At 32.1% G+C, this 61,763-nt stretch overlaps 5 protein-coding genes across 5 annotated transcripts; 2 read left to right on the top strand and 3 right to left on the bottom strand.

The window, feature by feature from the left end:
- Nucleotides 1-9,756: 9,756 nt before the first annotated feature.
- LOC114749465 (amino-acid permease BAT1 homolog) lies at nucleotides 9,757-10,353 on the bottom strand (the record flags this gene model as incomplete). The annotated part of the gene is given in 2 exon segments (XM_028937960.1): nucleotides 9,757-10,017; nucleotides 10,120-10,353. Coding segments are annotated over 2 exon segments (413 nt in total), but the record flags the coding sequence as incomplete, so codon positions are not given.
- A 1,678-nt stretch (nucleotides 10,354-12,031) lies between these two features.
- Nucleotides 12,032-16,846, top strand: LOC114749472 (uncharacterized). The gene is made up of 3 exons (XM_028937966.1): nucleotides 12,032-12,175; nucleotides 15,199-15,569; nucleotides 15,658-16,846. Exons 1-3 carry the CDS (start codon nucleotides 12,032-12,034, stop codon nucleotides 16,844-16,846), a joined length of 1,704 nt encoding a protein of 567 aa, XP_028793799.1.
- Nucleotides 16,847-20,762: 3,916 nt separating this feature from the next.
- On the top strand, nucleotides 20,763-22,435 carry LOC114749470 (uncharacterized). The gene is made up of 2 exons (XM_028937965.1): nucleotides 20,763-20,962; nucleotides 21,652-22,435. Exons 1-2 carry the CDS (start codon nucleotides 20,763-20,765, stop codon nucleotides 22,433-22,435), a joined length of 984 nt encoding a protein of 327 aa, XP_028793798.1.
- Nucleotides 22,436-25,401: 2,966 nt separating this feature from the next.
- Nucleotides 25,402-29,778, bottom strand: LOC114749469 (uncharacterized). The gene is made up of 10 exons (XM_028937964.1): nucleotides 29,594-29,778; nucleotides 28,665-28,786; nucleotides 27,486-28,336; nucleotides 27,199-27,405; nucleotides 26,573-27,111; nucleotides 26,399-26,480; nucleotides 26,223-26,309; nucleotides 25,887-26,153; nucleotides 25,704-25,807; nucleotides 25,402-25,609 (listed from the first exon to the last, which is right to left on the bottom strand). Exons 2-10 carry the CDS (start codon nucleotides 28,702-28,704, stop codon nucleotides 25,402-25,404), a joined length of 2,385 nt encoding a protein of 794 aa, XP_028793797.1. The 5' UTR covers nucleotides 28,705-28,786; nucleotides 29,594-29,778.
- A 3,590-nt stretch (nucleotides 29,779-33,368) lies between these two features.
- On the bottom strand, nucleotides 33,369-37,155 carry LOC114749473 (lipid phosphate phosphatase 2-like). Its single transcript, XM_028937967.1, has 8 exons — nucleotides 37,061-37,155; nucleotides 35,583-35,800; nucleotides 35,364-35,451; nucleotides 35,170-35,279; nucleotides 34,939-35,032; nucleotides 34,365-34,553; nucleotides 34,186-34,245; nucleotides 33,369-33,963 (listed from the first exon to the last, which is right to left on the bottom strand). Exons 2-8 carry the CDS (start codon nucleotides 35,796-35,798, stop codon nucleotides 33,878-33,880), a joined length of 843 nt encoding a protein of 280 aa, XP_028793800.1. The 5' UTR covers nucleotides 35,799-35,800; nucleotides 37,061-37,155; the 3' UTR covers nucleotides 33,369-33,877.
- Between the last annotated feature and the right edge of the window lie 24,608 nt (nucleotides 37,156-61,763).

Below are 61,763 nucleotides of genomic sequence, written 5' to 3'. Positions count from 1 at the left end.
AACCAAACCATGGTTTCAAAAGTGCTTTTAAACGGATTACGAAGTAAATGTGAAGGAGATTATCTCGTTTTGCGGAAAATGCTTCTGAAACCAAGTTTTTGAGACACCCAAATAGGCCCATGGTCGAATTCACAACCCGCTCATTTGAAGGTTCCATGCTGTGTCATTAAACTAGTAGGCTTTGGCAATACTATGAAAAGTGACAAGCATATATTCTAAGTCATTCTTTATCACGATTGCATCTTCTTTTTAATTTGATTAGGTGGAGGTAGCAATTGCAATTCTGCATGTGAACGTGTCTGTCTTACAACCGAAGTAACCAGTCAATTTGAAATTTGTCTTTTTAAAAGAAAATACCAGTCACAGTTTAAAATACAGACTTTACATTAGGATTATGGTGCAACCAGCATCAATTATTTTCTGCGTGCATACAATGGTATATTTAGCGGACTGAAATATTTTTTTGTTTTTACCTTAGTGTTAAATGCACCAAAAAATATTTTAGAATATTGAATGCACCTAAAAAAATATTTTAAGACGCTGGAAGCGCCAAACAATAATTCACAGTACTAGATGCACTTGAAAAAATAAAGTGTGTAATACATCACAAAATACTTTAAAGTGTTGGATACATCTTGAAAAAAAAATAGTTTCAGGTGCACCTTAGTCCTATTAAAAACTTCAAAATTATTTTGGAATCCTCTAAAACTATACATTTAAGATGTTGTAAAAAGATGTTAATTCATAAATCATAGTTGTAAGTTATTTTTCTAAATTTAGATATTTTAAATGTTTTCAAAGAAACAATAAAAGCATAGAGATTGATGAGCAATCAACCACTACGATATTGTAGTGTTGTGATTGTTTCTATGTAGCTAGCTGGCTTTCTTGAGCAAAGAACCTCTCTGTGCCTCTTAATTAAATGTGAAACGGACGGCGTGGATCTTCACTGAATAAGATTTTTTTTAATCGAGCATGCGTTGACGATGACAATTAAAAATTCTAAAACAACATATTTGGAAATCTTTTCCTTCAAACCATGATGTGAACCAATATAATTTTTTAAGTGCGCATCAGTGAACATATAATGATTAATTCTCTATTCGTGGGCGCAAAAATGACTATTCTCTATTCTTTTACTGAAAATATCTTATGACTTAAACCCAGAAATATTATGCTAATATACATACCCGACTCATAATAGAATATTTTAAAAAAAGTGACGCAACAATAATTAAAACAAACAATGCAAAATCTTCCATGATAAATTGGATTTTTTTTGGGGCCAAAATATGATAAATTGGATTAAGAACTTACAAACTATGCTAAATCTGTTTGTCATCGTTAGTAGTGAAGGGAGGGGATTACTGGGGCCTGTATCCCCAAGGTTAATTTTGTATAAATAATGTATCCATTGTTATAGTCCCTAAAATTTAAATTAATTATAAGAATAATATCATTATCAGTCCCTATTTAATCGAATTTTGATTCTAATCTTTATAATTTTAAATTGTTGGGTTTGGTGACTATAGTTGTATAATTTTTTAATTTGAGTTTAATGAGTGGTTTCTTTGTTTTTAATAAGTTTTGGTTTTGATTACTAGATTTAAATTAATATTAAACCCTTATGAAACAATAAAATCAAAACTAAAAATGAATTAAAGAGGTTCCTTCCCCTTCTTCAAACTCCTATTCATATTTTTCTCTAGAACAAGATTCATTTTAAATCATATTTAAGGGATTTCTTGATTCTGGCCCAAAAAGCAATGTCACTTGATCATTACCAAATTGATTACAATGTCTTTCTATCTGTGAGATCCCACCAAAGCGCTTTTTACTTCTAATAAGCTATAAACTAGATCAATGATATTAATCCCTCATTCTGTGTATATACAAAAATTATGAGTGGGTCGGCCCCTTTATGGAATCGTTGGGGGGATTAGAAATATTCAAAAATACTTTTAAAAAGTATTTTCTCAAATCAAGGAAAACTCTTCTATATTTTTACTTCATATACTATAAAATCATTTTTAAAATCATAATTTGGTTTCTACCCAAACACCTCCTTAGTGCAAGACTCCAAAGGGAAAAGACAGAAGTGCCCCTATCGTAATAAGCAAAAATTTACTCCTCTGGTCCTATTTATAACTAAGAAAAACCTCAAATTTTATTAACTTTTATTTAAAATTCAATAACTTTCTAATTTATCCTTATTTAATATATTACACTTCTCATATAAATAAGATCAACACAATAATAAATGAAGTGTAAATTTATATACTTATACAAAAAATTTCTCTCTCTAGCCTATAAATAGAACTAAAAAATGTCTTTTTTCTCTATTCTATAAATAAGACCAAAAGACTATAAGCTTTGGTGCAATCCTACAACTTTAAATGGCCCACACCTAGTGTTTTTTTTGGAGAATTACAATGAGATTTTTTAAAAAAATTATCACTAAGTTTTAATGATAAGTAAATAATTGTTATCTGTTACTTCAAAATCTGGCATTGCAAACTATTCTATTGTTATTGAAACTTTTTAGTAATTTTTTTTATTTCATAGCAATTCTCTCTATTTTCTTATGAGACTTATGCTTTTCTTTTTTCTCATATATTTCCTTCTAATTATCATGTTATAATAAAACTCTTCTTATATACTTATCTCATATTTATAAATTATAATTGAAAAACTATTTTGGAAGCTCCTCCTGGGATTCCAAACAAACCCTTACTTGACACTCCTCCTCATAAGAGAGGTTGAGGCCTTATAAATCTAATAATACTAAATATTATACTTGGTTATTAATATAAGAGCTAGTTGACTAATTTAAATAAATTATTAAAATAATTAGGTTAGTTACTTGTAATAAATATGTATTGTTTTTTCATAAAATATTCTTACGAATCAAATATATTGATTATAGTTATTATTTGATGAAATATTTAACATTTGCAACTACTTCAAGAATTATTTTAAAAAAATGAATAATTACAAGAGACAAAATATATTAAAATCTTATATTTAGAATCAAAATAAAAGTCAAACTAACTCTTAAGAATATTTAAAAAAAAGTGACGCAACAGTAATTAAAGCAAACAATGCAAAATCTTCTATGATAAATTGGATTTTTTTTTGGGGCCAAAATATGATAAATTGAATTAAGAACTTACAAACTATGCTAAATTTGTTTGTTACCGTTAGTAGGGAAGGGAGCGGATTACTGGGGCCTATATCCCCAAGATTAATTTTGTATAAATAATGTATCCATTGTTATAGTTCCTAAAATTTAAATTAATTATAAGAATAATATCATTATCAGTCCCTATTTAATCGAATTTTGACTCTAATCTTTATAATTTTAAATTGTTGGGTTTGGTGACTATAGTTTTATAATTTTATAATTTGAGTTTAATGAGTGGTTTCTTTATTTTTAATAAGTTTTGGTTTTGATTACTAGATTTAAATTAATACTAAACCCTTATGAAACAATAAAATCAAAACTAAAAATGAATTAAAGAGGTTCCTTCCCCTTCTTCAAACTCCTATTCATATTTTTCTCCAGAACAATATTCATTTTAGGAAAAAAAAAACAGAAAAATGCTACTTGAACTTCATAATCCCAAAATGGTCTGCTGAAGTTGAGAAATCTCAATTTGGTCTCAAAAGACCAAATTGGGATTATCATGTTAAAAGAAAAGACTAAATTGCTCTTCATTTTAAATATTGTTTTTAAAATATCACAGTCCCTACTGGCTGGCCGGTCGCCAAAGCTCCAGCGGCGGTAGTCACCGAAGCTTCGTCAATAAAAAAAAAATTTGAAAATTTTTACAACTTTAGTATAACAGTTAACAACTTTTGTAATGTTATTAACAATTTCAGTATAGTAATTAACAACAAGTTTTTTGGAAAATTCAACAAGCTCCGGTGACTGGAAACAATTTTTTAAAAAATTTTTACAACTTCAATATAATCGTTAATAACTCTTGTAACGCTATTAACAACTTCAGTATATCAGTTAACAATAGATTTTTCGAAAAATTTAACAATTAGTCGCCGAAGCTCTGATGGAGGAAAACAATTTTTTTGAAAATTTTTACAACTTTAATATAACGGTTAACAACTTTTGTAACCCTATTAACAACTTCAATATAGCGGTTAACAACAGGGTTTTGAGTTTGTTAACAGTATTACTGAAATTATAAAAATGCCACTTTTTGAATTTTTCAAAAAACCTGTTGTTAACTACTATATCTAAGTTGTTAATAGAGTTATAAAAGTTGTTAGCTGTTATATTGAAGTTGTAAAAATTGTATAAAAAAAACATAATTGTTAAAGTTATAAAAATACCATTTTTTGAATTTTTAAAAAAACTTGTTGTTAAATGCTATACCGAAATTGTTAATAGAGTTATGAAACTTATTAACGACATTACTGAAGTTGTAAAAATGGTACTTTTTGAATTTTTTAAAAAACTTGTTGTTAACTGCTATGCTAAAGTTGTTAATAATATTACAAAAGTTATTAACGATTATACTGAAGTTGTAAAAATTTTTTAAAAAAAAAGTAGTTGCTAAAGTGGTAAAAATGCCTTTTTTTTTTAATTTTTAAGAAAACGTGTTGTGAAATACTATACCGAAGTTGTTAATAGAGTTATAGAACTTGTTAACAACAATATTGAAGTTGTAAAATTACTACTTTTTGAATTTCTCGAAAAACCTGTTGTTAATAACATTACAAAAGTTGTTAACCGTTATATTAATATTGTAAAAATTTTCAAAAAAAATTGTTTCCAGCCATTGGAGCTCCAGCGATCAATTGTTGAATTTCTCAAAAAACCTATAGTTAACTGCTATATTGAAGTTGTTAATAACATCACAAAAGTTGTTAACTGGTATACTGAAGTTGTAAAAATTTTCAATTTCAGTATAACGTTAATAATTACATTTTTCTTAAAAATTTTACAATTTCAATATAACAATTAACAACTTCGATATAGCACTTAACAATAGGTTTTTTAGAAAATTCAAAAAGTGACATTTTTATAATTTTAGTAATGTCATTAACAAACTCAAAAACCTAGTGTTAACCGTTATATTGAAGTTGTTAATATGGTTATAAAAGTTGTTAACCGTTATACTAAAGTTGTAAAAATTTTCAAAAAAAATTGTTTTCCTCCGCTGGAGCTCCAACAACCAATTGTTGAATTTTTCAAAAAATCTATTGTTAACTGATATATTAAAGTTGTTAATAGTATTACAAAAGTTGTTAACGGTTATATTGAAGTTGTAAAAATTTTCAAAAAAATTGTTTCCAATTGCTAGAGCTTGTTGAATTTCTCAAAAAATTTGTTGTTAACTGCTATACTAAAATTGTTAATAGTATTACAAAAATTGTTAACCATTATACTAAAATTGTAAAAATTTTCAAAAAAAAAAACTTCCAACCGACAAAGTTCCGGTGACCAATTGTCGACCGATCGTCAGAGCTCCGGCGACTTCCGCCGCCAGAGCTTCGATGACCGGCTGGCCAGTGGAGCTGTGATATTTTAAAAATAATATTTAAAATGAAGGACAATTTGGTCTTTTCTTTTAACATGATAATTCCAATTTGGTCTCTTGAGACCAAATTGGGATTTTTCAAATTTAACAGACCATTTAGGGATTATGAAGTTCAAGTAGTATTTTATTGTCTTTTTCTCTTCATTTTAAATCATATTTAAGGGATTTCTTGATTCTGGCCAAAAAACCGGTGTCACTTGATGATTACCAAATTGACTACAATCTCTTTCTGCCTGTGAGATCCCACCAAAGCGATTTTTACTTCTAATAGGCTATAAACTAGATCAATGATATTAATCCTTCATTCTGTGCATATATAAAAATTATGAGGGGGTCAGCCCCTTTATGGAATCGTTGAGGGGATTGGAAATATTCAAAAATAATTTTCAAAAGTATTTTTCTCAAATCAAGACAAACTCTTTCATATATTTACTTTATATACTATACAATCACTTTTAAAACAATAATTTGGTTTCTACCCAAACACCTTCTTAGTTCAAGACTCCAAGGGGAAAAGACAGAAGTGTCCCTACCGTAATCAGCAAAAATTTACTCCTCTGGTCCTATTTATAACTAAGAAAAACCTCAAATTTTATTAACTTTTATTTAAAATTCAACAACTTTCTAATTTTATTCTTATTTAATATATTACACTTCTCATATAAATAAGATCAACACAATAATAAATGAAGCGTAAAATTATATACCTATACAAAAAATTTCTCTCACTAGCCTATAAATAGAACTAAAAAAAGTCTCCTTTTTCTGTTCTATAAATAGGACCAAAAGACTATAAGCTTTGGTGCAATCCTACAACTTTAAATAGCCCACACACAGTGTATTTTTTTGGAGAATTACAATGAGATTTAAAAAAAATTATCACTAAGTTTTAATGATAAGTAAATAATTGTTATCTATTACTTCAAAATCTGGCATTGCAAACTATTATATTGTTATTGAAACTTTTTAGTAATTTTTTTTTTAATTTCATAGCAATTCCCTATTTTCTTATGAGGCTTATGCTTTGCTTTTTTCTCATATTTACTTCTAATTATCGTGTTATAATAAAATCGCTCTCATATACTTATCTCATATTTATAAATTATGATTGAAAACTATTTTGGAAGTTCCTCCTAGGATTCCAAACAAACCCTTACTTAACACTCCTCCTCATACGAGAGGTTGAGGCCTTATAAATCTAATAATACTAAATACTATAATTGGTTATTAATATAAGAACTAGTTAACTAATTTAAGTAAATTAATAAAATTAATTAGGTTAGTTACTTGTAATAAATATGTATTATTTTTTATAAAATACTCTTACTAATCAAGTATATTGATTATAGTTATTTTTTGATGAAACATTTAACATCTGCAATTACTCCAAGAATTATTTTAAAAATTAAATAAATATGAGAGACAAAATAGATTAAAATATTATATTTAGAATTAAAATTAAAATCAAACTAATTCTTATATTAAAGAAGCTAGTGTCACCTTTAAGCTTTTTTAAGTATAAAATTGTTAGTTGAAATTTTTATTAAAAAACTATAAGTACGTAAATCATTTTTTGGGGGGGGGGGGAGAAGAAAAGAAAGGATTATAAGAGGTTTAATTTAGAAAGACCCAGGGATCATGCAGTGGTAATGTCGGATGTAAAGATCATTTCATCTACAAGTTGAAATTATTATAAAACTTGTCTGGAAATTAATAGTATTTATCATGCAAAAAGCTAGAGATGCCAAAATAATGCTTAAAAAATAATATTATTAATATCTCTACTGCATGTGATGTAGGAATATTTAAAAAAAAAAATTGCAGAGACATTTATGAATCTTGAAGAAAGGACCACAAGTTGACCAAGAGGCACTCGTCTTTATTTCATCCATATGCGCTCAAACAATTATTACATCAATCATAATTTCATAATAACGTTGTACTGGAAGTTGGGGGGAGGGATCGAAGAAAAGTGGACCTAGTGGTTTTTTTTTTTTTTTTTTACTTTTTCCATTTACCAGCTCCAGCTTTGGTGAAAATAATTTTTCTATTCACCGTGTGTCAGATGAGATATCAAACATATGGACTTTACTATATTTTTATTACTTAAATATTATTTCACGAAAAGTTATTGTTTATTTCTACAATATATCACTTCACGAACCAGCCCACTAGCTAGTTTTTGGGTCAATAAAGCCCCACTAACCACAAGCAAGTCCAAACTAGGCCTCAAAATATTAAATTAGGCCCAATAAAATTTCTGGCAATCAATTTAGTTCAATTATCTCAAGAATTAATTAAATTTAGTACAATTATAATTTTAAAAACAAATTCAGTAAATTTGTATATAATTTATAATTATGTACAGTTATTTTAAAAATGTTGTTTGAGTACATATGTGAATTATGAAGCTCATGTGAATCTGCGCATGAAAATTTGCTTTAAGTTAATTATTATTTAAACTAATTGAAGCTTTAGGAAAAGAAATAGATAAACCCAACCAAGCCAAACCGCTCACATGATGCGCTTGAACAAATTTTTTTTGGGGGGGGGGGGACAGATCCAATTTTGCTTCTATAAATCAATTGGTTAAGTTTGTAACGTTGGACGATGAGGTTTGAGATTTAACCAAGCTAATTCATTAATATCCCTAACTGCATGAGGCATTTCTTTTCATTCCTTTTATTTCGTTCAAGCCTGGGGCTCATCTTTGGGCATTACATTGAAGTCTAGGTATATATTACCTCTGGTAATAAATATAAATACTAATTAGATATTTAATTTAATTCTAAATATAAAATCTTAATTTATTTTATCTTTTCTATTTATTTTTTTCTCTTAAAATAATTCTTATGATAACTACACATGCTAAAAGATTTTAATTCTAAGACACATAATTAATAAGTATATTTTAAGAAAAATAATATTCACTTATTACAAATATATAATTTTAGTAATTTTCTTAATATTCATAAATTAATTATCTATCTCTTATATTAAGTACAGAAAGTAGTGTAACATTCAAACACATTGCCATGGTTTGCGATTTTTTGGTGAAAGTTATCATCATGAATGCTAATTAATTAAGACTTAGTCTTGATTAGTAGGTCTCATATGGCCGATGATATCTACCCCATCCAATCTTTGTTATAAGGATTTCTTACATGTTAACATATTTGTTTAAAGAGTTAATTTTTTTTATTTGATATCCCTCACTAACTGCATCATTTTGTTAATTAATCAATCAAACTTCTTTAGCTAAAACTTGTTTTATTGAAGGTAATTTTGAGATTTTACAAAAATAATTAATATCAATGAACTTTCTTAACTTACATGAAATTGTTAATTGGAGCTTATAAAAAGGATTCGAGGGGATCTATTCTACATTTCATAGAGATCTTATATAAAAATTATGAATTTTTTAGTCCTCAAATTTGTTTCAATTATCAATTTGATCCTAAAATTAAATATTTATCATTCAAATTTTTAGAGTTTCAAAATCACACGCAAATCTACTAATATATGTATCTTCAGCCTAAATTAAAAACTCAATTATCTTACTTATGAGTATTTTTCATTCACATCATTTCTTATAATCACCATGCATCCCCTCCATCTCAAAACAGATAGCTACCATTAAATAGCTAAGGTGGTAATGGAACGTGAGTAATTACCTATAATTAAACTCACACAAATTTCACCAAAACAACAAAGAAAAAGAACAAGCCAACTTACTGAACAAATTTCATCTAAGAGAAGAGAGATATGAGAGAGATTTTCATGAGAACAGAAAATCAAAATAAATTTACAATTTAAAAATTGAGATTTTCTTTTTGGCCAACTAAAAATTGAGATTTAATATAGTTTACGTATGTGATAAGATAAAAAAAAAAACGATATATGAAGGTCATAATACTTACAGATTAGAAGTAATAAAATAAATTTGGGTGATGAAATTATTAATCTGGATCTCCCTCTCAAGAATCACAAGTGAAGTAATAACTTATCAAGAAAATTCGCAAGAATGTAGTATTAATTCATGATGCATTCTTAAGCAGCAATTTTAAGTTCGCCCATGTTTTGCCTATGTTAAACTTGTAAAATCCGTCAATTTAAATTCATTTTTTTTAAATTTTTTTGGCATTTAAAATATTAAAAAATTAGTATAAATTTATGAATGTGGAAGAGAACTAACCAGCCGGTGAGCCAACAAGCGAAAGGGCCCCAATGGCGACCACACAGCCTCGCGCTCCAGAAGTAGAGGCCACCGGCAGTCGGAAACGCAGAACAAATCTCAGCCATCGATACGCCCACCGTCATCGTCATGGCTCCCACGATCAACCACCCATACACCATCGTCACCGGACCACCGAACCTCAGTCCCGTTCCGTACAACGTCGTCAGCCCTGTAACTACCGAAATGATCGAAAACACCATCGAGAAGTTCGCCACCGCCCTGCATTGATTGCGCAATCCATCAGAATGGCGTTTTCTCCGGAAACAAATGGATGTTGAATCAAATAGAAATGAGAGAGAGAGAATCGCGATTTTGACGTACGACAGGCTGCGGCTAAGCTCTTGCTTGTAACCGAGCTGCTTGAGTCGTTGGTTGTCGGCATTGTTCACCTCGGCGCAGCCGCTTCCACTAGCGGCAGCGAGAGGGAAGTACGAACCTCCTTCGTCGTTCGAAACTTGATCTCCAATCCCCATTTGGTCACAGTTAGCGGTTCCCTTTTGGTTGGATTATGAAGATTTCGTATGAGAAAGAAATGGAAGGAATGGGTTTAACTAAGGCTTTGTTTGGTTCGACAACGGTGAGGGGTGGAGAGGTTAATTAGAAAAAAAAAAGAAGGAAGGAAGGAAGGAGAGGTCATGGTTTTGGTTTGGTTAGAGAAGAGGTGAAGAAAAAAGGGATTTCTTATTTAGTTTATAAAAAGAAAGGGAAGAAGGTAATTATAAATTAACAAATATGTTTTTATCTCTCTATTTAGATTACTTTATTTTTTTATTATAATATTTATATCAAAATTATTATTTCTTAATTTATTAATAGTGGTAGAGAAATATCATTAAAAAATACTTATTTAAAAAAATATTACTGTTTGTTCTTGTTAAATATGAGAGCCCAAATTAAAACACAAGAAAAACCCTCATTATTATATCATCTTCCATACCTAACCGCATATTTGGACAACCCCTTATCTTCTTAGTATTATTATCTTCTTCGCACATCCCACCACCGCCAGCTCCTCTTTTCAAAATCACATGTCCTTTTTCATCACCAGTCTTTTTTCTACCAGGAAAATTTTGAGAGACTGTTCACTACTCGTTACAGTTGAAGGGAAGGAAGAAGATTACAAACATACAAGAAAATATTGACCTTCACGACATAATCTAAAAGAAAACAAAATAAGAATGAAAAACATTAGAGAAACTGATAAATCAGAAACAACAACACGTGAATAGGAAGGAACTGCCAAAGGGGAAGTGCCAGATAAAATTAGGATATTGAAAAAACAAAAAGACTATTTTAATCAAGAAATGGTAAATTAATTATCTCCCTTCCAAAACCTCCCGATTTGGGAGGAGAGGGGAAGAAGGGAAAGGGATAGGAAAAAGACAAAAAATTTTAACTCACCTCTCCTCTCCTTCCCTCTTCCCAACCAAACACATTCATCTCTCCTTCCTTCTCCTCCTCTCGAAAAAACCTCAACCAAACACTACCTAACAGTCAATAGCTATGGGGTGAAGCGAGATGATAGTTTGCACAGAAATGGGATGTTCAATGTTGGGATCACTAGGCCATATGACTACTCCTTCCCTATCTAATTATAAGATCTTTTTTTAATAAATTTATCCTTTTTTATAAGATCCCTTTTAAATTTATCTGAACATTTAGGAGCCGTTTGGTTCAATTCTTATATGCCTAGAGATGGTAATGCAATGTAATGCAATGGAATATAATGCAAAGTTTATTACCATCCATATGTTTGGTATGTCATTAAGAAGACTGAGCAAAAAAATTACCTTTTATATTTAATCAAATAAAGTTAATACTAAAATGTCTATAATGCCTCTCAACCGGGGAAAAAAGAACTCCTTTCCCGATCCTTCCTTTCTAGATTCATTATCTTCTTTCCCAACAAAAATCTGAAGCCCGAGTATAGATTCACAGTCTTCTTCCTCGAGCAAACCCAAAAAAAAATAAAAAAATATTGTTGGAGGCAGTTCATAGTGGTCACCATCATTTCTATGGCTATCTCCAATTAGAGGCAATTCATGATCATCAAACTTCTTCAGCTTTATGACAACAAACACTCCAATCAGTGTTATTTGGCGCTCCATATTGGGACATCATCCCTTTCCCTTTATGCTGGAAAAAACAGTATCACAGAGCTATTCTTTTTCAGATCTGAACAATACAATCGGAATATTACAATATTTTGGGTGGTGAACGTGGGACTGGAACGATGGTTATTGTGGGTGTTGGGTGTGGCGGTGCTCACGGTGGTAAGTTCATCAACGGTGCGAAGGGGTGGATGATAAAGAAAAGGTCGAAGAAGGTAATAAAGATTGGAGGGCACAAGAGACTTTTTGAAGTATGCAATGAGATGGTAATAATGATTCATAAGGGGGGAGGGATGAATGAAGATTACCAAATTTTTGGTAATCATTATTACCATGGTAAAGATTATTACCATAGTAAAGAGTAACCAAACATTCATATCTTGGTAATGTAATTACAATTACCATTGCAGGTCTACATTGAACCAAATGGGCTCTTAATGTATTATTACCTATTTTACCCTAATAAATTTCATATATTCTCTCTCCATACATTCTTTCTCTATTTATCTCATTATTACTCGCTTACATTTATTAGGAATATATTTGAAAAAAAATTATATTTGTTACATATTAATTGTTTTTAACTAATTTTAACTGTTTTTTTAAAAAGCGTAATTTGGCCAAAAAATTCTTATAATTAGGGACGGAGTAGTATTAGGCAAAATGACTCTAATTTATTAGTTGTTACTTAGGAGGTGTTTGGATGAAAACCAAATCATAATTTTAAAAGTACTTTTACAGTTTACATGAATATATAGAAAATTTTATTTTGTTTTACGAAAAAATATTTTTTAAAAGTGTTTTTGAGAGTTGTCAAATACTACCTCCAGTCCTAATTATAAGACCCAGTTGACTAATTTGAGGAGATTAAGGAAATAAGTTAAGTTAGTTATTTGTAATAAATAAGTGTTGTCATTCCTAAAATATCCTTGCTAATTAAGTGTATTGGCTAGAATTATCATTATTAGAAGGACTACCTTGTAAAAAATACATAAATATGAGAGATAAAATAGATCAAGATCTTATAATTAAGATCAAACTAAAAGTTAAATAAAATCTTATATTAAGGACTGAATGTAGTATTTTTTTAGAAAATGTAAATCCAATATGAATTGAAAGCTTAGGCCCTATTTGTATGCTAGCAGTCAATGCCGGGCTGCTCACGGACCTGTCCCAGCGACTAAGGACAAGACGGAATTTACTTCTTGTGTCCGGTCAAGTTCCCCTCTCGTTCCCCCCCTCCCCAATCAATGCAATTTTAAGTTAGAATTATAAGTTAAAAAAAATCATGCCCTTGACAGAAAAAAAAAAATAATTGAAAAAAAACAAACAGTAATATTAATTTAATAAATAATTTTTAAAAAAAATAACTAAATAAATATCCTGAAACAAGATGAGATGGTACAACCCTGTCTCATTCTGATTATTGTTTTGTCCTATTCAAAAAAAAATTTTCTCGTTCAATCTCATCCTGAATTGACCAGGACGGGACAAGCTAACAACACGTGAATAGGAAGGAACTGCCGAAAAGGAAGTGCCAGATAAAATTAGGATATTGAAAAAACAAAAAGACTATTTTAGTCAAGAAATGGCAAATTAATTCTCTCCCTTCCAAAACCTCCCGGTTTGGGAGGAGAAGGGGAGAAGGGCAAGGGATAGGACAAAGACAAAAAATTTTAATTCCCCTCTCCTCCCCTTCTCTCTTCCCAACCAAACACACTCATCTCTCCATTTCCCCTTTCCTTCCTTTTCCTCCCCTCGAAAAAACCCCAACCAAACACTACCTAACAGTCAATAGTTATGGCGTGAAGTGAGATGATAGTTTGCACAAAAATGGGATGTTCAGTGTTGGGATCACTCGGCCATATGATTACTCCTTCTGTCTCTAATTATAAGATCTTTTTTTAATAGATTTGTCCTTTTTTTAAAAGTCCTTTTTAAGTTTATCTGAGCATTTAATGTATTGTTACCTATTTTATTCCTAATAAATTTCATATATTCTCTCTCCATATATTCTCTCTTTCTATTTCATTATTACTCTCTTACATTTATTAGGGGTATATTTGAAAAAAAAATTATATTGTTACATATTAATTGCTTTTAACTAATTTTAATTGTTTTTTTAAAAAGTGTAATTTGGCCAAAAAGTTCTTATAATTAGGGACGGAGTAGTATTAGCCACAATGACTCTAATTTATTAGTTGTTACTTAGGATGTGTTTGGATGAAAACCAAATCATAGTTTTAAAAGTACTTTTACAGTTTACGAAGTAAATATACAGAGGAATTTGTTTCATTCTACGAAAATATAGTTTTTTAAATGTGTTTTTGAAAGTTGCCGAACATTTTTTTAGAAAATGTAAATCCAATATGAATTGAAAGCTTAGGGCCCTATTTGTATGCTAGCATTCAATGCCGGGCTGCTCCCGGACCTGTCCCAGCGACTAAGGACAAGACGGAATTTACTTCTTGTGCCCGGTCAAGTTCCCCTCTCGTCCCCCCCCCCAAAAAAAAAAAAAGGGAAAATGACAAGAAAATGACTGTTGAATTCTAAAATGACAAAATGGGCATGTAAATTACTGAAATGACAAAATGGGTATGGGGTATCAATCTGGAATTTGAGTAATTCGCCAAAAAGACTGAAATGCCCCTGAATCAGTCTGAACTCATGAAGACAAAGGCATGACACGTAACATGAGCGAGAGATGAGAAGCTGAAAACGGAGGCGGAGCAGAGTCGAACGCTGAGAAGACGGAAAAGGTAAGGAAAATTTCTCCTAAAATGCTGTTATCTACTCCTCCAACTCTCACCATTGTACAAATCTGATTCATTACGGTGGAATTGCTGTGTGGGCAACCTGGTTTGTAGTGAGAGAGGGGTTGAACGTGGGTATTACGTAAGAAAGTGGAGCTTAATGATGGGTTTGGGTTTTCAAGTCGGTTTACTGGTACATGGTCTAATGGGGATGGGTTTATGAGTGTAGATGGTTTAAATGAAGAATCTGACCAGGATGAGAGAGCGATACATCGGAAATGAAAAAATGGTGGGAACTGATAACGTGGGCATGAAGATTGAGGGCTAACAGTAAGCATGAGGTGGTCAGTGTTGTCAAATTCATTATTGGAGTTGTGAAATCCCATATTTAAGTTGTCAATGTAGCAAGTGTGCGCGGACGTATTTTGGGTGTTGCATTTTTTGTGAAATCGCAAGAAAAGTTTAGAAATCCTGATAAATGAAATTGATTATTGGGGAACTAAAATATTGATTTATGCTTCTGTGGTGCAGGTTAGGTAGCTTTGATGACATCTAACATTGGGTCAACATCTTCAAAGCGTCTTGCTTGTTACTTTCATGTGGGTGGGAAGTTTGCAGAAAATGGTGATGGTGAAGTTAAGTACTATGGTGGAACTGTCAGGGTAAGAGTGATCAAGGAGGGTATAAGGCTTGAAGATTTGAGGGTTATGATAGGAGAATGGTTTGGTGTAGATAGTAATGGTTGCGACATTAAATACACATTGGGCTTGAATGATAGGATATTAATAGATCTTATTGATGATGATGAAGTTGACAACCTATTTGAGTATAATGATAGTAATGCACATGTATACGTAGCAGCTAAAGGTAATGAGAATACGGAGGAAGAAGTGGCTGATCGAAACAGGTAAGTCACAAGTTTCGGATTATGGAAGTTGTTACTTTCGATAATGTTGTTGTTAATATCATAACAAATGTTGTAATTATACATGCAGCATGTCAAAATTGTCAGGACTGTCACAGCAAAATGATGAGCCAATGATTGAGGATGCTGTCGAATGTGTGAATTACATAGCAGCTGAAAATGTTCTTAGCCTGCCATATGCAGTAGAGAGTGCACCAACTCCTTTGCCAGGAATGAATTCCCTGAAATGGAAAACAGTATTGTTAGGATTGAGGCAGACTTTTCCAGATGCGGATGATTTCAAGAAGAAACTACACAAATTCAGCATTGCAAACAAATTTGAGTATAAATATGTGAAGAATTCTAATGCCCATATGTATGTCAAATGCAATGTTGAAGGTTGTCCATGGAGGATCAGTGCAAGAGCAGCTGTAAAGAGTACTCCAGCATTTTTACGTGTAACGACATTCAAAAATGAGCATGTTCATAATGCCCAAGACAATCTTCATGTGACACATGGTAGATCAACTAGCTTGACATCATCAATTATAATTGAAGAGGTTAGGGATCATATAGACATGCGTCCAAATGATATAAAAAAGAGGTTGGAAAGAGATTATGGTGTGAAGTTGACATATAAGCAAGCATACAGGGCCAAGGAAAAAGCGTTGGAGGACATACATGGCAGACCTGATCATTCTTACATGCTTATTCCATGGATATGTGACCGGTTGAAGGAAACCGATGACAAAACAGTGGCAAAATGGGTGGCTGCAAGGAACAACAGATTTGAGCGTGTATTCATAGCCTATGGGTGTTGTATAGAGGGTTTTATTGCTGGTGCTAGACATGTACTGTATATTGATGGAAGTCATTTAAGTGGACCGTATAAGGGGACACTACTTTCAGCGTCGGCTTATGATGCGGACAACGAATTATTACCTTTTGCCATTGCGATTGTGAAGGGAGAGACGCTTGAGGATTGGACATGGTTCTTACATATGATCAAGGAGATAATTGGGTCAATGCAATTAACAATCATTTCAGACCGACACAATGCAATTATAGGTGCTGTGCAAGCAATATTCGGAGGTGAGCGACATGCGTACTGTTACAGACATGTTAAGGAGAATTTCAGTACACAAATGATCAAGTTAAATAGAGGAAGAAGGAAGACAAGTGGCAACACAAGGGAGGATGGACTAGGGGTGAGCATTCGGTTATTCGGTTCGGTTAATGCAAATAACCGAAATAACCGAATAACCGAATATTACATATAAACAACACCGAACCGAAACCGAATGCAATAAGATAACCGAACCGAAATAACCGAAAATATTTCGGTTCGGTTAATGGTATAATTCGGTTATTGGGCCCTTGTAACACTGTTATGGCCCAAAGACATTGGACCCTTTTTTTTTTTGTTTTTTGGGGTAGATCCCATTAACTTAAATTCTTTCTTGATTCAGTTTTTGCCTCCATGACACCACACAGCTTTTGCTCGCCTATAACCCCGAATGGCCATTAAAATATGTTTTTATTTTGAATTGCCACTTGCATCTCACAAATTTTACAAGTCCTCCATTTCTGGTTTTTTGTCCGCTAGTTACACATTAAATTTAAAAGATAAATACATAATAGTAGGATAAATAATAATCAACCTCTTTCAAGTGTCAATCTTTAAGAACATACAAACCAATAACAAAAAAAATCCAAATATAATTAAAATCCAAACAAAACAACCAAGTACCAACAACATAACATGTAAAATTTAAAATCACAACAAATTCCAGCCAATCCTTATGCCCAAATTCCTTGCATGTAACTTGCCACCAACGCCAAATCATCAACAACTACAATTAAACAAGAAAATAAGAAAATTAGAGAGTGCAAAACTTTAGAACTAAAAAAAAAAAAACAGCTGAATTACCATGATTCTGTATTTCTGTTATGCATCAGGGATCATGTCAAGACCAGCGACCATACTCAAAATAAGGAGGAAAAAAAATCATTTCAAGACATTGCATACATGATATATTCGTTGAAATGTGGGGTTGAAATGCATAAAACAGAAGTGCGAATCATTTCAAAATAAGGAGGAAAAAAAATCATTTCAGGACCGTGAAGTGCGAATAATGAAATGTGGGGTTGAAATGCATAAAACAGAAGTAAACCCATTGACTCCCTCGTCCCTATCCTCTTCTCTCTTGCTATTATTATTCTCATATATTCGTTCACAGCTAGCCTCTTTATCCTTATTAATTTTGTTGCTACTTGTTTTTTATTTACTTACTTACTTATCCGATCCAAATCATTTGACATCTTCAGCACAAAATTTGCTTACTCAAGTATTTTACCTTGGCAGCTACAATATATCAACAGTTGCCTCCAATGCAATTTTTTGCAAATCTACACACAAAAACAAAGAAACAAAATAAGACTTCATATATTACAATAAATCAAGTATTATATTATTCTTATAATATTATGAAATAAAAGTAAACTATTACCAAGTTCTATCTTTTGAATATCATCATTCCCTTCTTCTACAACATATTGAATTGAGCGTCTAAGCCAATCTTGAGCACAAATTAGAGATTGCACAGCTTTAGGAGTTAAAGAACTCCTAAATGAATCTAGAACTCGTCCTCCAGTGCTAAATGTAGACTCTGATGCAACTGTGGAAATTGGGATAGCCAAAACATCTCTAGCCAATAGAGAAAGAATAGGAAATCTAGGACCATTTAGCTTCCACCAACCTAAAATATCAAAATCTTCTTTATTAATCTCAATTTCCTCATTCAAATATCTATCAACCTCAGTTCTGCTAGTTCTTCCACCAAGACGCTCATTCATGAACTCTTGTTCCTCAATATCAAGTAATTTTCTGACTTTTACAGCAGGATCATCATCTTCATGACAATCCTCTTGTGTGCTATGCATGGGCTCTCTTTCAGATTGGGTTGAGGGGGAAAAAATGTGTTTGTATTCATTATACAAAGAAATTAGAAGTTCCTTAATGTGCATCCCCAAACTTGTACCAATTGCATTTGTGTGCATTTTACATAAAGCAAATTGCACCCAATCTAATTTATATCGGGGATCAAGAACAGCAGCAATATAAAGAAGTTGATTCATCTTCATAGGATCTCCCCAATACTTATCAAATTTCTCTTTCATTCTGTTTGCCATGGAAGCCAATTCCCAAACATCACATTTAGTCCACTCATCCAAGAAACGGTATACCTTATAAATTTCACGAAAAAAGGTATTAGATGTTACAAATAAAGAGCCAGAAATCTGCACAGTAAGCTCATAAAAATGACCCAACATCATGATCATCCTCCTAACATTCTTCCAATCTTCAGACTCAGGCACCCCCTCTCCATCTTCAAGATCAAATCGAAAATAAGGATCTTTATCCTCAAACCTTTTAAAGGCTGCCTCAAATTTTTGAGCAGTCTCTAACATCAAATAGGTAGAGTTCCACCTAGTTGGGACATCTAAACATAAAATTTGTTTATTTTGAATCTTTTCATCCTCACAACTCTCTTTGAACTTTCTCATTCGAAGGGGAGATTGCCTAATAAAGCGGACAGCTTCTCTAACCTTTTTCACTGAACTTCCTATTTCCTTCAACCCATCAGTAACAATCAAATTAATTATATGCGCAACACATCTCATATGTAAGAATTGACATTTCATAATTGAATGGCCCCAGTTCATAATTTTCCCTTCTAAATATTGAACCATGACATCATTAGAACTGGCATTGTCCACAGTAATTGTGAGCACCCTTTCAATTCCCCATTCAAGTAGACATTTTTCCATTTCTATTCCAATATCTTTTCCTTTATGACTACAAATTGGAATGAAATTTAAAATCCTCTTTCTCAATGTCCATGCATCATCTATGAAATGAGCAGTAATGCACATATAATTAATTCTTTGAATGGATGTCCAAGTGTCAGTGGTGAGGCAAACCCTCTGCCTTTTATGCAACAAATAGTCTTTAAATTTAACCTTTTCCTCAATATAAATCCCAAAACAATCACGAGCAACAGTCCATCTTGATGGAATTTTAAATTTAGGTTGAGCAATAGACATAAATTGCCTAAACCCACTCCCATCAACAAACTTGAAAGGTAATTCATCAGTAATTATCATGCATGACAAGGCTTTTCTAATAGCATCTTGATCAAATTTCCAATTTGCAAGACCTATTTTGTCATCTTCTACATTAAAGTTCAAAAGAGATTGTGCAAGTTCTTCAGGAGGGGGCTTCAATTTACAAGAATTCATGTGGTTATTAAGTGCAGTTGTTCCATTAGCTTTTGGATCACATGCAAGATCATTTCCACAATAATTGCACTTACCTCTAATTTCACCTCTTTCATTCACAAATTTGGTGAAATGCTCCCATACTTTTGATCTTGGCTTCATGTTTTTTCTTTTTGTTCCACTTGTTACTGGCATTGAAGGCTTTGTTGTTTGAGTAGTACCATCATCCCCAACTTGAGCATCACCCATGGTTTCACCGTGAGAAGACATCTAATTAAATAAACAAAACCAATGACAAGATATTATATGAGAAACCAATGAAGACAATTTATAATGAATAGATAAGGCTATGTTACATAAGAATATAACTTAGTCCGGTTCAATGTGTACAACCACAAGCACCTGACTTCACAGAAAAACCAGGAAAGCTCTAATTTCCTAAAAACACAATCTCTACGAGGTGAAATGTGAAAGCCATGGAATTAGAAAAGGACATTTAATCAGTATTCATCCCCAAATTAAACCTGTAACACAGAAACGAGGTTGTATCTTTATCACCCATTAATATGACTTCTTAGTTCGGTTCAAACTTCAAATTATACAACTTGAGCAAGTCACCGTCACCGATTCTCACTCTATTATATAACTTGAAATTTGATACTAAGAGCCTGAACTCTGCGTATCTTCTCAATGTGAAAAATCACACTCCTATCCCTTTAAATTGTTCCAATCACATGCATTTAAGCCATAACATATGGATTCAGGTTTTCTATTTGTTCATTGATGAATATACCAGAACATACTCACACAGGGCCTATTATTCACAACGCAACATTGAAGCACTAGCTGATGGCAATATATTATATTAGAAACCAACTAAGAACAGAGCATTAACGACGGACTCACCACCCACGAATGCTATCTGAAAGTATGCTTCAGGAAGACGAAGTCTGTAACGGCGACTGGAGAGGAGAAGACGAGGCTGTCGGAGACTGGAGAGGAGAAGACGAGGCTGTCGGAGACTGGAGAGGAGAAGACGAAGCTGCCGGAGAAGATGAAGCTGTCGGCCTGTCGTCGACTAGAAAGGAGAAGACGAAGCTGTCGGTCGCCGAACGGTAGACTGGAGAGGAGAAGACGAGGCTGTCGGAGACTGGAGAGGAGAAGACGAAGCTGCCGGAGAAGATGAAGCTGTCGGCCTGTCGTCGACTAGAAAGGAGAAGACGAAGCTGTCGATCGCCGAACGGTAGACTGGAGAAGACGAAGCTTTGCAGAATCGCAGGGGCAAGGCAATGTCCGAATACACTGAAGCCACAGACAAGAGGCGAGAAGCTGAGCCTGAGTGAGAAAGGATGAGTGGATGACAGGAGGCTGCGGCGGTCGGTGGGTGTGCGGTTCAGGGCAAGACGATAAGGGTTTGCACTTTGCTGAGTGAGGCTGCGCAAGAGTTGAGACTGAGGAGGAGTGAGGTCTGCGCTGGGGTATTATTCGGACCGAAGCATTTTGATAAAAAAAAAACATAGGAATAAAAATCGTAGGAAAAACCGAAAAAGAGAAAAAAATTTTAAAAAATAAAAAATAATTTATTATTCGGTTATTCGGTTATAACCGAAATTTTATCAAGAACACCGAACCGAAAACCGAACACCGAAATAACCGAAAAAACTAACCGAAAAAAAAATAAAAACCGAATTAACCGAACCGAAAAAACCGAATTAATTTCGGTTCGGTTAGGTTTTCGGTTTCGGTTCGGTTTTGCTCACCCCTAGGATGGACTGCATTTCCTAGATGCCATTGCATATGCAAGGCTTGACACAGAGTTTGATCAAGCAATGGATAACATGAGACACTTCAATTCCCAATTATTTGAATGGCTTGTCAATCATGGTGATATTCACAAGTGGGCCTTAAGCAAGTTCCCTTTTAAACGATGGGACAACATAACAACAAACCTTGCAGAGTCATTCAATGCGTGGATGCTGAAGGAGAGAAGATATAATGTTGCCCAACTTATACATGAGCATCGTGAAAAAGTAGCCAAGAAGATGTATGCAGCAAGCATGGCAATGAGCAAATGGAAGAATGGTGTAGGCCCAAATACAAATGCAACATTGATGGAAAATGTGGCGAGATCTGCACAGATGTTAAGTGTTCCTTACGGAAGGGGTAGGGTGTGTGTCCATACAGCAAGAGGAGCCATTAATGTTGATCTTGGAAAAGGTGAATGTAGTTGTGCAGCTTGGCAAATGTCAGGCATCCCATGCCCACATGCATGTGCAGCTATCAAGGCCTTGAATTGCAATGTGTATGATTTTGTTGAAGAATGCTACAAGATTACGTCCCAACAAAAGATTTATGGTAGGACGATGACTCCAGTGGTGACAATCGACATGCCAAATCCTAATAACTATCGGCTGCAAGATATAGCAAGTCAAGTGTTTTTGGCACCACCTTTGACTAGTCGACCACCTGGAAGGCCTAGGATAAATAGGCAAGAGTCGCAGTTTCAAAACAAGAAGGTCTACCATTGTAGTGCATGCCAGCAAGTTGGCCACACAAGAAGAACATGCAAGAATCCAAACCCAACTTAAGGTTTCATGTCAATACCAACAGGGGTAATTTTTTTGTTATAGGAAAGGAATGACTCTTGAACCCTTTTTAATTTTTTTGGGAGAAGGGTTGATAGGTAGGCTATCTTTTTTGTTAATGATGTTAACTGGGTAGGAGATGTTCTGTAATCTGAATGACAAGAAAACATTAGGCGGTAGGTTAATCCTAATGTTAACTTGTCATTTGGATATCAGTTATGTAGCTTCTGTCATGGGCCTACTGGTTTTTAGTAAATATCATTACGTCAGTGGTCAATTCCATTACAGATATAGTAAAGTCTGAATGTTAATGTAAAAATCGTATGATGGGTAGGCTATCCTTTTTGTAAATGATATTCACTGGGTAGGATATGTTTTGTAATGTGAATGGGGACGAAACATTAGGTAGTGGGTTAATCTTACTGTTAACTTGTCATTTGAATATAAGTTATGTACCTTCTGTGATGGGCCTACTGGTTTTTGGTAAATATTGTCACTTCAGTGGTAAATTCAATTACACATGTAGTAAAGTCTAAATGTTAATGCAGACATCCTATGATGCTCTTTTGGTGTACTTCTATGCTATTTTGGCAACACAGATGACCTTTTGTTTAATGCCCTCAAGGGAGATGGTGGAAGTTGCCAATGGGTATGACTGGAGTGGTTAATGTCATCAACGATGTTGTTATTCACATTACCAATGTTGTTATTATCATTTCCAGGCTAGTGAAACTCCCTGAAAATATGTTACTTGACTTTGAAATAAAGGAAGTGGAAGTGGAAAAAGCAGAGTGGTAAATATCATCACTAAAGTTGCAATTAAAATTACCCATGTTGTCAGTATCATTACGGGGGTAGTAAAATTTCCTGAACAATTTGATGCGTGGGTTTGACTTAAAGGAACCGGAAATGGGAAAAGCAGACCGGTAAATGTCATAACTGAAGTTGCAATTAACATTTCCAATGTTGTCATTATCATTACGGGGGTAGTACAATTTCCTGAAGAATTTGATGCGTGAGTTTGACTTAAAGGAACCGGAAATGGGAAAAGCAGAGTGGTAAATGTCAAAACGGAAGTTGCAATTAACATTTCCAATGTTGTCATTATCATTACGGGGGTAGTACAATTTCCTGAAGAATTTGATGCGTGAGTTTGACTTAAAGGAACCGGAAATGGGAAAAGCAGAGTGGTAAATGTCATAACGGAAGTTGCAATTAACATTTCCAATGTTGTCATTATCATTACGGGGGTAGTACAATTTCCTGAACAATTTGATGCGTGAGTTTGACTTAAAGGAATCGGAAATGGGAAAAGCAGAGTGGTAAATGTCATAACGGAAGTTGCAATTAACATTTCCAATGTTGTCATTATCATTACGGGGGTAGTACAATTTCCTGAACAATTTGATGCGTGAGTTTGACTTAAAGGAATCGGAAATGGGAAAAGCAGAGTGGTAAATGTCATAACGGAAGTTGCAATTAACATTACCAATGTTGTCATTATCATTACGGGGGTAGTACAATTTCCTGAACAATTTGATGCGTGGGTCTCAGTTAAGGGAACCGGAAATGGGAAAAGCAGACCGGTAAATGTCATTACTCAAGTTGCAATTAACATTACCCATGTTGTCATTATCATTACGGGGGTAGTACAATTTCCTGAACAATTTGATGCGTGGGTCTCAGTTAAGGGAACCGGAAATGGGAAAAGCAGACCGGTAAATGTCCTTACTCAAGTTGCAATTAACATTACCCATGTTGTCATTATCATTACGGGGGTAGTACAATTTCTTGAACAATTTGATGCGTGGGTCTCAGTTAAGGGAACCGGAAATGGGAAAAGCAGACCGGTAAATGTCATTACTCAAGTTGCAATTAACATTACCCATGTTGTCATTATCATTACGGGGGTAGTACAATTTCCTGAACAATTTGATGCGTGGGTCTCAGTTAAGGGAACCGGAAATGGGAAAAGCAGACCGGTAAATGTCCTTACTCAAGTTGCAATTAACATTACCCATGTTGTCATTATCATTACGGGGGTAGTACAATTTCCTGAACAATTTGATGCGTGGGTCTCAGTTAAGGGAACCGGAAATGGGAAAAGCAGACCGGTAAATGTCCTTACTCAAGTTGCAATTAACATTACCCATGTTGTCATTATCATTACGGGGGTAGTACAATTTCCTGAACAATTTGATGCGTGGGTCTCAGTTAAGGGAACCGCAAATGGGAAAAGCAGACCGGTAAATGTCGTTACTCAAGTTGCAATTAAAATTACCCATGTTGTCATTATCATTACGGGGGTAGTCAAATTTCCTGAACAATTTGATGCGTGGGATTGACTTAAAGGAACCGGAAATGGGACAATTTCCTAAACATGGGGATGCAAATGGGGAAACCATAGTGGTAAATGTCATTACTATAGTTGCAATTTCCCTTAACAATGTTGTGATTTTCATTATCCAGGTTGTGAAATTCTGACAATTTATACGTGGGGACGAAAATGCAGTTGCAAAAAGGAATAGCGAGGTGGTAACAATCATTAAAAAAGTTGTAATTTTCATTACCAATGTTGTCATTCTAGCGAAAATGGATTCAAAAAAAGTGATTTGGGCTTGAAAGACTTCACATGCAAATGGCAACAGCGATGTCGTAACTATCATTACAGAGGTTGCAATTCTCAATCCGAAAGTTGTTAATCCTATTACTTGTGTAGTTAACCTGGGTCCAAGTGGATGTAATTTGGGGCACAAATAATCAACTTGTGATTATCATCACGGAAGTCACATGGCATGCTGTAAATTTCATAACTCTTTTACTCAAATTATCCCAAAAAGGATTGCAATTAGGCCAACAACTGGCAGCCACTTAGACTTCAAACTACATAAGACTTCAAATATTAAGACTTCAAACTAACACTCCTTTTACAAATACTATATGCCTAATCTACATAATGTCTCCTCCTATCACAGATGGCGTCTTTTGGTCAGTGTGGTGGCTTGGGTTGATGAAAGCAAGCTTAATGCTTCATCACGTCTTGAATTAAGCTCATGATTCACTAGCCACCACATGAGGTTTCGTCGGAATTCAGCCACTTGTTCATCCGTATAGTGAAGTATCTCACCGGGCTTCCATTTACTCAACCATATTAATACATGAACACCGCAGTCTCGCCTGCACATCAAAACATACCAACGATGTAAAAGAATGAAAATAACACATTGGGCTACTTTGAGACGTAATAATATCAACAACATAAACCACTCACAGATTGTTCTGTTGCGGAACAGGAGCCCAAATGATATCACTCATTTTCTTCTTCCCAGTGGCATTAGGCTTAACTATCTCAATAATGTCATAAAATCTATTCCTCTGCACAATATCATTACGCAATTGTAAATAAAAGGTAAATGAAATGTCAATCATAGAAGATGAGTTGCATTATCCTTACACATTCAGTGACGACGGTCGTCATGTCATCAATAATTACACCCTTCTTCTTGCTCTTCTTCTTACCCTCTAAATTTGGCTTCATTGAGTCCAGCACATAGAAATTCATTGTGCTAGGCTCAAGCACAACACAGAACCAGTGAGCGCCAACAAGTGTGGGTCCAAAGATCAAATCACATTCTCCTATGTTGTAGCCTACATTTTCAGGTAAAAATTGTTTCTTCCGTTTTGTAGCATCCCACAGCTTTGGGTTAGCTGCCATTATTGCCTGAAACATGAACATTTTAGTCATTTATCAATATCAATCGACAAAAAACTAACATCTCAGCAAGCTTACCATAAAATCAGCATCAAAAATGTGCCGCTTCACCTGCCCTTCCTTCTCCATATCAGCCATTAGAGTCTTGCACACAGTTGACATCAGCTGTACGCAAAGAGATTATTGTTTTGATGAACCCAAAATGCAGCATCTACTAAACAATTAAATGACCTCATCACAAATATTCTACTTACCCGGTTACCTATTTTCTCAATTCCGCCAAGTGTCCTTAGCTGATCCCGAGTGATATCTTCATCAGAGATTTTCACCAAAGGCCTAAAAATATGTTGTCAATATCATTATGCATATAGTCAATTACCACAAAATTGTAATGAATATGATTACGTGGGTAGTGGATATGTACATACATGTCACCCTCCTTGCTTGAACACATACGGGAAACTATGTCATAAAACCGGTCCTTGTCATCCATGGGCCTCTTTCGCCTCTTAGTTGGCTTTGTCAAAATCCATGGAGAATTGATAGCGGATTTCATCTCCCTTTGCGATCTCCGGAGTTGACATCCCTTGTCCATAGGGGACAAAGGCAGGGGAGACTCCATAATTTCTTTGTCTGCACCTTCTGCTGCAACACCAATGTCATCACCCCTATCCGAGCCAGTTGCATCATCGTCTCCTTGACCATCTCCCCCGTGGAACTCATCTCTATCATCACCTTCGTCATCAGACTCATGTCCATCATGATCATGGGAGTCTTCATCGCCAAATGCATCATCATCTCCCTTATCATCATCTGGGACGTCAATAGGGTCCTCATCATCTGTGGTCACATTATTTTCCTCTATCCTTATCTGCACCTTATCTAGCTCATCTTCCATTGCACTTATAAGCCTCATAGTGCTTAATTCGATCTGAGCCATCAATCGTCCGTGCAACTTCTGTAACTCCTGCAGCAAACAATTTAAAATGAGTAAACACTTTTTTCATGAGATTATTTGCTAATGAGAATGAAAATTAGTAATGAAAGCACATACCGGGTGTAAATGAGCCACACTTCTGCGTTTTCCTTCATCCTTCCCACTTCTATCCATACTTCCCTTGCCCTTATACAGTAAACCCCTCTTGCTTTCCCTCTCCTTCTTTTCCAGCTTCCTTATCCTCTCATCAGTCCAGAATTGAATGGCATTTAGGGACCCTCTCTCAACAGTTTTGGATAGTGGGAAGTGCTCAGCAAAATATAACTACAATAGTAAATCATTAACTTGCCAATTCCACAAATAAAGAAAACAATAACTTAGAAGCATAAGTCAGAAATACATACCAACAGGAGGTAGATGCATCCTCCCACATTGCAGCTTCCTTCATCTTCATCTTCGTCTTTCTTTGCTTTTGTGTACACTTTCACATAATCTCCCATCTCTTTCCACAAGTGCTTCACAATGTACGTGGCCCAATCAAATTGGTGAAATCCCTTCATGGTACAGCACATGACTCTTATTAGCTTGTCACTCACAGTTGTTTGTGAAGTAGGAGTTAAAAAACTCCCAAGTGTGTACAGCATAAACAGGAACTCAAACTCATCTTTCTTCTGCCCAGATTTAATGTCATTGACTATCTTCGTATAAGGGACTTTACCAAATTCCTCCTTCAACCTTTGGTATGTCTCATCATCATCACATACGTCCATTTTTACCTTCTCCCCTGTGTGGGGTACACCCAACAAGTTTGCAACATCATTTGCTTCTATTTCCTTTATTATCCCTCTTATTAGAAATTGATGGGTAGGCGGATCATATGCTCGGAGAACACATACTATGAGGTCACGAGGGAGTCTCTCACATCCAATGTCAAGTAAATGGCCAAAGCCTAAATTTTGTACCCTCACTTTCAAATCTTCATCATCTTTTATGAAGTCCACTAATGACTTAAATTGCCGAACCGAGCAACGAGTGCTAAAAGCCACTTTTTTCTTCCTCTTCTTCTTCATCCCTTCCTTTCTTGATTGCTTCACCCTATCACTGTATTTCTTCTGCTCCTCTGGTGTCAACTGCTTCCATGCCTTTGATGCCTTTTTCGCTTGTTCAGACATATTCTTAAACTTCTCCCCACCCTTAAGAAATTCTCGTCTAAACAACATGTAGCCATTCTTCACTTCTTCACTTGGCCCTCCTTCTACAACAAGCATAAATAACTAAATCTGGTCAGTTGAACAGCTCAACTTTCTTTGCATTTCAAAAAAGTTGTCACTACCATTTCCAGTGTAGTCATTCACATTATAGGTGTTGTTATTTAGCCACAAAATGAACCTCGACCATTTACTACTCATATAACTAAATTTGCTGATCACGTAATGAATGTTATTGCTTCTTTCTCACTTCACAGAACAGAGCAGAAAATAGAGACTAATGACATAATACACTTTAACAACAAACTAAAAACAATCTAACTTACCAAACCTATATAACTCAACCACTTAATTCCTATTACAACTGCATATTACCGTTTGTCGCAGTCACAGTTACTTCGCCAACCTCCTCCATGACAGCAATGCGATTGATGCTTCTCAGCACTTCAGCGACCTCTACCTCTTCAATCCTCAAACCAGCAGATTAATCTCTACCTCTTCAATCCTCAGACCAACAGATTCAAAAATAAATGAATATGCATTAAAAGTGATTCTTTCTCGATGAAATGTTACAAAATTTGTATCTTCAAGTAACTTATATTATGGAAATTACTAATACACAGTGCCACAGATGACCAAGTAAATTATACCAATACATAAGAAGGCCACAAAGGTTATTCTCACTTGGTACATACTGAAATGAATATGCATGTTCATCCCCAGGTAAATTGCACCGCTAAATGACTGAGGTTATGCCCATTAGGTAGCTATATCTTCAAAACAGAGTTCTACCCACGAAAAGTCACCCCTTTCAATTTATTTTACAATGTTAAATTTGCATAACCAATATGGGGATACAGTTGAACTCATTTTAGTCCCATACACAATGCTAAAAATGTGCAATGCCCATTACACGAACAGACCAAACAAAGGGGCGGAAACAGGAAGCATCCTGCCTCATGTGCGACAGTGGTCTCAATTTATGGGCATCTAAAAAGTAGTCTAGCAATCATAAACACACACGTATATTATGCCTTCCAACATTACAGCAACACAGCAATCAGACAACAACAATCAGAGAGATATCTCGTCAAACATGGACCGAGTTATATGAATCAGAGCAAGCAAGCAACTTCTGTAATTCCGTCACACATAGAAGCACCGACTTTTAATCTAATCTACCTTTACATTCCATTTTAAGCCTTTACCATTGCTTCCCCCTTTACAACCAACATTCACCGTTTTCCCCAAATTAAAACACTCCAATCAGACAAGCACAAGACGGAGACATTTGGGTGGCTTACCGGGGTCCGAACGAATATCGACTTCTTCCTCAACCGGTGACGACCTTACAGGTGCTCTCCCTCGAAATCTCTCTCTCTAGCCACCCCCTCTCCCTTCTGAAGATTGAAGCTTCTCACTGGTTTATTGCTTCTCACTACGACCCACGGAAAAGACGAAGAAGCCGGACGCTATTCACATTCCTCGTTCACAGTTCCTCAACCATGCCAATGTGAGACTTGCGACAACCATATGCAGTTTCGCCGAGTGTAATGTGAGAGTTCGGAGAACCCTATGGTCTATGCAGTTTCGCCGAGTGGAGAACCGCCAACCAAACTCCAGTTCCGTTGCACAATATCCCGCCCTCTGATTCCCGAAAAAATTAAGGGCATTTCAGTCTTTTTGGCGAATTACTCAAATTTCAGATTGATACCCCATACCCATTTTGTCATTTCAGTAATTTACATGCCCATTTTGTCATTTTAGAATTCAACAGTCATTTTCTTGTCATTTTCCCAAAAAAAAAATCAATGCAATTTTGAGTTAGAATTATAAGTAAAAAAAAAATCATGCCCTTGACAGGAAAAAAAATAATTAAAAAAAACAAACAGTAATATTAATTTAATAAATAATTTTTTTAAAAAATAACTAAATAAATATCCTGAAACTAGATGAGATGGTACAACCCTATCTCATTTTGATTATTGTTTTATCCTATTTAAAAAAAAAATTTCTTGTTTAGTCTCGTCCTGAATTGACCAGGACGGGATAAGCTAACACTCCTATTTATTAAAAGAATGAAAATGGAGTTGAAATCAAATTGAAATCCATACCAAATCACCATTTGGCTTGGCATATGTGGATTACATGTGGAATCTAATTGAATTGAAAAGGTCCGAATTGGGTTTTATGGACTCATCCATGAAATTTTAGTTTTGCCTTTTTCTTTTTCTTTTTTTCCCCGCTACATATAAGCACCTTTTTATTAAAATCATTTTATTCAAGACACTATCATCGGACAATAAATATAAATATTTTTTTAATAAGAATTCAAATCTTCGTTCAATAGATTAGGAGTAGCCTATTTCAATGAACAAATCCGGACTCCAACGATATCATCACTAACCTCAACCTGATGGGCAATGGGAGAACCCACTGCGCGCGAACACAACGTTCATGGTAAGGAAAGGACTGAGTGAATGTACAGCTAAGGGTGGAAATAGGCCAGGCGGCCTGTCAGGGGCCTGTGGCCTGGCCTGTAAATGGCCTGGCCTGGCCTGGCCTATTTAGATATCAGACCAGGCTCAGGCCTGTAAAAAGGCCTGTTTGCTTTATCAGGCCAGGCTTAGGCCTGATAGTAAGCCTGTTAGGCCTGTCAGGCAGCCTGGGCCTGTTATCTTTTTTTTTTTATGTTAAAATTATAAATTGATGGGAGGGACTTTGCTATTCTAATTGGTTAATTGAGAAAACTCTATCTACATAAACGTGTTATCTAGAGCCTATTGCATGCGTCATTTCATTTCCATTCTCTATAATAAAAATAATCGATGTATGTATAAAGACACACATTTGAATAGAGAAAGAAAACATAAGTGCATTAAAAAAAAGCATCATTCATTTATTTGATCCATGCTTATAGAATATATATATATATATATACATATAGAGAATTGACCTATTATGTTTTAGACCGTGTATATGTGTACTCAATCTAATTCTTATTATAATAGTTACTTAATTAATTAAAATAAATAAATAAATTATAACAACTGTAATTTTTTTAAAAACAACCATGTGTAACAACAATATCAAATATCATTTTGTTAGTAAATTAGTATCAATAAATGATAAATTTAAAATATAAAAGGGATTAAAGATGTTTCATATTTAAAACTAGATCTAGTCATCAACTAATTTTTATACTAGAGATGGGATGAAGTGATATTTTTATATCAGAATGAAATTATGTTTTCTAATAATTTTTCATATTAGATTTTTTTTTGGGCCTAAGGGGATATGTTTTACAAATTGTGTTAATTTGATAATTTCATATTTTTTGTTTGTATTTTAGATCAATTAGGTTGAATTATTATAATTTTGAATTGATTTATGTGTGTTTAAAGTTTATTAAAAAACAGGCCTCTTAACAGGCCACAGGCCAGGCCAGGCCTGGTTACAGGCCAGGCTCAGGCCAATTAAAAGGCCTTTCACAGGCCGCAGGCCAGGCTCAGGCCAACAGGCCTCACCACAGGCCAGGCCTGTTAAGGGTGAGGCCTGGCCTGGCCTGGCCTGTTCCCACCTCTATGTACAGCTGAGTTTTTTTTTTTTTTTTTAACTTCATCAAGACTAACTAAATGTACTAAGCATATACTGTTAAGTCCAGACCAAATTAGCAAATTATGTTAATGACTCTTTCTAGTTATCAATTAGCAAAACAAGAAAATGGAAATCCAATATGAACCGGAAGCTTTTAGAGAATCGGGATATCTCCGACAGAGATATTTCAATTGGCCATCTAGACTCTGGAGGCGGTTTGCTGGCCTTTTCTTTTTTCTTTCTTTGTTTTTGATAAATGCCCCCATTTTTATTTACTAATTCACATGTTTGTGTGTGGATGGGTGAACACAGAAATTAATCTTCCTCAAAGTACTAAAGTCAAAACATGAACTCAATCTGTTTGGCCAAAAAAAAAGAAACATGAACTCAATCAGATTTATATTACTCATGAAGACTAGGAATTGAATTGTCATTAATTGATTTGAAAGTAGGGCTAATTTGTTTTATACATGAAGATTAGGATGCTTGAAGAAACTAGCATCAATAAGTTTGGTGTGCATATTACAATATGGGAATAAGAGAATAAAATTTGGCCTAGATGATAAGAAAACAAATGTGAATGGAAATGATTTTAATGTTTTTACAACAACCACCACAATAAATAATCAACAGATTTTATAAAATAATAATAACAAACATAATTTGTATAAAAATACTTTTCATTAATATTCTATCAGTTAAAAATAATTGTCATTTGAATTTAAAGTTACAGTTATGCACACAAATTTTTTAAAAACAAAGTAAATAGAATATGTTATAACAAAACAATAATTATTTTAGAATAAAATTAAAACTTCAAGTTGCTAGATACACTCATTTAAATATAAGACTCATTTAGTAGTGTAATTTATACTATAAAATAGGTCTTATATTTAGGACAGAAGAAATATTTTTTTAAAGTTAAAAAAAATTTTAAATTTTAATAACTTATTCTTACTTATTATGTATATTCTACACTTCAATTACTTTTTTTTATGAATAATAAATAAAGAATATTTGTACATTCATATAAAAAATTTAATAATATAACTTACAAGATAAAATAAAATATTCTGTCTCCCTTATGAGTAGAATAAGGAGTACGTTATGTTTGAGTATAAATTAACTACTCTTGGAATAAAAAGAGATATGCTTTAATCTAACTTTATATTTGTTTTACTAAACATTTAGTTTTCACCCAAGACTAACTACATGGTTTAATGAATGATATCATATCAACACTTAAATTGAACTATACGCATGTCTTAAAGTAAAGAAAAAACATTTAAAGGACGTTAGTCCAACCATTTTGGAAAAAAAGAGAAAAGAAAGGAAAAAAAAATGTCGTGCCCACTCAAGATATATTTTTTGACCAGCCCCACTTAAGATATAAGACATATTGTTACCCCAAAAAAGATATAAGATATATTTCTAAGTCTGTTGTCGGAAAAAAAAATGGATATATTTCTAAGACAACAAAGTCTTCTCAATCAAAATTAAACCGACACACCACAGCCAATGACCCCAGAAGGCAGCTCTTCTCTGATTTTAGCAAAATGAGCAATGATCGATGAAAATTCTGGGAAACAAGTCCGAAGCCGCATAGATATCTGCACTTGAGATTCAAATATATTTGGTACAGGGAAATTTGGGGGTGGGGGTGATTTTAAAGAGTTTAATTTGAAAAATTGGAGAAGTGTGTTTTTAAAATTTTAATAAAGAGAAAATGCAAAGTAAAAGATTAATAAAAATCAATTGAAAGCTTTTAACCTTACTTCTTCAATTGTTTAAATTAAGTTCATTAAAAATTTTCTTTCCCCTCCCATTCTCTTTGTTTCCCTGACCTTTACAGATTATGAACATTTAGCATCTTTTCTTTCTCTCCACTGAATTCAGAATGTAGAGTCAGATACTGGCTTGTTGAGTTTGCGATCACTACAATGTGGGATATATACGGTCTGAAACCTCATCAAGTTCTTAAACATAAGCCCTCAAAGATTGTCATTGTTGATAGCAAAGGACTGAAGTCCATTTCGAGATTCTGCCAACATCTGGAAATATGCATGAGGTCCCCATCCTACATAATACAAGCAAGAAAAGAAAAATTAAGCTACAGTTTGACTAATTGTTCTCCCCCCCCCCCCCCCAATCTGATAATTTACAGTGCATTATTAGTATCTTAAGAAAAGGAAGAACTGAAGGATAAATGGGTTGCCATGACTAGCATATCAAAGACTTGCTGAGAACAATATTATTAATTAAAGTTTAAAAATAATAAAAGAACAATTCATGGACATACCATCTACGTCATACGGAGGTGGAAAGAATTGTAAGTAACAAAAGGATGATACTACTATCCCTGCATAAAGATGCCCAAATAAGAAACTTGACATCAAAAAGAAAAAAAGAAAGAGAGATAAAAAAAAACGGGTATGTTTGAATTTGTGATGGCAGACTGCAGACAACAAAAAAAGATACCTAAAAGACCTCCAGCGAATACATCTTGCCAATGATGCCAATAATCATCAACCCGAGAGACTCCAACCAGAGCTGCCAAGAGTATTGGCAAGAAAACAATACAAAGCTTTGCAATGTGACCCCTACGATCAAATGCCCTAACTTTTCCAGATAGATACCAGGCAAGAAAGCCAAGACCAGCAAAAGACCCTGCACATAAAAAGTGAGGAGACTTTATCATCGACCGGATTCGATGAAGCGTGTCATAAACTCTTGCTACGGGACAGAAAATCAAAATCTATCCCCAAGATAGATCAATAAAACCAAAAATTTGAAATTGCCCTGACATAATAGTTGAATCATGCAATCAAAAGACTTGAGTTTTATTAAAAAATTTAGACCTTTTGTAGTAGTATGATTACATATGGACGCTCAGATTCTTAGTTCACTTTTTGCCTGGAAGCTGACTTGTCCATGACTTCTTATATGGGGATGTTACTGTAACCCCAAAGAACTTATGCTTTGACTTAAAACATCAACCATTTGAACTATCAAGCAGGTAACAATTTTATGTAGGATTGATCAAAGTACATACAAGAGGTATGCCCACTTGGAAAGCTTTTGTATCCCTCCTTGATAACACTCAGACGTCCAGTACATTGAACATCTCCTGTTAACGGTTCGAACACCTGATCATATCACACACGAATTCATCAAGCCGATATTAGTGAGCACATTATTATTAAGCCAAAGCAATATGTATCACATCCAAAGGATGTTAGTTAGTTAATTTAACTGATTAGAATTCACAACATGGAGAACGCACCCCTTTGCCATCAGGAAAACAACGCCAGAAGAAATCTGGACGTGGCCGTCCAATCCCATCTTTAATCGCATCAGTTACAACAGCAGTAATGAGTACAGAATATAGAAGACCTGAACACACATTTGGCAAGACGTGATAAGATTTATGGTCAAACCAGAGTGATGATGGAATGTTTGAAAAAGTTCCAAACGCACCCAATATAGCCTGGTGGAAGTCATAAACATCCTTGCGAATGAAGTAGTAAACAAGAATGACAATAAGTGGCGCCAGTATTGCTATCAACTGCCCAGAATAATGAAATTTCAAGAGTTTATCTTTTGATTTGATCTTGCTAATGGGCATCAACATAATGTGCAGTATCAGCATGATATAAATTTCTTTGAATGAAATAGATCCCAGGAGGAAAAAATTACTGGAACAGCCCAAAATGGAATTGCATTGTCTTTCAGCGGGAATTTCAGGTCTGTCAACATCCACTCTCCAACAAAGCGGTGAAACGGATCTATCACATTCAAAGCGACATCAATCACCGCTAGAAATATGAGAATCAACCAGTCATGCAAATGTCTTCTTGCCACCTTAGCTCCATGTGATCGGATAGTGTGCGCACCCAACTGGATTTCAGGCATTTCTAGTTGCGAGGAAAAGAGCAGAAGTCATGTTAGAAATTAAAGAACCAGAAATCAGGGGAAATAGAGCAAGACCAAAAACAGATTGGAGTACATAATGATGAAATGTCAAGAGACTGGGACATTTGTAGTTATAAAGTGACATCAAGGAAAAAAAAGACAGAAATAGTAATCCAGCAAACGAAAACAGAGCAGCGCAGAAAATAATATGCCTCGACCCGAATTCTCAAAAAAGCACCCCATTTTTCGGTTGATAAATGGAGAAAGGAACCTAAATTTACAAACTAGTGTTCACTTTTTTAGTGTTGAAGGAATCAATTATGAATCTACAGGGGTTGCTATTGCTTTCCATTTCAAAAAATACTTAAGGTAATGCTTGAAAGTGTGTGATTATGTATTATCATCAACATTATATTAATATCCTGGGGACAAAAACAGTTACTCTGCCTTTGTCATATTCCAAAGCTACTTCGGTTTCTATCTTCTTCTTTCTTTCTTTTTTCCAAATCTATTTTGTTATCCGGGCAAGAGTTCATTCGAGGCTCCTTGAGGCCGAAAGAAATGAACAATAAGCACTCCTACAGACAATTTTATGAATATCATATGGTTCGGATAATATATATAGTAATTATTTTATTTTGTTCTTGTCGGTTTAAACTTTAAACAAACTTCTCTCCTTCCGATGAAATGAAGAAAACCTAATTCGGTGTAATATGTCGACTTTTGGCTGTTAATTTTGAGTGTTACGGTTCTGCAGAAGATATCATATATGAAACCAAAAAGAATGCTTCGTCAAGTAATTTGCAGTTTCAAGTAGAAGCGTAAAGTTGCATAACTGGCAAGAATTTCATTCCTCTTTTCAATAAGAATAACAAACAATTTCCAGGAACCGCTAGCGATAATCATCGGTAAATTATAGTCTATAGATAGCAGAGGATGACAGAAGTTTATAAATACCAACTAAAATCTCCTGTCAGGCATGTGAGATGGAATAACTCAACTCGCAGATAGAGAATGTAAAAGACAAGGATTTCCAATTCCAATTTAAACTATACTATGATAATTAACGACAGAAGGAAAGAAAAGAGGCATAACACAGAACTGAAGAAAGAAAACGAACACGCATCACAGTTTAACTGCTGAGAAAAGAAAATCACACTCAAATAACCGTAAAATAAGTTATAGTCAAACACGTGAAGAAGCAAAGAGAAACACAATGCAGAATTGGGAAGAGAAAAATTGAGGAAGCAAGGGGCAGTTACCTGCACGAGAATTCAAAGCGAGCGAAGAAGGAAATGGAAATTGAGGAAGAAGAGGGAAGGCGCGTGGGAGGAACGTGGAATGCGAATGGGATAAGGAAAATGGGAATGCAAAAGAACAGAGAAAAGCATCTAATGGCTGATTCGTTGCCGAGTGACTTTGTGCAATGTGCTCTCTGCAGGCTGGAGAAAAGCCGGGAAACGAAGAAAAACCGGTGGGCCTGATAGCGACAGAAAAGAAAAAGAATACCCAGTTTCAAATTTGAAAATGTATTATTTAAGGAAAATTACTATCAGACCTCATGAAAAAAATTTAATTACTCAGAAGTCCCTTAATAATTGAAAAACATGTAATAACAAATTCTAATAAAAAAAATGACAACAAAATTATACTATTACTTGTCTTAAAACCTTTTAGTAATTAAATCTCTTGAAACTCATAATAACTATCTCATCATTTTTCTATATATTATGAAAAATTTAATTTTTAATTTAATCTCTTCTTGCATTTAGGTTTCTAGTTGAGAAGGATGGAGAGGAAGAATTTTAATATTTTATTATTATGTAATTTAGTTGGAGGGTATGATAGATATTTTAATATCCCATCGTTATTTGGAAGAACAGTTAAATTATATGTGCATTTTGTAAAAGCACGTACAAATATTCTAAAATAATACAAAAACATCGCAACTGTTAAGTCACCATTTAGTAAATACTAGCTCTGATATTTAATATAAGACCTCATTTAATTTTTATTTTGATCATAATTATAAGACCTCAATTCATTTGTCTCTCATATTTATCTTTTTTTTTTAAAGATAGTCCTTCTAATAATAGTAATTACAGTCAATACACTTGATTAGCAAGGATATTTTAAGAAATATAACACTTATTTGTTACAAATAACTAATTTAACTTATTTTCTTAATCTACTCAAATTAATTAATTAACTTTTATATTTAGCACTCGAGATAGAATGTTAGTAAAAAAAAAAAAACAGCATAAATAGAAGGACAGATGAATGTTCCAAAATGATGCGAAAATGCAATATAATGCCATATGCCAATGAACTTTGACCATTTAGCAAATAGTACCCACATGTGCTTTACAGCGTTTTCATTTCTAGCAACCTTGTTTGCCACTATAAGGTCTTTTGCATGACATGACAGCCATGCCTTCTCAATACCGGAGCTGCTCCTCCTGCAGCTGCGTCATTTGCCGTCCTTTTCTTTAATTGGTTTTATTTTGCTTTTTAACTTTATGTGTTAATTTGCATGGGAGTGTCTGTGTATGTGTACAAAAATACTACTCCTCCGGTCTTAATTATAAGACCCAATTGACTTATTTGAGAAGATTAAAGAAGTAAGTTAAGTTGGTTATTTATAATAAATAAGTGTTGTCATTCCTAAAATATCCTTGCTAATTAAGTATATTGGCTAAAACTATCATTATTAGAAGGATTGTCTTGGAAAAAAATGCATAAATATAAGAGACAAAATGGATTGGGTCTTATAATTAGGACCAAATAAAAAGTCAAATTAGGTCTTATAATAAGGACCGGAGGAGTATATCGGGTCCTAATTATAAAATATTATTGATAGTCTATAACTAAGATTTTATAAATAGGATCGAAAGTAATATATTTCTAACACACCACATTATGTTAACAAAGTCTTAATTAGGATTAATGGTGACAATATTTCAACTAGTTTTACTATTTTTGACGTGGCTAATTAATTTATGCATGTTCAATGCTTCCCTTAAAACTCATTGTAACTTCTTTTTTGTTTTGGCAGCGCATGTAAATGAAGAAGTAATAGACAATAATACAAATGAGTTAAGCTATAACTCTTTGATGCTAATCAAACTTGAGCATTATATTTGAGCATCAAAGAAATTAGGTTTCACTCTCTAACAAGTTCAAACTTTGTTTCCAACTAAATTATATGCTCCTCCGGTCCTAAATATAAAATCCACTTTATAGTATAATTAAGATTCACTTTGTAGTGTAAATTACACTACAAAGTGTGTTTTATATTTAGGATCGGAGGAGTATTATAGTGCAAGTATAACAACAATAAGACATATATTAGAGTGGGCAAGCCGAATGATTATGAATTAAGTGAATGTATCCCATTTAATCTATTTATTCTGAATAGGTTATGAATTTTAATATATCTCATTTTGTGAGTTCAACAACTCGGCTCACTCAACTCACCAAAAGTTTAAACAATCCCTTTTTTCAGGGAAAAAAAATTATTCTGATGATAAGCTTCGTGCAAATTAAAAATCAATCAATTAGTCCAAACAATTAAATCCAAACTCTAAAACTTGAAGACTCAATCCCCAAAACGCCCCTTGAAACGTCAGCTGTCTCATAAAATAATTACTTACTTAATTAAAATCTCATCAAAACAATTAAATAAAGGTACCCAAGTTCCTTTCTTTTTTGACCGGAAAAGGGCTTAAAGTCCTTTAAACTTTTTGAAGCATTTGAATCGTATTTTCAATAATAAGCTCTTTTAGAAAATATCATCAATAAAATTATTAATATTGATTAAGAGACGTCCAATTTATGTAGGTTGGCCTTGCTAGTGGTTTATATACATGAAAATAGATTCAAGCATGAAGCTATTCGCGAAAAAAAAACAAAAAACAAACATGAAGCTAATTTTTTTCGTTTTCTTTACGGCGGCTGTATGGTATTTAATAATCATACTAGCAGTCCATATTTAAAAATGCAATTTGCTGGTTTTTATATATTTTTTTAAATAGTACTGGCTCCTAGCCTTTATTGCGGCCTTTTTCTAAATAAAAAGGAAAATTGGTGTTAGAAATAGAAACCATACAGAGCAGAATAAGAAAAATATGGGATTTTTCCCCCCCAATTCCTTTCCCATGGCTCTTGTCGCTAGTCCCTCCTTTGTCACTTTTTTCTGTTCATGAAATTTGAAGTTAAAACCATCCATTATAATCAAAACAAATGTATATCAATATGAAAAATCAATCTTCAATTAAATTTACCATTCACTTACTATTTATTAAAAATAAATGTCATTTGTCGACAGGGTATGTTTTTTCTAAGTAACTGTGCTTTTAAATTTAATTTTAAAATGCTTCGCTGAAAAAATTTTAAAAATGCGCTTACGCATAAGCATAAAAAGAATTTTCTATTGCAAAATCAAATCAATCATATGACTCGACATAAACAACTAAATGACGTGATAGCATTTTATTGGGGAAAAAAAAGAAGAAGAAGATGTGATAGCATATAAAAAAGGAAGAATAACAGCAAAATACCATGTGAATTTTAAAAAGATTAATAAGGCAACTGAATAAGCAAAATGACAAATAGGGTACTGGGTACCAATATAGAATTCAGATTTTTGGCCAAAAGATGGAATTGCCCTGTCTAAAAGTGAGAGAAAGCAAACAGAGGAAGACGATGAAACATGGGAAGAAGGAAAGAAGAATGTTGAAAATACTATTATCTTACTCCTCCGCATCACTATTCTGTAGACATTGTTGATTTGGTGGGTTTTGGTTGTGGGAAAGAGGATTTGTAGTAAGAGAGGGAGTGAACCTGTAGGAATACGTGAGTGAGTAGAAGTTGATGGCGGGATTTGGATTATTCATTTTTGTGGCTGCTTCATCGTGAAATAGGAACAGGATTATTGCATTTGAGGGTTTATATTTAGTTAAATGATGAAGCAGAAATCAGAAAATAGTGGCAAGCAATTACGTAATGTAACTACTGTCATATGCCTGCTGGTTTTTGGTAAATCCCATTACGTGAATGATAGATTTTATTATACATGTAGTTAATTATAAAAGTTAATACATTGCCCTGTCTGAAAGAACTTGTACTCCCTGAGATTGTCGCTGTCGAAGAGGTCGCTGAAGTAACATCAACTGTGATAAACAAGTAGGAAGCTTAAATATTATTCTTTATAGAGCATTTTCGATGGGTCCCCATAGCTTAAAATGTTATTGCCTAGCATTCCTCTTTTTGGTTCTGTCTCTGTTCTTCGCATAAAACCATTTTCAGAGAATGTGAAGTGTAACATCCTGAGTTTTATCGGGTTTTAATAACCTCTTTTGGTTGATTTTGAGGATAGATTAGTGATTTAATGTTGATCGTGGTGTTTGGGTTGGAATTGAGGTATGTTGGAGGAATAGGTGAACAGACCCCTCTAAGGGTTTGTTTGCTGCGGCGAACCGGGAGTTCCAAGGGAAATTGTCTTTCGAGAAGGTTTGGCCGCGGCGAAGTCATAGGGACGCCGCGGCGAAATTGTTCAGGTGAGCGAGGTTTTCCTCTCGGGAAGGTCTCACCGCGGCGAAGGTAGGGGTATGCCGCGGCGAAGGTTTCTGGGCAAGCGAGAGTTTCCTCTCGGGAAGCTTTCACCATGGCGAAGTCAGGTTTTCATGCGAGTAATCCCTCTCGGGATTAGTTCGCCGCGGCGAAGTTCTGGGTTCACCGCGGCGAAAGGTGCCGAATCTATATAGTCGCGGGAGGGTCTGTTGGTGCGAAAATTAGAAAAATCTGAAGGAGGAGAGAGAAGCTCTGCTAGGGTTTTGGTGTTGTGGCTTGGGAAAGGTGTTTCTAAGGATCCATTACCTCAAGTAAGTGATTTTAACCTCTAATCTACTTTCTTTCTTGGAATTTCTGAGGATTTATGGTGAAACCCTAGAGTTTTCTAGGTTGTTATGGAATTGAGGTTTTTGACCGATTGTTTTGAGTTTAATTGATTGCTTTGGGTTAGTCTAAGTATTTAATCGGTGTAGTTTTCTTGGATTTAAAGAACCTTGAGTTTTGAAGCTAGGGTTTATGGAAATGGAAGGTTTGTGATTGAGGATGATAATGTAGAGGTTGATTCTGAGTTTTGTGATTCGGTTTATGTTAAGGAGGGATAAATTGGATGTTTAATCGGTCTAGAATGTTATTAGAACTTCAATTGTTCAAATGGGGTGATTGGGTGTTGAATTCCTATAGTGGGTCCTTGAGGTTTGAATCCTAAATTGATATTTGGAGAGGAATTAAGGTTTTAATGGATTTTTATGACCTTGGAGTGTTGCCTTGGTGGTTATACCCTTTTGAATTGGGTAAAGTTTGGTTGGAGTTAGGAATTTTGTGTCCCCCAATTGTTGTTTTGGCCACATTATTAGTTGAAAGCTAATACATGGTGGTTGTGTGTTTGTGTGCTTGTGTAGACCGGTTGTGAGCCTTGTTAGTGCACGGGGCCGCGTTGTTGGGTTGTTTTTCCTTGCTCAGGCGAGAGGTAACCACTTTCCAATCCTTTGTACATGCTTTTGTGGTACTGTGAGTGGATTTATGCTGTGTGCTTCGAGTAGCAACTGTGTTCAAAGTGTATGTTGTATATTGAAAAGAAAAACCGTCTTGTGGGGTTTAAATTGATATTGATTGAATTTGTAACTTGTGAAAAATAGGCCACTGAAAGAGGTTAATTGTGAAATGAATATTTACTCTTTGATTATAGTTTGAGCATGATGCATGAATTGGGAATTGGTGAGAGTTTGATTGTTACTACCACGTGGTAAGGCCTCCATTAATGCATGATGGTTGGCTCTTTACGTCCCCCATAGTGAGGAATAGGCCTTTTGGCTCCTTACATCCCCCATAGTGAGGGATAGGCCGGGTTCGGCTCTTGAAAATCCCCCAAAGTGAGGGATATGGTTGATGGGATTGCATCATTGCACTTGCATTACTTGTTGTGGCTATCATTTATCATATTACTTGTGAACTGCCCCACTTGACACCTCACAAGCACCTATTTAGTAGTACCTTGAATTGGAAAGATTGGTTACTGGGACGTTGTCTCACCCCGTGGTTTACAATGTTTTCAGGTGAAGGTTCCGGGCGTGTGCCGTCGGGAAGAGACGCGGAGGCTTGAGCTTGGTTAACTTTAGGCCTCTAGCCCTTGTATATATGTATGGCTAGTATATATTGCCACGTTTAGGATCCCTTTTGAAATATTTTGATTACCCGGCCTTGTTGTAAACTGGAGAGAATGTTATCTCCTTATTTTGGTTGGCCGGAGGCCATTTCTAGTGTCTTATGAAACTAATTTTATTTTGTTGGAAACCATTTGGATGGGCTGATGTGATGTCGGTTGTTACCCGGGCCGGAGGCTCGGAGGCCCAGTAGATGTTAATGAATGATTTTTAGTTGCATGCAACGGAGTTTGGGTTTGAATTGAGTTTAAATGTTAATTTAAAAAAAAAATATGCAAAGTTCTTTCTACTATGGTAGTTCATTTTAACAGCTTTCCTTTTCTACCATAGTAGTGATTTTATAACGAGTTTATAATGTTTTGAGGTTAAGGGTTTTACATGAAGCTGTCTGGTTTTCTAGTATTATTAAACCATTTGTCCTGAATTTTACAAAACACATATTGTGATTTACAACTTTCGTAGTGAAAGTAACCACTTTGTTAATGGGTTTTGCAACCTGTTTTCAGGAGATAAACAACTTGTTTGTAAAAACTAATAAAATTCCATGCTAAATTTGACAAAACATATAGTAGGATTTACAACTTCCATAGTGAAAATGACCACTTATCTAATGGGTTTTGCAACTTGTTTTCAGGGGATGAGCAACTTGTTTCTAAAAACTAATAAAATTTCACGCTAAATTTGACAAAACACATAGTGATATTTACAACTTTCGTAGTGAAAATGATCACTTCTTCAATGGGTTTTGCGACATGTTTTCAAGGGATTGGCAACTTGTTTCTAAAAACCAATAAAATTCCATGGTGAATTTTACAAAACATATAGTGAGATTTACAACTTTTGTAGTGAAAATAATCACTTCTTAAATGGGTTTTGCAACCTCTTTTTAGGGGATGAACAACTTGTTTTTAAAAATCAATAAAATTTCACGTTGAATTTTACAAAACACACAGTGAGATTTATAACTTTTATAGTGAAAATGACCACTTCTTAAATGGCTTTTGTAACCTGTTTTCAGGGGATGGGCAACTTGTTTCTAAAAACCAATAAAATTTCACATTGAATTTTACAAAACATATACTAGGATTTACAACTTTTGTAGTAAAAGTGACCGCTTTGTTAATAGGTTTTGCAACATATTTTTGGGGATGAGTAACTTACTTTTCACCACCAATAAAATTTCACGCTGAATTTTACAAAACACATAATGTGATTTACAATTTTTATAGTGAAAGTGACCACTTCTTCAATGGGTTTTATAAACCTGTTTTCACAGGAAGGGCAACTTGTAAGCATAAATAAATCATTCAGTGAACGTGCACCTGAAGTACATCACAATAAATATTGAACTATTAACTTTCATAATTAACTACATGTATAATAAAATCTACCATTCACGTAATGGGATTTACCAAAAACCAGCAGGTATATGACAGCAGTTACATTACGTAATTGCTTGCCACTATTTTCTGATTTTTGCTTCATCATTCACGAAATACTGAATATAAACCCTCAAATGCAATAATCTTGTTCCTATTTCACCATGAAGCAGCCACAAAAATGAATAATCCAAATCGCGCCATCAACTTCTACTCACTCACGTATTCCTACAGGTTCACTCCCTCTCTTACTACAAGTACTCTTTTCCACAACCAAAACCCACCAAATCAACAATGTCTACAGAATAGTGATGCGGAGGAGTAAGATAATAGCATTTTCAACATTCTTCTTTCCTTCTTCCCGTGTTTCATTGTCTTCCTGTGTTTGCTTTCTCTCACTTTCAGATAGGGCAATTTGGTCATTAGGCCAAAAATTTAAATTTTAAATTGGTACCCAGTGCCCTATTTGTCATTTTGCTTATTCAGGTGCCTTATTTATCTTTTTGAAATTCACATAGTATTTTACTGTCATTTTCCCTATAAAAAACTCTTGTAAGAGAAAATCGGATGACATGGAACAGATAAATATAAATTATTTATTGGGCTTGTTCTAATAAAATATATCTCTACTGTTCCTGATATAGAAACTAGTTAAACCTTCTGCCCAGATTTTAAAAAAAAAACAAAAGAAAGGTTTAAGCTTTTGGGAGGGAAAAAAAAAGAACTAGTTAAAGAGTTGAATTCTATTTTAAATATAAAATTTTAATTCTTCTTATTTTTTAAATTAATTTATCTAATTTATAAATTAATATAATCTAATATTGTGAATAAATATTATAAAAAAATCGTGTCACATATTGAACAAAAGCATTCTCTTTCTACACAAAGATCAAGTCAAGGTGGATTAGGCCTTACCCACAAGTCTTTTTAACAAAGCCCTCTTAACCAAGCAAATATGGAGAATTTTTATGGCAGATCAGGATTCTTTACTGCGCTCCACTCTTACGATTAAATACTTTGATGAATCTAATCTTCACTTGGTCAAAAAGCCGTATAACTCCTCCTGGATGTGGAAAGGAATGATTGATTGTGCTGGATTGACATTAGATAGCTAGGTTCAAATGGAAGATTGGAAATGGCTCCTCAATCTCCCTTAACCACCATGCTTGCTGTCCCATGCAAGTTAGTTATGATGTTTCTGCAAGCATTAGCAGAGTCTCAAATCTTTTAGTACATGATTCTCTTTTCTGGGATCCAATTAGATGGAATAAATCTTTAGTTTTCATATTATATCACTCAGACATTGCCTCTCTCTTTTGTAGCCTGCCAATATCTCTCACAGCTCAATCTGATCAAATCTATTGGTTTGAAAATCTTTTAAGTTCTTATAAAGTTCAGGATGACTATCGACTTTAGGCTTTGAATGAGTTACAGAACCGTCAAGTTGATCCCTTCTGAGAATTTCTTTGGGCAATCTCTCTCCCATATAAGCATCTTCTTTTCATTTGGAAACTTCTTCATAATGCTATTCCTCCCTTTGATGTTCTTAGAAAACATCATCTCAATGTGCCAGGTTCATGCCTTTTTTTATGTCAGGATAATGAAACTTTAGAACACCTCTTCATCTCATGCCCTTACACAAAAGGCTGTATGGTTTGGATGCTTTTCAATCAACTTGCACGGTATGTCCTTTGTTGATTTCAAATGTTGGCTCAAGCAGACTGTTATTAACTAGTGCAAGGATAGACAAACTTGGATGTTCAAAGGCGTTATTACACTTGTTAATTCTTTTTATGGCTAAGTAGGAATCTAGCTTTACATGAAGAAAAAATCAAGCAGCCGACTTCACTCATTTAAGAAATAAAAAGTTTCATAGCATTTTCAGACATTGCTTATTTAAGGGAATGCTCTCACAGGATATTGTCATCCATGCTCAAACTATTACAAAAAGTAGGGGTCTTGAATTAGAAGGGTGGACAATCATTCTTCAAAAGCTTAATAGTAGGAACAGGGACTTGTATTGTAACCTCACAGTCTGTTTACATAGAGAGGTTATGCACCAATTCCTTTCGGAAAAAGCAACACTCAGCAAGATTTGTGTTCTTTGGCCAATGTCTTAGGGCAGCTCTACTTTGAATAAATGGTTGTGCATATTGGCAACACCTGCAAAAATTAATGAAAAAATATGGTTCAAGTCGTATCCAGAGACACTGTCCTTAAGAGTTATTCCGCCACACAAATTAGAATAAAAGGTGGCACTCCTTAGGATTAAACGAATCTTTTTTATATGGAGCAAGGTGACAGAACAGCGGAAATTTAAAACTCAAAAGAAGAGAGAGAGGAGAAGAGCTTGGGGATAGAACTCAACACTACCTGACCATGCACCACGCATTACCTTTTATAGACAGATAATATGTGACCGTTAGGCTGCCATAATGCTGATTAAACATGGTTTTAATGACAATTAAAAAGAGGGGGTTTAAAACAATTAACTAAGATGAATTAAATCATTTTAAGGCCATTAAATATGGTTAGTGAAAGAATAAAATTGACTAATTAAAACACATAAATATTTCAACGATCATCTCTAACGGTCAGTTCTAAAGACTCTTCGTCTCAGCTATTTTATTAGTTCAAACTCACATCTTAATATACACTAAGGCTTTCTCAATCTTAAGTAATATGAGACTTCTTTTGACATACTTACTCACTCAAACTCCAACAATAGCTGCATTAATAAAGGAAATCTTCACATATGGTATGTTGACAAATCTCCTATTAATATAGCCTCTCTACAAACGGAGAAATGCGATTTGGTGCTCCAAGATATCTAGTCTTTACTCAAGTATTTTGATTCCTTTGGTGTTAAAATTATATCCTTTGCTGCTCTTTCAAATTTAGGACTTTTATCTTTCAGGTTGTTTTCTTTTAGTTCATTTTAACCTTTGTAAACTTCATTTTTAATGCATTTTGTTCTTTAGAAAAAATTGAGAATTGAATGGGGTAACTTTTTTTTTTCCCTAACTTTATTTGTTACAGCCTTTTAATCTTAACTAAAGGTTAGTATGGTAATCATTCTCTAAATAATTTCTAATTACTGTTATAAATATTATAATAAGTTAATAACTTGAGGATCGATTCAATAACATTTTCAGTATAATTTCTTTTTTGGCCTTTTTAAGAGTAGGAAGAGCGATTGTTGATTTCGTCAACCCTTGCCCTTTGGTTTATGTTCAAGGTCTGCCAACAATTCGTTGGCGCAAGAATTCAGGTTCTTTGTATAATAATTTAATTTATATAGTATATTAATTAGAAATAAAAATCATAGATTAAAAAATTTTATAATTACTTTGTTTTTGTAATAGATAACTAGACTACATTAACATCACTTCATGATTTCTGGATTCATTTTAGTCATAAATATAAAACATTAATTCATTTTATCTCTTAAATTTATAATATCTTTTTTAAAATTATTCTATTGATTACGTATAGTAAGGGGGTACTCATCAAAGGGTAATCAAAATACATATGATTAGAAATGGTATTCTAAGTAAACTAATATATTTATTACAAACAACCAACTTAACTAATTTTTTAATGTCTATAAATTAATAATGGAAAGCAGTATTATCCACTATTTAAAGGAGAATCTCATACAATTATAACGTTTAAACAATCAAAAATTTCACAATTCCTATTGGTGCTGGTTAATTAACTCAAGACTCGTGAAAAAAAAATTAAGCAGAATAAAATAAATGAGTGAATCATCTACTATGCGTGCAGATAATTTATTAAAAAGAGTATTAATTGTAAGTTATAAACAGTATTATTTTCAATTCTAATTATAAACATCGTTTGTAGGGTACAATCAAAATGTTATAATTACGACCTGAGGTAGCATAATTTATTTTAAGTTTCATGCACAGCATGAAACATGTCGTGGCAGTGTACCAAAATGATTCATCAAAAGTAATCAGAAGTTTATTGTAAAAGCCAGGTTTCATCACAAGTTGGAAACCTTCTCAGTGATTAAAATCATTGAGATCAATAGAAACCTCACAGACTTGATTGGTAAAAGTTAAACTTAGAGAACCAAATCAATAACTAAAATAAACTTAAGAACTATTATCTCCGGTTTTTAATATAAGAACTTGTTTGAATTTTATTTTGGTCCTAATTATAAGACCCCTAATCCACTTTGTTTCTCATATTTATGTTTTTTTTTAAGGTAGTCCTTCTAATAATGGTAGTTCTAGCCAATAAACTTGATTAGTAAGGATATTTTAGGAAAAACAACACCTATTTATTACAAATAACTAACTTAACTTATTTTTTAATCTTTTTAAATTAGTCAACTAGCTCTTATAATTAGGACCGGAGTATAAGTTTTGTTATCCCAAAATATTTGTATCTTATTTAAAGCACACCCATTCGGCCATTCCTAAGTGTATAAAAATGGGCCAACCTTGTCACCAAAAAATATGGGCCAACCAAAAAAAACGAGTGACTTGTCTTAGTGAGCCCTTCATATCAGGGCTTCTCATCATATCATAATAGTGACGATTCTGATTTTATGGGCCTGCAATGAGTGAGACAAATTAGCGTCTTATTTTATTGCCTGTACAATGATAACAATTGATCATCATTCACCTAAGCAATTTAAGACTCATTTATAATGACTTATAAGTAAATTTTTAATTATGATTTATGGAATGCGAGATAAAAATATGAAAGAAGTTTTGTCTCTGTTTGGTGTAAGGTGCTTATAAGTTACTACCTCCGATCCTTAATATAAGATCCTGTTTGACTTTTATTTTGATCCTAAATATAAGATCCCAATTCACTTTTTCTCTCATATTTATACATTTTTTTTCCAAAGTAACCCTTCTAACAATGATAGTTTTAGTCAATACACTTGATTAGTAAGGATATTTTAGGAAAGACAACACCTATTTAGGATAAATAACTAACTCAACTTACTTTCTTAGTCTCCCCAAATTAGTCAACTGACTCTTATAATTCAGAGCGAAGGTGGTATAAGCACTGAGAAAAGCCAATCCAAATAATATATTCACACAATATATGAGAGGTATTTTCCCTTTTTTAATTTAAATTGAACAGGCAAAGCCAGGAGGCTACGAGGCCTTCAGCCCCTGTGACATCTTCTAGAAAGCGTTATTAATTTTTTTTATCAGGTATTTAATAGTTTAAAGGAGTATTAAATATTCTTGGTCAAAAAAAAAAAAGGAGTATTAAATATTTTTCTTTCATATATACTTATATTTAATAAGGATGGTAAGAATATAAATTAATATAATGTTGTGGTTGGTGAAAAAAATTAATATAATGCTGTGATTTAATGTAATTAGTGTGAAAATTACTCAAATTTTATGATTGGTTAAAAATAACTTATATTTGGGATTAGAGGGAGTATTACTTTTTCAATTTCTAAAAGTATGATTATTGATAGAAATTAAAAGTGAATATCATTCCTCATCTCACTAATAATTCCGGAAAAAAACACTGTTATTGATTTAAACACTTTTCATTTAATTATTTTTCTTGAAACACAATCGTGATTAGTTAAATGAAAATTTACTGTTTTTGTAGATATAATTTTATTTTCATATGTGTGGTTTAATCATTTTAAATCAAATGTTTGTAATTTTATCTTTTTATACATCAATACTGCTGAATCAATCAATTATTATATTCTTGAAAACTTATAATATCTGATTCGTTTAAAAATGGATCGGATATGAGATTATAGGATCCGAATATCTTTAATTCATGAGATTTGAATAACATCTTAATTGAGATTTAAATATATTGAGTTAAATAGGAAACATTATAAATAAATGCAATTTCAAATAGAGATTCAAATAAAGAAATTAATAATTAACTTTCAATTTGAATAATATCTTAATTGGAATTTGAGTATATTAAATTAAATGGGGGTGTCATAATTAAATAGCATGTCAATAAGAAGCTTAAATAGAGAAATAAATAATTAATTTCAAATTTTCATCTATTCGACATAAATTCTATATCTCTAATTCAAATTCCATTAAAATGAATAAAAAAATATATTCCTCTTGGAAGTAAATTTTAAACTATCATATTCCTCTTGGAAGTAAATTTTAAACTATCTTAGATAATGTAATTTATTAAACTTTTAAATATAATCATATAGGTTAATCTGTACATCGTACGGGGAGAAATTTCTAGTTTTTATTAAATCACGTTGTTGTTGTAAAATATATATTGGCTTGACCTTTTTTTGAGTTGAAACACTGTTCAAACTACTTTATTCAATCTTTTTAGATACATTACATTATATGTCATATATGTGTGTGTGTGTGTGTGTGAACTAATTATATTATAATATATTTTTATATTTTGTTCTCATAAGTTCTCGCATGCTTGACCGTATAAAACCTCTGATAGACTGTTTGATAAAAATTCAAAATAATATTTTATTAAATTACAAATATATCCTCTTATATATGTTTATTTGTTATAAGTGTCTTGCCCAAATATTATCAAATTTAAATAAGAGATAATTTTATTAGCATTTTTTTAGGTGGAATATCAGCATCTTTGTTATTCAATGTTTAAATTCTATTGATTCTTTCCCTCTCAACCCACTGTTTAGTCTTTCAATTGTAAATTAAATACAATTTATATAAATATAATTTATCAGAAATAAAAGGCTGGCACGCGCTTGTCATTGCACCTTTCAACAATAATACTATCTCATGTCTTTAATATAAAAATTTATTTGATTTTTATTTTGATCTTAAATATAAAATTTCAGTCTACTTTTTTTCTTATAATTATCTATTTTTTTAAAACAATCTTTGTAATAATATAATTTCAACTAATATACTTGATTAGCAAAGATATTTTAGAAAAGACAATACTTATTTATCACAAACAACTAACTTAACAAGTTTTTCTAGCTCTTATATTAAAGACAGGAGATAGTAATTTAATTTATTGGATGATAAGAGTTTGTTTAAAGAAAATTTAAAAAAAAAAAAAGGAAGGAAGGAAGTGTATTATAATGGGAGTCTTATCCCGAATGGATGATGGTGCATAATAAAATATTAAAATGTAATAATTCACCCATAAAATATAAATTAAAATGTAATCATGGAAAGGGGATATTATTTATTTATTATTTTCAAAAAAAAGAGAGAGGAATCGTTTAAACCAGCAGGAACCTTCCAAGGAAAGATAGCAACCAGCATTATTGACATATCAAAAGCCTTATAAGTCAAGCATGCTTTTTTTTTTGTCAGGGGAAAAAATTATTGTCACTGGAATATAATTTCATAATATTTAACAATAAATTAGTTACAACTTGAAAACATGGCAACGAATTTTTAACAAATTTTGAATATTAGCAAGTTAAACTAGATTTTATATTATATGAAGGGAAGCATAATACATGAGAAATAGCTTCAATCAGATTTCTTAATATGTTATTAGGTATTGAATGCATTATAATAAAAATCAACGGATATAATAAATTAATATATCTGCACATTTGCATATTTTCATATTAAAACATTTAAACAAGATAACAATAATGAATCAAAATCAATAAATTACAACAATTATGAAAATAACATGACTTCTTATGTGTTTATCAAAGATTAGGCATAATTTTTACATTGATAAATAAATTGTACTATTAGTATTTTATGAATAGTATAATTTCTTTTGTGTTTGTATATTTAAATATAGATTAAAATTTTAATTATATTTTTTGCCAAATATAATTATAGTTAAAATACAGGTTGCGTATTAAATAGTGTTTATGAAAGAATTGGGCGAAATCATTGGAAATCACTTATCAAGAGTATAAGATTTTACATAGAAAAAATATACTGCATCCATTGCTTAATATAATAGTTAGTTAACTAATTTGAATAAGTTGAAAAAATTTGTTAATTTAGATATTTATAATAAATAAGTATTATCTTTTTTAAAATACTATTACTAATCATGAGTATTAATTAAAGTTATTATTTGATAGAATATTTATCATATGTAATTACTACAAATATTATTTTAAAAAATAAATAAATAAATAAAATAGATTAAAATTTTTATTTAAAACTAAATTAAATTTTAAAATAATTTTTATATTAAATACCAGAGCTAGTTTTAGTTTTATAAAGATGTTAATGTTTTTACTGAAATTTTATCCAAATACGAGAGATAGTGTTGCCGCTAAAGCAAGTAAATGTTGACAATTAATACCTAGATAGACACGTCGTAATTATTAGAATTCTGGCCTACACCTGGTCAAAAAAAAAAATTCTAGCCTAACAGCCCAAATAATAGATGCCTTGTCTGCATGTGGTGTAGGATTAGACTAGGGGGAATATAGATTAGAGTCATAACTATTAATGAATTCATGAACTTGGCAACATGGGCCCACCAAGTAGTAGGGCACATTCATCAAGCATGCTTATAGGCGTCACAACTTGGTGGCTGTGGGGCCCGATTCTGCCTTCTTCTTTTTCTTTTTTCTTTTTTTCCAAAGGTGAACATTTAATTTAATTTTTTGTTGGAAAAATTGGGATTAATCTTCATTTGAAAAAGTTAATTGTAGAATAGGATCTGAATTTTTGAGGTCTTTTTGGAGAATTAAAAAAAAAAAAACCCTTAATAAAATATAATTAGAATCAAATATATGCAACTTGAGATCAATAACATGCAATTGTGATCAGTAATATGCAATTAGGTTTTATACATAACTAGATATATAAAATATGTAATTAGGATCAAGCATACACAGTTGGAGATAGAGGATATACAAGTATGATTAGTGATATACAATTTATTCCTATAAGCAACTAGGCATCCTAAACATGCAATTAGGGTTAAGTGCATGCAGCTGAGGATCAAAGATATGCAATTAGAATAAGTGATATGCAATTAGGTCTTATATATAACTAAGTATCATCAACATGCAATTAGAATCACGTATATGTAGCTCAGGATCAAGGATATGCAATTAGGTCCTATACACAGTTAGGAATATGCAATTGCAATTAAAGTCCAGCATATGCAAAAGTGATATGCAGTTAGGTTCTATTACAACTAGGTATATGTAATATACAATTAGGATCAAATATATATAATTTGGTATTATAGTTTTTTTACCCCCTCAAACTTATTATTATATAATGTTAAGTCTCATTCTATAATTAATTTTTTTAAATGGGATTTATTCCCAATTTGTCCTTTCTTATTAGACTTATTTAATTAAAAAGTCTAAAAGTCCCTTCAGCATCTCAACCTGCCCCTAAACTTCATCATCCACCGTTCCTCGATAACCTATCATTTCACACTTGATTCCTTCCTTCCGTCATTATGCTTTCTTCTATTTCTTATCAGCGTGCCTTTGAAGATTCCTTCCTACCAAAATTTTTAAATCATTTTGAAATTAGTAACTAATATTTTATTTATTATTAATAATCAATAGTATTAGATACAACTAGTTGGCTGTAAGTTTTTCTCTTTTTGAGAAACTCACTTTTTTTTAGTTGACACGGCTCTTTATGCTTTGTTGACTTTTAATTAAAGAAAATTATTATAAGTTTGAAAGAGGGAATATAATTATTAAAAAAATATTAATAACAAACAAGCAATAAATTTGTTATCATTTTCTGCATCCAAATTTATGTTGCCTCCCACTCAATTATTATGAGATTTTCAATGACTACCTTTTTTTTAGAAAAAATTTCAAAAAAATGATTGTTGAATTTTAAATTTTTAAATTATGAATTACTACAAAAATGTGTTATCATTTGCTTTTTAGTATAGTAATTTTTTTACTAGTATGGTAACTAATATTGATTTAAAATTTTAAAATTTGGCAATCATTTTTTTGAGATTTTTTTTAAGTCCTAATAATTATAATACTTTTCACTATTCCAGGGATCAATTATATTTAACTCACTTTTTTACTGGTTACAGCATACGTGGGACCCTGAAAAAGTGCGTCAGATTCACTGTTAAACCGTCCTTTTAGGTTTTAACTTTAAACAATTAAAAAATAAAGAAACTTCAGCCAAAATCCGGTCATGTGTTATCCTACCTTCGATCCTAATTATAAGATTTTATTTATAATTTTTAATTTGTCTGCTTAAATGATTTTAATTAGGACCAGAGATAGTATATATTATAATAAATAAAGTCTTATAATTAGAATCAGATAGTATATATTATCTTATTTTTTAAGTTAGTTGATAATTAAATTTAGTTTTAAATATAAAATTTTAATTTACTTTGTTTTTTATTGTAAGAAATTTTCACCAAAAAATCGTTTCAACATACAAATTAAAGATGATACTTTAAATAGACCAATACATATTTATGACAAATAAACTGATTTAAGTATTTTTTAAAAAATATTTTTAAATTAATTATTTAGTTTTTATGTTAAAGATTGAAAGTAATATATAAGATTTCAATCCATTTTATTTCTTATCGATTGCACATTTTTAGGTAGTTTACTAGTTTGTAATAGAAGTAGATTCAATGCAACTGATTTAAGAGGGTATTTAAAAAAATCAATATAGATTTTTAATTAATTAATTAATTTAACTAGTTTTTAAATCTACCTAAATTAATTAAGTAGATGTCAAAGAACCAAGTGTGGTATTAATTTTTCATAAAGATATAGGTAGTAGGCCCTGCTAATTGAGTTTTTTCTACTACAAAGTATAAAATCGAATGCTCATCTATTTGCTTAAGAAGTGAGAGTTTTATTGCTCACGCAGAATTGATTAAATTTGATATTTCAATTAAAACAAAAAACATTTTTATAAGTCATTTTATTTTGAAAACAAAACAAAATTTAATTTTAGATCATCTATAATAAACTTAATTAATTTAAATTATTCAACTCAACAACTAATCCCACTTCTTGTAGTTGAGATGATTTATTCATATAATAATGATCTAGGCTAAGCTAAGAAAAGTATAACACACGTACACCCAATAACGCTGACAATTTTTTTTTTTTAAATCATGCATAGTGGTTATAGTTTAGTTGAAATAAAATCTGGTACAATTTTTTTAGTAGTTGATGATTACGTATAATTTTTGGATGTGTCCACAATAAATAAAATTGATAATTTTTTTTTGTATTAAGGCTTTTGTTTTTTAAACTAAGATCCAAAGGGAAATGAAGTTAGTGAAGCATTTTCTGTCGGGGGCTCAAGAATTCGACAAGAATTTTTTTTTTTAAATGCTTTGACGGATACTTTTAATGGTATTTTCAACAAAACAATTCATTGCTTACATATGAAAGTGACTAGATGACGAGGACCTTTTGACCAAAGCGCGTGTATGATGGTTTCTTCTTTGGGTGGATAATTTTTTTTTATTATTTTATATATTCATTTGAAAAAAATAACAAAAAAAGACCTATTAAATTTTAAAATGATAAATTTGTGATTTTGATTCATAAAAGCCATTACAAAAGTAGTTAAAATCATTATAAGAGTAGTCAAAATCATTATAAGAACAGTCAGTATGAATTGTTTGTCTTTTTAAAATTTAATATGTATTTTTTTATCATTTTTTCTATTAATTTTGTATCACATTTTACCAAATTTTTTTAAAAAATTACCTATTACAAAGTTTATTATTCAAAAGTATTTGAAATTTGTTTGAAGACCTAAATGTAGTATCTCTTCAACAAATACATTTTTTTAATTATATGTAATCTATTTTTAGTTACATGTAAAATAAAATATTACATATAGCTGGAGAAATATTACTCACTATTCAAAGAGTTGTGCCCCTCCAAGAACCTAAGTTGTTAGGTATCTTAAAGCAAAACATTTTGAGAAGAGATAACTTTTAGCAAATTTCTCAGTATCATATCATCATATTTGAAAATGATTATTACATAACATGACTTTTTTTATGAGAAAATTTTCAAAAAATGTCTCTAAATTTTAAAATTTTAAATCAATTTTGTTCACTATATTTTAATAATAATTAATAACTTTTAAAAAACAAATGATAAAAGATTTTTATATTCATTCCTGATTTAAAATTTTAAAACTTGAGAGTTATTTTTTTAGATTCTTCTTTTTTTTATTATTCATGAGGTTCACTTTCTTTTCTTAGTCAACAGAAATTAAGTTCCTATCTACTGATTGTTGGCTTTAGGTGGATGCCTTCTAATATATTATAACAATTATATTTTTTTTAAAGATGAAGTAATGAATATATTCTTTTTATATTACCCAGTACATTAGAAGAAAGCCCTTCGTTATCTTCTTTTTTTTTTTTAAATTATCGCAAAATATTATTTGTAAAAAATTGCAGAGAGGATGCTCTAAAAAATATGTCATGCATCCAAAGTACAGGACAATTGAAGCCTTCGGTGGCAGGGAATGTTAAAAAGGTTGGATATGCTTGATTTGACATTACTGGTATGAAAAAACGACTTAGATTTAATATATTTTTAAAAATAATTAATAAAATATGAATACTAATATGCTTACATCATACATTTGTAAATAATTTGTTTTTAAATACAAGTGACTTGTAAAGATAATTAATGACACTTTTTTAATTGTATATCTATTTAAATGTAATAAAAAATAAGTAAGAGAAAATATACAATATATTTTTAACACCTTTTTTTAATAAAGGTAAGTGTGAAAATTTTTATCAATTTAATATATATATTTATATATATGAGAAGAGACTGGCAGTTTTTAATTTAGAATGCAGAAAATGACTTGTTACGTCAAAACATTTTATTTTCAATAAAATAAAATAAAAATAATTTTATAATTTAAATGTGTAATATTTTATTTGTGAATAAAAAATAATGGCACATGGTTATTATTGTAAAAAAAATTTCTACTGCACATATCAAATACCTTTTGATGAGTTGATCGAATAGGAAGAAAAAGAAAATCATATGTGGGTACGTAAAAATTAAAAAAAAATGTTAAAATTCCAAACATTCCTAAATAATGTATCTTACAAATAAAACCATACCCACTTAGGAAAACAGTATCTGATGCATAAAACGAACATATAAAAGGATGACCTTTCAGCCAACGTTATTGTCAATGTTCCTAAAAATCACCAGCAAGTAAATAGTGGAACAACAGATGGGCAAATGAAGGGGACAAAGGAGAGAAGGGGAAATTGACATTTCTATCAACAATACATTATTGTAAATGTTTTCCTCAATAGCAATAATATCTTGTGGATGATGGTGTTTGTATGATTGCATCCCATTTATTTTTTTTCAAAAAAAAAACTTCAATATTTTAATTTTTAAAAGGATTAGATCATTTAGATTGGTAAAATAAAATAGAGATAATCGATGATAGTAAAATCCCACACAAGAAATTTTATAACAAAATCCCAATAAAATTTGAAATCATGTTAACTTCTTTGCTCTATAGTTGTCTGAGACCTTAATGGGATTCTCCTGGTAAAAATGGACGTAAAAAATTAGCTTATTTTAAGTGATTTTTTAACTGCGAGAAATGGATAGCGTGAGAATGGCTTCGTATCCTAAATGGTTATTAGAAACTGCAAAAGATATGATATATATGCCTTACGATTTATATGAACTAAAAAAATATTGGTAACTAATTTACTTAATAGCACTTAAATCTAAAAGTAATGCTGTATTTTACAAATTGGGCTTGGCCTAAGCTCAAGTATTTAGTGCCTCTGTGATGATGCGATCTTTTGGCTAGAAGCTTTTGGCTAATCAGATTCATGGGGCTAGAAGCTGGCTTCTTTTTTTCTTTTTAAATATGATTGTAAAAGCACATAAAATTTACCGATGCAAAAACAGATTTTTAAAATTAAAAGATATTTTTACCTTTATGTTTATATTATTTTTATACTTCTTTCTGCATATTTTTTATACTTCATGATCAATTTTTAGTTATTTATTTTTAATGTTTTTAAATGAAAATAATTTTTGACATAGTTTTTATGGTATTTTTAATTTTATAATTACATAAATTGTGCAAAGTATATCATCTAATTAATTATGTAATATTATTTGGTTCAAAAAATTTCCTATTAATATGATTTCTAATTTAAATATATTTTATTTATTAAATATAACTTCTTCTTATTAAAATAATTTAATATTATTATGTTTTATAAGTTGATATGTTTAATCTTTTTTATTATTTAACAAAAATTATACCCATTTTGATTATTCTATAAACCAAAATTACTTGTCCAATCATAATTCAAAATAACGATATATGTTAAAAATTGGGCTTGGACTAATAAGCTCAAGAGGAAAAATGGATATTCAAGCTTGACTCATTTCCGCATGGGTGATTATAATGAAAATGTTACCATCATGAGAAAATATGTCTCTTAAATTATAATAAACTGTGTTTTTTAATGATACACAAAAATAGGTAAATTGAATTTTAAGAGTTCATAAAATTACGATATGCCTCCAAATTCAAAAAAAAAATTATGGAGGTATTTTTAGAATTCGAACCGTTTACTAATAAAATCCTCACATGAATATAACATATGTTACAAATACTTTGACACTTGTAATATATTATATATGGATGGTTTATTAAATCAAAATTAAAGGTCACATTAAGAATTCAATAACAGGTTTGTACTTTGTCTTTATGGTATATATTGCATTAATTACATTTAAAAGAGGAAACTCCCTTAAGAGAAAGAATTGGTGCATGCTGGTGTAAAAAAACAAAAACAGAGAGAGAGAAAGAATTGGTGCAAATACTGATGTTAATACTAATAATAGTTAACGCACCAAATACAAAATAAATTAAGTGGCTGTTTAAATTAGCTTATCTTAAATAATTTTAAGCTTTACAAAATAAATATGTAAAAGGTGTTGTGCAAAACTTTTTTTTAAGTGATTATGGGTTACGCGCATGAATTTACTTGTGAATCTAAATATAAAAAGATAAAAGTGCAAATTTACTTTGGATCTTATTTTTCATACATATCTAGTGTTCCAATTTTTTTAGTGGTGCAATTTTACTCATGATTTTTTAGGTACAATTTTACCCTTCAGGACTAAAATTACATCCAAAGATCAAGGGTAAAATTACATTAAAAAAAATTATGTCTAGAATTGTAAAAAAAAATATTATAAATAAAATTGCACCATTAAGGTAGAAAGAAAAGATATTTTTTGGTCATGTTTATAGGACAGCTAGAGAAATTTTTTTGGTATAAATATAGAACATAATTTTACTCTTATTTATTATTGTATTGATTTTATTTATATGAAATATAATATATATTGAATTTAGATAAAGCTAAAAGGTTATTAAATTTTTTTTTAAAAATTTAATTTAATTTGTTTTTTTTTTTTTAGGTTACGGGATTCATATTAAAAGTGAATAATTGAAGCGACAAGCTTAGTCTTAGGTGACTTCAGCTACTTCGTTTTGGCGCCAAAGGACACAGGGCTGCGCCCACAATATTATAATAATCAGTATTAGAAAGAATTATGGTAATAAATTATTGATAATTGACAACGCCGCCGCACCCAAAAAAATTATAAGAATAAATGTAACAAATTATAATAGTCAGAGTAACTAATTATAGTAAGCTAAGAACACACGCGCACACACACACACACGAGGACGCACAACTAACTTCACGGAGCTGCCTGCCTTCGCAAATTACGAAGCACCTTGGTGCTGGAGGCTATATTTGAAAACGCTAATAAGCAACTGGAAAAATAATTTTGAATAATTCAAGATCCGGACTATTTTAAAAAATTATGGTTAAAAGTTAAAAGCTAAAATTAAATTTAAGGTTTTGGATACTCTTTTATTCTCATAAGGAATTGTGTAATCTCACGAAATGAAATATTTTTGCATTTAATAAAATAAAAATGAATTATAATAAAATGACAATGTAAATTAAATTATGATAAGATGATGGATATTATGAATTTATGATAACATGGCGTAAATTTTTTTTATTTTATTTAAATTTCAAAATTAATTTTATTTTTACAGATTATACAATTCTTTATGGGGATGAAAATCTATTTACAAACCTTAATTATTCATAAGGATTAAATAAAAAATAAGCATCAAATATTCTTTTTCTTGATAACTAAATATGAAATATTCTGAATGTAACCATATCAAAATTAATTTTTTTGAATCAAATTACATTTATTAAAAAATTATATCCTAGACAAGAGGGATATTTCAGCGACACGGAAATTTATTGTGAAGCCAAGAATCTCCAGATTTTTTCCCGCGCCATCAAATCTCGAATTACGATCACTTTCGCATTAGCAGCTTAAATTCTAGCCATTTTGAGTGATTCATGAACAATTCTCACTCCATCTCTACCCAGTACTCTACATTAATATTAATATATTCAAGATTTATTTTACTTTTTGGATTCTTATATACCTTTGATTAATCAGTTTTACAATGAGCAATTTTTTAACCATGTTTTTTTAATAGTAAAATACTACTTCCGATTCATAATATAGGAGTTAATTTAACATTCAATTTGTTCCTAAATATAAGATCTCAATTTATATTGTTTCTCATATTTATCTATTTTTTTAAAGCAGTTCTTACTTCTTACAGTAATTGTGCATGTTAAATGTTAACAAAAGTCATACCTATTTTAGTTATTTTACAAACTAAAATTACTTTTCAAATCATAATTCAAAATAATGCTACATGATAAAAATTGGTCTTGAACTAATAAGCTCAAGAGAAAAAAATGAATACTTAAGCTCGACTCATTTCAGCATGGGTGATTATAATGAAAATACCGTCATGAGAAAATACATCTCTTAAATTAAAATCTAAAAAATGTTTTTTAATGAGACACAAAAATAGGTAAATTGAATTTTAAGAGTTCATAAAATCATGATATGCCTCCAAATTTAAAGAGGGTTTATGAAGGTATTTTTATAATTCAAACCGTCTACTAATAAAACCCTCACATGAATCTGACATATGTTACAAATACTTTGACACTTGTAGTTTATTATATATGGATGGTTTATCAAATCAAAATTAAAGGTCACATTAAGAATTCAACAACAGGCTTGTACTTTGTCTTTATGGTATATACTGCATTAATTACATTTAAGATAGGAAACTCCCTTAAGAGAAAGAATTCGCGCAAGTAGTGATGTTAATACTAATAATAGTTAACGCACCAAATGCAACATAAATTAAGTAGGTGTTTAAATTATTTTACTTTAGGTTACGCCCATGAATTTACTGAAGGTAAATATAAAAACATAAAAGTACAAATTTACCCCGGAACTTATTTTTCATATGCAT

This window comes from Neltuma alba, unplaced genomic scaffold, assembly GCF_004799145.2.
Source record: "Neltuma alba isolate B1F8T4 unplaced genomic scaffold, ASM479914v2 tig00006057_pilon, whole genome shotgun sequence".
NCBI classification, from domain to species: Eukaryota; Viridiplantae; Streptophyta; class Magnoliopsida; order Fabales; family Fabaceae; genus Neltuma; species Neltuma alba.
The sequence above is the reverse complement of the archived record's forward strand: the minus strand, read 5'-3'. Positions and strand labels throughout refer to the sequence as shown.

Excerpts from the sequence above, each read along its gene's own strand:
- LOC114749472 (XM_028937966.1), top strand. The coding sequence starts at position 12,032 with ATGGTTATTGTGGGTGTTGGGTGTGGCGGTGCTCACGGTGGTAAGTTC. Across the intron at positions 12,176-15,198 it reads TTGAAGTATGCAATGAGATG|GTAGCTTTGATGACATCTAA; the intron begins GTAATAATGATT and ends GGTGCAGGTTAG. Across the intron at positions 15,570-15,657 it reads GAAGTGGCTGATCGAAACAG|CATGTCAAAATTGTCAGGAC; the intron begins GTAAGTCACAAG and ends TTATACATGCAG.
- LOC114749470 (XM_028937965.1), top strand. The coding sequence starts at position 20,763 with ATGCTATCTGAAAGTATGCTTCAGGAAGACGAAGTCTGTAACGGCGAC. Across the intron at positions 20,963-21,651 it reads AAGCTGTCGGTCGCCGAACG|GCTTGACACAGAGTTTGATC; the intron begins GTAGACTGGAGA and ends TGCATATGCAAG.
- LOC114749469 (XM_028937964.1), bottom strand. The coding sequence starts at position 28,704 with ATGGAGGAGGTTGGCGAAGTAACTGTGACTGCGACAAACG. Across the intron at positions 28,337-28,664 it reads AACTGTGACTGCGACAAACG|AAGGAGGGCCAAGTGAAGAA; the intron begins GTAATATGCAGT and ends TGCTTGTTGTAG. Across the intron at positions 26,310-26,398 it reads TTGAGAAAATAGGTAACCGG|CTGATGTCAACTGTGTGCAA; the intron begins GTAAGTAGAATA and ends CTTTGCGTACAG.
- LOC114749473 (XM_028937967.1), bottom strand. The coding sequence starts at position 35,798 with ATGCCTGAAATCCAGTTGGGTGCGCACACTATCCGATCACATGGAGCT. Across the intron at positions 35,033-35,169 it reads GTTTTCCTGATGGCAAAGGG|GTGTTCGAACCGTTAACAGG; the intron begins GTGCGTTCTCCA and ends TGATATGATCAG. Across the intron at positions 34,246-34,364 it reads ATTCGCTGGAGGTCTTTTAG|GGATAGTAGTATCATCCTTT; the intron begins GTATCTTTTTTT and ends ATCTTTATGCAG.